This window comes from Helianthus annuus, chromosome 15, assembly GCF_002127325.2.
Source record: "Helianthus annuus cultivar XRQ/B chromosome 15, HanXRQr2.0-SUNRISE, whole genome shotgun sequence".
NCBI classification, from domain to species: Eukaryota; Viridiplantae; Streptophyta; class Magnoliopsida; order Asterales; family Asteraceae; genus Helianthus; species Helianthus annuus.
The window spans coordinates 131,128,873-131,200,961 of record NC_035447.2 but is presented as its reverse complement, the minus strand read 5'-3'; the positions used below and the strand labels follow the sequence as shown (position 1 = coordinate 131,200,961).

The 72,089-nt window shown below is 37.2% G+C and overlaps 2 protein-coding genes, 4 long non-coding RNA genes and 1 pseudogene across 8 annotated transcripts; 1 reads left to right on the top strand and 6 right to left on the bottom strand.

The window, feature by feature from the left end:
* Positions 1–1,196: 1,196 nt before the first annotated feature.
* Positions 1,197–2,949, bottom strand: LOC110910311. The gene is made up of 3 exons (XR_002575992.2): positions 2,819–2,949; positions 1,550–1,687; positions 1,197–1,444 (listed from the first exon to the last, which is right to left on the bottom strand). It is a non-coding gene; the product is annotated as an uncharacterized LOC110910311 (long non-coding RNA).
* A 15,189-nt stretch (positions 2,950–18,138) lies between these two features.
* LOC110910309 lies at positions 18,139–19,871 on the bottom strand. The gene is made up of 3 exons (XR_002575991.2): positions 19,741–19,871; positions 18,493–18,630; positions 18,139–18,387 (listed from the first exon to the last, which is right to left on the bottom strand). It is a non-coding gene; the product is annotated as an uncharacterized LOC110910309 (long non-coding RNA).
* Positions 19,872–23,175: 3,304 nt separating this feature from the next.
* LOC110912422 lies at positions 23,176–24,889 on the bottom strand (annotated as a pseudogene).
* A 1,537-nt stretch (positions 24,890–26,426) lies between these two features.
* On the bottom strand, positions 26,427–29,747 carry LOC110910308. 2 transcript variants are annotated; one of them, XR_002575989.2, is made up of 6 exons: positions 29,397–29,747; positions 28,653–28,830; positions 28,392–28,533; positions 27,630–28,092; positions 26,717–26,759; positions 26,427–26,635 (listed from the first exon to the last, which is right to left on the bottom strand). It is a non-coding gene; the product is annotated as an uncharacterized LOC110910308 (long non-coding RNA). The 2 variants fall into 2 exon arrangements; XR_004881760.1 differs by having other exon boundaries at positions 26,427–26,759; positions 27,630–27,718; positions 28,032–28,092.
* Positions 29,748–33,963: 4,216 nt separating this feature from the next.
* LOC110912421 (probable disease resistance protein At5g66900) lies at positions 33,964–47,665 on the bottom strand. Of its 2 annotated transcripts, none has more exons than XM_035984236.1 (6): positions 47,498–47,665; positions 36,355–36,961; positions 35,849–36,255; positions 35,386–35,747; positions 35,088–35,299; positions 33,964–34,992 (listed from the first exon to the last, which is right to left on the bottom strand). In XM_035984236.1, the coding sequence occupies exons 2-6, from the start codon at positions 36,944–36,946 to the stop codon at positions 34,160–34,162; spliced, it is 2,406 nt and encodes an 801-aa protein (XP_035840129.1). In that variant the 5' UTR covers positions 36,947–36,961; positions 47,498–47,665; the 3' UTR covers positions 33,964–34,159. The 2 variants fall into 2 exon arrangements, with proteins under 2 accessions (XP_035840129.1, XP_035840128.1); XM_035984235.1 differs by lacking the exon at positions 47,498–47,665 and adding an exon at positions 37,050–37,422.
* Positions 40,380–41,662, top strand: LOC110910307. Its single transcript, XR_002575988.1, has 3 exons — positions 40,380–40,502; positions 41,052–41,105; positions 41,498–41,662. It is a non-coding gene; the product is annotated as an uncharacterized LOC110910307 (long non-coding RNA).
* Positions 47,666–58,905: 11,240 nt separating the features above from the next.
* LOC110914181 lies at positions 58,906–60,009 on the bottom strand. Its single transcript, XM_022158992.1, has one exon. The coding sequence runs from the start codon at positions 60,007–60,009 to the stop codon at positions 58,906–58,908; it is 1,104 nt and encodes a 367-aa protein (XP_022014684.1).
* Between the last annotated feature and the right edge of the window lie 12,080 nt (positions 60,010–72,089).

Sequence of the window (72,089 nt, the reverse complement as noted above, 5' to 3'; positions counted from 1 at the left end):
ATGAACTAGGTTTAGTGTTTTAATAATTTAATAATGATACATGTTTGTTATGCGTTTAATAGTTATGTTCTTTGAAACGATATCAAATTGGTTAGGTTCTTAGAATGTATTTGTAATAATTTAGATTGTAATAATAGCAATGACTTAACGTGCATCAGTTAGTCAACGTAATTTAGTTTGGTATTAGCTAAGGGTGTATGTGAGTCGGTTTTAGCCTAAATCCATAACTATAATTACGATGTCGATTAATGGATAACCATGATCATAGCGATCGGTTATGGTGAACCAATCGGTTATGGTGGTTTTGGTTAATTGGTTTTGAAGGTTGTAACTGGTCGGTTATAGGTTATTAATCATTAATTTAGGCCGAGCTAAAAAGAGCTCAATTTTTTTAACACGGAATAAATTGTTATTACATATTTCTGTATGTTAGCATATTACATAGTATTAAAAATATATATAATCTATAATATTACCGATTGTTACCGAATATTCAAACCAAGTGATATGATATATTTCATAAATTCATATAAACAATCAACCCAAACGATATGAAATAATCCATAACTACTAAAAACGTTCAACCAAAAACATCAAATATCAAAAAAATGGTGAAAAGTCCCCGACAAATATTTTACGACACGTCGGTTCAGTTCGGTTATGGTTGGTACGGAAACATTGATAAACATAACTGACACGCTACTTTCGGTTTTCAGAAAAAACATTAACCGACCCACTGGTTTTTAATTTGATTCGGTTTTTTCGTTTCGGTTTTGTCCGTTAATTCGGTTATAGGTCGGTTAATTCGGTTATTTGCACACCCTAGTATTAGCAATCATTTGACCCTCATTTATCACCCAATTGTTCATTTTGCTACCTCAACTTAGTTGGACCCCTCACCCATGTGTATATTGTGAGCGGTAAATTACTCGTGTTAGATTTTGTTAAATGACATTGTACCTTTTTTTATCATACGTCTTTTTCTCGAAGGATCTAATGCATTGTTCACATGGTTTGGTTGAGTCGATCTCATATGTACATATGTTTGAAAAAATAGAATTCTTGTCGGTATCATGACAGTGATATATATGGACATTAAAATCTATAACTATTTCTTTGTTTATATTAAAATACAAATATTTGCTACCCATGTTACAATATAACCCAAAATATAACATAACTAATTATTGAACTAATTTTTTTTTTTTTTTGTCAAAAAATGGGTTCAATAGGCTATTTAGCATCCATTATTTTCTTGATTCGACGAGCTTTCTATTTTGAGCCTCGGGTGAGCTTCGGGTCCATTTGATAATAAACATCCCTTCATCACTCACATGATGATCATTTTTCATACTACTCAACTTTTTAGTAAATGGAATGAAAGTGGCCATGATTTCTTTGGCTCTCTATATTATTTACCAAGCACTGGCTTCGGGGCTTCAGTCTGCATTATCAGAATTTGGGATCGTTACCATTCGATTAAAATTGATTTATAATTTGAGAACTTAAACGTATGTTTAGTGAATATTTTATATCAAAGAATACATACCGCCTCTACTAAGTTATAGTGTAGAATTTGAGGGCAAAGATGATGTATGACATGGGTTCCTATATCATAATGGATGTTGTTAATCCATCCATAGTCACGATCAAGTGTCATTAGCCCTCCTCTTAGGTAACTCCATTCCTGTTGTAACCATTGAATACCATATCAAATTTATCGATTTGTTCAGTTTTAAAACATAAAATTTGTACCAAGAATTGTACACAAACTGCCCGGTTTTAATAACATTATGCCGGGCATAAAAAGTACTAAAGTTATATTTCTTTTGTGTTGCTTATTTTCATCAAAATCAGTAGAATGATGATTCTGGGCTGATTTCAACCCGTTCGACCCATTTAACATGTTAATAAACCCATTTATAAGTAAAAGAGCCAAAATCAGTATCTCTCGATATTCCAATCTCCATCACTTGAATGAATGTGTGATATGATAAAATTCTACCTAAATATTTGGTGCTAATAAAGTATGTTCTACCGATGTGCTGCTGCTTCAAAAAGATGGGCCTTCAATGGCAACACTAGTTTCAGTTCTAATGCTGCATTCCTTTGCAATGGCTGGAGCCATGTTGATATTATTACCCATAACCATACCAACAATAATACCAGTTTCAACAAGTATGCTACATTAGATATGAGCCAGTTCATGTAGGTAGGGATTTGTAACACCCCACCTGTAACTCGGGTGATTATGTACAATTGGTACACTTATAGCAGAAGCAAACTAAACTTTCTTTAAAACACATAATAATCTGAGTAAAACACATTATTTATTTACAATATTCAGCATCTTGGAACTTATAAGTCTTCAGGTCTCACTTGTCTTTCCTTTATCCTAAATTGATTATCTGATTACCTGTGAGTTGTATACTCAAAATGATGTCAACTCTATGTTGGTGAGCTTATGTTATACAGTTTACAAATCACTATTGACATGCATTCAAGATAGGTTGTGATATTTTGGGCCAAGGGCCACCGTGCAATTTACAAATCACTTAACAGTTGCTAGTACGATTGGGTAATATCTCAGGGTCCTAACATTAACTAGTCATTATCATGGTAACTTGATATTGGTTAACCATGCCTTAATTTTACATGGTTGATCAGTCCATGCCTAACTAAGGCAAGAGTACCCCATACCCACCCTAATAATAACCCTAATATCTAAAAATAATAATACTAGCACTACTAGTAATACTACTAATATTACTAGTGATAAATAATAATTAACCAGACATAAACTTAAATGGGAACATACCTGAAAACTATCTACGATATGTCTCTATACTCTTGCTCCAAAAAACCACTACTAACAACACAAAATAAGGTATTGTAGGCTTGTAATTCACTTAAACTAGAGTGTTCCCAAGAAAGGTGATATTCTAAATTCTAACTATGTGCTTCTATTTATAAAGAGGTGAGAGCTACTTGATTTCATTCTTGATCCAATGTGAGATCAAAGTGTGCAGGTTTTATGCTGCTTGCTTGCTCACGCAATCCTTCAAATCATGAGTTTTGATTTTATTATAGTATATATCTTATAATTAATTCAGTTGTTTAACTCGTTTTTCTATTATAACTTTTGAAATGTATTGGTTTTGACCTATGTTTCATTAAAAAATGGAGTAAGGTCAAATATGATATATTATTATTGTTATATTGTTACTGGTGTTGGTGGTGGTGTTGTTTTGTTGTTGTTGTTGTTGTTGTTACTAAGCGGTCGCCTATAATACTAAATACTCATTTAGATACTACTTACTTCAAATAACCATTTTATTTTATCCGTTACTTACTTGTTCAACAATATATGAATAAAGACGTTCTTGGCTTGAAATGAGTCTTTTCTAGTTGGGTTGGGTTGAGCAGCAAAGGATTTTTGTCCACTAAGTTTTTTTTTATTATTAATTACTGTATTGATTATGCAAAAACAATTATGATTACAAATATAATCTCGACATTTGAATAAAACGATTTGAGAGGTATTCTTTACAATTAGATTACATGTCTTTCAACCCTCGACATTTGAATAAAACGATTTGACAGTATGACATATGGGTGACATCAGTCCCTCTTTTTTCAATTTTGTCCATCTCATGCAGCAAAATCTTACTACACTCATGTAACAAATCATTAAATGAAGCTTCATGCAGACAATTACTGAGGATCAAAGAAAAGATGTTTGTTGTCGTTGTATTTTTTTGCGTTTTACATTGAGTTGTAAATTTTTTTAGCAACCACTGTGTGTTTTTTTGGTGTTTTTTTTGATGTGATAAACGGAAGGTGGTGAGACGTTTCTATTTATAGAAATTTTTGGCGCGTAGTTTAGGCGGGATGTTATTTTTATAACAAAAAATATAATTAACATTTATCCGGATGTAAGCTTTGGCGTTATATATAATGGCGTTTCATATTTTTTGGCGTTTTTGTAGCCAGTGAGCTTAAATAAAAACACAGAAAAAAGTACGCAATGATAAAATTGGCGTTTTATTTGTCAATGGCGTGTTATGTGAGAAATGGTTTTTTACCCTTAATGAAGCGGTCCACGTAATAAAATTGGTGTTATTTACTAAAATGTCACCGCGCCAACCTAGTCCATAGATTGTTTTGATCGGACGATCAGTAAGTGTTCTCACCGTTCTCACACTTTATACCGTTTTCTCTAAATCCTGACCCTATATATATATATATATATATATATATATATATATATATATATATATATATATATATAGGGGATGGTTCAAATGAAAACCACTTTTATTGTGAAAACTCGAAAACTAACTAAAAAAGCCTAACAAAACCTAAAAAACATACAAATTTTTTTTTTTTTTACAATTTTTTTAAGAAAAATCGCTACTTTTTATATATGGAAAAAAAATTTCAAAAAAAAAAAATTTGGTTGTAGTGCACATGTGCACTAATACGGAAAGTCTAAACCACTTAACCCAACCCCCACCGACACCCCCCAAAAACCTAAACCCCCCACCCCCCAAAAACCTAAATTCACCCTCCCACCAAAAGCCTAACCCCCCCCCCACCCCAAAAACCTAAACCCCCCACCCCCACCCTCCCGAAAACCTAAAACTAAACCCTAAACATAAACCCGAAAAAAACCTAACCCCCCCCCCACCCCCACCCCCCAAAAACCTAAACCCCCCTCCCCCCCCACACCCAAAAACCTAATCCTAATCCTAAACCTCCAAAAAAACTAACCCTAAAAGCTAAACTAGACTCAAAAAGCTAATTTTAAGCATGTAAGGTACATTGTAGTACATGTTATATTGCACATGTGCACTACTATAATAATAGTATTGAAAACAAGACGACACCATAAATCTTTTTTTATGTCATAAAAAATATGCTCGAATATACTTGAATGAAAGATAAGAAAATTTGTGATCTTATGGTGCCATTTTTGTTTTAAAATGATAACGTATGGAGAAATGAGAAATGTTTGAAAAGTTATATATTTTTTGTTCCAATTTTACCCCTCCTTCATTAAAAGTCTTCCCCCCCTCCTTTTTAGTGAGTTTTAGTTAGTTTTCTAGTTTTCACAATAACTAGTGGTTTTCATTTGAACCTTCCCCAGATTAACAATATACACATGTGTATAAATCCCAAATTTTAAAAAAAAAATAAATAAAAATTTAATCCTTAAAGAAAAAGCTGCGATTTTTCCAAAAAAAAAAAAAAATTGCATTTTTTTCACCTTTTTTTTTTGCATTTTTTCACCTTTTTTTTTTGCATTTTTTCACCTTTTTTTTTTGCATTTTTTGCTTAGGGAAAATGTGTGGTCCAGATTGCTTCTCAAATTTCTCAAATAGGGTGGACTTCTCTTAGGATCCCTGTTGGAAATATTAAAGATAATATTAAAGAGGAACATACCAGTTGGTATGTTTCCTCCATCCCACATTGGTGGAGTGAGTGAAGTTTGAGTGGTTTATAAGGGATTACCCCTTATGGGCCTCCATAGTGATAAATGGGTTGAGAAGTGGGTGAAGCCCACACGCGCGTCGAGCCGAGCCGAGCCGCGAGCTCGCGAATGGTCGCGTTTGAGGCGCGAATGGGCGCGTTTGAGGCGCACTTTGCACTTCGCAACGCATCGTCGCTAGGAGCTGAGGAGCTTTTATTTTTAGCTAAGGTTCGGTTTCAGGTGGGTCAGATCTGTAAACCGAATGAGATGAGATAAGAAGGAGATAGAGATGGATTCGAAAACAGTGGGGGTTATCCTATAGAAAATCGAATTCGTATAATGATAATTATCCAGTTTTCGAATTCGTATAGGATATGTATACAGTATTTCGAATTCGTATAGGATTGATATATCACTCCCTATTTTTCTCATTCTCAGGTATAACCCACACCTATAAATAAAGGCTTCCTGCTACCCATTTATTTACACCAAAATTCGCAGCTATCTCTCTCTCTATTGTGTGATTCTATTTTCGTTCCAGCTTCTGCGTTTTCTGGTTTCCATTGCTGTTGGAATACCAGATCAGTTCTGCATTAAATCCTGGGAATTTACGTTGCAGCTCACAGCAATACGAGCGCGTAAAATCCTTTAAGGACAGGAGTTTTTCCGTGCAGTTCAAGGCTTTTGTTCAAGGATCTTCGTTCTCACTCGCCAGGTTGGTTTTAATTTACTTGTTCTTTAAATTCGTCCGACAACGGGACAGTCTCCTTCTACCTTTCTTTAATCAGTTTGCTCAAGTTGGAACAAACTGGTTTGGCTGATAACTCGGTAATTAATAAATTAATTGTTTGATTAAATTGTTTTTCAACAATCCCTACCCTATCTATATATATCTCAGGTCCATCCTCCATTTCTCTGGTTCCATCCCCTTTGTCCCAATTCTCACACCTATCCTACGTGGCGGAACATCCTTTGAGGATTACCCTCCTCCCACACCAAATCGCCTTACTATTTTTGGTTACTGTTTTGACACGCACTCCGAGTTTCTAATAATAACAATAGTCTTACCAATGTTAAATTACTAAAAAAAATATTTAACATACTAAGAAGTTAATCATAAGAAAAAGGTTATAAAGAAACTGAAAAAAAAAATAGATATTAAATGTTGTGGAGACTATACCCGCTGGGCGGACAAGGTTAAGTTCATGCTAGTTGTGCTGAAACTTTACTATATCCTTGATCCTGACTTGCCTGCAATCCCTGATGACCCTCCTGGTGAAGCAGGAGAGCTCCCAAATGAAGATTTGGCAAGGAAAAGACTTATCCGTAAGGAAGCTGAAGATCTTTGTCTGGGCCACATCAAAAATTCTCTTTCGGATCGTCTCTATGACTTGTATGCGCCAATAAAAAGTGCTAGAGAATTGTGGAAAGCTTTGGAAGATAAGTACAAGGCTCATGAAGAAGGTACTAACAAATACCTTATTGCCAAGTACCTAGACTTCCAAATGGTCGATGACAAGTCAATCTTGGAGCAGGTGCATGAACTCCAAGTTCTTGTTAACAAATTGACTGCACTTTCTATTCCGCTGCCAGAAATATTTCAAGTAGGGGTCATTATTGCAAAATTGCCTCCTGGTTGGAAAGATTTCTCAAAGAGAATGATGCACAAGTCTGAGGACTACTCTTTGGATGAACTGTTGAAGCACCTTCGAATTGAGGAGGAAACGCGCAACAGGGACAAAAGAGGTAAAGTCGGATCGAGTGTGAATCATGTTGCTGGAGGATCTGGTCAAAAGGGAAAAGGGGCATCATCAAAGAATAAGAAGTTTACAGCACCAAAGAAGAAAGAATTCAAGAAGTCACAACACACTAACAACCATCAACCAAAGAGGTCTGGTAAATGTCATGTTTGTGGAGAAACAGGGCATTATGCACGAGAGTGCTCTCAAAGGAAATCTGGATCTACGGTTGGTTCTACAAGTGCTATTGATGTTGAGAAAGTCACCAATCTAGTGGCCAATGTGGGTCTTGGTGAACTTAACATGCTTTCTCAATATACACGCATTGTGGCATGTAGAGGATGGTTTTTGGATTCTGGAGCCACTGTTCATGTTTGTGGGAATCGTGGCTCGTTTCTTACTTATGCTCCTGTTCCTCAAGGAACAGTGGTGGTATGTGCTGATGGACATCGTGTAGAGGTTCGAGGTAAAGGCACGGTGCGGCTAAACTTCAGAGATGGTCAAGTGGTTACTCTTCAGGACGTGTTGCATGTTCCTGGTATCACCAAGGGTCTTGTTTCTGCTGATAAGTTTGATCGGAATGGTTACAAGCTGGTTATCAAGAATCTCCATGTGAAGTTTTCTCTAAATGACATCTATGTGGGTCAAGCAAAGAACACGGGTGGAATGTATCGTCTTGACTTAGCTGAAGATGGGATTGGTGAAGAAGAAGATTCAGATGAAGGGGGCGTTTCAGTGATTGATGGGTTTGGGAATGAAAGTGATAGTGATAGTGGTGGTAGTGTTAGTTCTAGTGTTGGTGAATGTAATGCAATTGGTTTTGATTTGAATGAAATTATGTCTTCTGATTGTATCGCTTGTTCAATTTCTTTATGGCATAAACGTTTAGCTCATACAAATATTAAAAACATTGAAAAAATGCAAACTAAAGGTTTATTAAAATTAAATGATAAAGACTTTGAAAAATGCAAAACTTGTGTTAAATCAAAATTCACAAAGAAACCTTTTCCAAGTGTTCATAAACGCAATACTTCACTACTAGAACTAATTCATTCAGATATTTGTGAACTGAATGGAGTTCTTACTCGTGGGGGTAAGAGATACTTTATCACTTTCTGTGACGACTCGAGCCGATACTTATATGTTTATTTGTTGCATTCAAAAGACGAAGCTTTTGAGGCATTCAAAATATATAAGGCTGAGGTTGAAAAACAAAAGGAGAAACGCATTAAAATTCTTCGCTCGGACAGAGGCGGAGAATACTTTAACCGAAAGTTTGATGCATTCTGCGAAGAAGAAGGCATCATACATGAGAGAACTGCACCATATACTCCCCAACAAAATGGTTTGGCTGAGAGAAAGAACCGAACCTTGGTAGAGATGGCTAACTGTATGTTAAACCAATCAGGTCTACCTCGTAATATGTGGGGGGAAGCTGTGTTAACCGCATGTTATGTTCATAATAGGATCACTAGTCGTGTGATACCTACGAGTCCATATGAGTTATGGAAAGGAAGAAAACCAAACCTAGAGCATTTGAGGGTTTGGGGTTGTCTTGCTTACTATCGCGTACCTGATCCAAAGACACTCAAATTGGGAGAACGAGCTTTCAAGAGTGTATTCATTGGATATGCTTCGCATAGTAAATCTTACCGATTGTTGGATGACGAATCAGGTATAGTTGTAGAATCCAGAGATGTGGAATTCTTTGAGAACAAGTTTTCTAGAGATGATGAAAACTCAAATGGCACCACAACTTCTAGTACTTCTGAGAAAAGGGTTCAACCCTCACCAATAGTTGAAGAACCAAGGAAAAGTACTAGAGTTAGAAAAGAGAAAAGTTATGGAGATGATTTCTTTTCTTACCTGGTTGAAGGAACTCAAAAGAAAGTGACGAGAGAGGTCATTTTTGCTGTAAATTTGGATGATGATCCTAAAACTTTCAACGAGGCAATGTCATCAAGAGATGCTCCTTTGTGGAAGGAGGCAGTCAATGATGAAATGGATTCCATTATGAGAAATGGAACTTGGGAGTTAGCTGATCTACCCAAGGGAAAGAAACCTATTGGATCCAAATGGATTTTCAAAAGGAAGTATCATCCAGATGGATCCATCTCTGCCTATAAAGCGAGATTAGTCGCTAAAGGGTATAGGCAGAGAGAAGGGGTCGACTATTTTGATACCTATGCACCTGTGGCTAGAATAGGTTCTATTAGAACTCTAATAGCGGTGTCTGCTTTGAAAGGGCTGTACATCCATCAAATGGATGTAAAGACAGCATTTCTAAATGGGTATCTAAATGAGGAGATTTATTTGGAGCAACCAGAAGGGTTTGTGATGCCTGGACAAGAGAACAAAGTGTGTAGACTTATTAAATCTCTGTATGGTTTGAAGCAAGCTCCTAAACAGTGGCATGAGAGATTTGACACCACTGTGACTGCTTTCGGGTTTCGACACAACAGTGCTGACAGATGTATTTATACTAAATGCGAACCTGGTTATACAGTCGTGATTTGTCTTTATGTTGATGATATGTTGATCATTAGCACTCACCTTGAAGGTATTTCTGAAACAAAGAAATATTTGTCCTTGAACTTTAAGATGAAAGATCTAGGAGAAGTTGATACCATTCTTGGGATCAAGGTGAAGAGAACTGGAAGTCAGATTTCTCTTAGTCAATCTCATTACATAGAGAAAATTCTGACTAAGTTTCAACACTTAAATATTAAAGAGTTTAATACTCCATTTGATCCAAGTGTGAAACTTAATGTGAACTCTGGAAGAGCAGTGGCTCAACTAGAGTATGCGAGTGCTATTGGAAGTATGATGTATGCAACGCATTGCACTCGTCCTGATATTGCTTTTGCTGTAAGCAAACTGAGTCAGTATACTGTTAATCCAGGGACAGAACACTGGAAGGCAGTGGGTAGAGTACTTGGATACCTGAAAAGGACCAGTAACTTAGAACTGACATACACGTCTTCTTCCAGAATACTTGAAGGTTATTCTGATGCAAGCTGGATTGATCGCACAAATGATTCAAAATCTACAAGTGGGTGGATTTTCACTCTAGCAGGAGGAGCAGTTTCTTGGGCGAGCAAGAAACAGACGTGTATTGCCCACTCGACTATGGAAGTTGAGCTCATAGCGCTAGCTGCGGCTGGTAAGGAAGCAGAGTGGATTAGAGATCTACTTACTGACATCCGTCTGTGGGATGTTCCAATGCCGTCTATTCCCATGTATTGTGATAGTGAGGCCACACTATCTAAAGTATACAACGCAGTGTATAATGGGGGATCAAGACACATAGGTCTTCGGCACAATTATGTGAGACAACTGCTTGAAAGTGGTACCATCAAGGTTGTCTATGTCAAGACAAGTAAGAACTTGGCAGATCCATTTACTAAACCTCTGACGAGAGATTTGGTTGTGAATACCGCGAGAGACATGGGTCTAAAACCACAATAGAATCGTTAGTGATGGAAACCCAACTTGAACTTAGTGCTCCTATTTCTCAAGTTTAATGGGTAACAACGAAGTCACTTAACGATAGAAGGTACTATCAAATTTGATAGATCCATGTGAGGTATGATAGTACGTCGTTGCCGAGAACAAGGGTGAGCTTATGCTCTTAACAAAGTTTTGGAGGCATCCAAGCAACGTGGATGATGTAAAACTTTGCCTATATGATCTAGGGGTGGTGCCGCCTCGAGTGAAGATTAGTGGTTTATCTTCTAAAGGGTCATGAAAAGGATTTATAGCGCACAGCCATATTCGCGCTCAGTGAGAACGCAAAGTCAGCTGGTGATGTGTGGGGGTAAACCGAAGGGGGCTATCAGGTTAATGGTTTAATTCCATAGGACACCATCTAATCTGTCTCTTCTTGTTTATCAACATAAACTGGGTTTAATCTCCGTGACACCTAGTGACATCATTAGTCTAAGTGAAAGGAAACATTCCAACTTGGTGGGGGATTGTTGGAAATATTAAAGATAATATTAAAGAGGAACATACAAGTTGGTATGTTTCCTCCATCCCACATTGGTGGAGTGAGTGAAGTTTGAGTGGTTTATAAGGGATTACCCCTTATGGGCCTCCATAGTGATAAATGGGTTGAGAAGTGGGTGAAGCCCACACGCGCGCCGAGCCGAGCCGAGCCGCGAGCTCGCGAATGGTCGCGTTTGAGGCGCGAATGGGCGCGTTTGAGGCGCACTTTGCACTTCGCAACGCATCGTCGCTAGGAGCTGAGGAGCTTTTATTTTTAGCTAAGGTTCGGTTTCAGGTGGGTCAGATCTGTAAACCGAATGAGATGAGATAAGAAGGAGATAGAGATGGATTCGAAAACAGTGGGGGTTATCCTATAGAAAATCGAATTCGTATAATGATAATTATCCAGTTTTCGAATTCGTATAGGATATGTATACAGTATTTCGAATTCGTATAGGATTGATATATCACTCCCTATTTTTCTCATTCCCAGGTATAACCCACACCTATAAATAAAGGCTTCCTGCTACCCATTTATTTACACCAAAATTCGCAGCTATCTCTCTCTCTATTGTGTGATTCTGTTTTCGTTCCAGCTTCTGCGTTTTCTGGTTTCCATTGCTGTTGGAATACCAGATCAGTTCTGCATTAAATCCTGGGAATTTACGCTGCAGCTCACAGCAATACGAGCGCGTAAAATCCTTTAAGGACAGGAGTTTTTCCGTGCAGTTCAAGGCTTTTGTTCAAGGATCTTCGTTCTCACTCGCCAGGTTGGTTTTAATTTACTTGTTCTTTAAATTCGTCCGACAACGGGACAGTCTCCTTCTACCTTTCTTTAATCAGTTTGCTCAAGTTGGAACAAACTGGTTTGGCTGATAACTCGGTAATTAATAAATTAATTGTTTGATTAAATTATTTTTCAACAATCCCTACCCTATCTATATATATCTCAGGTCCATCCTCCATTTCTCTGGTTCCATCCCCTTTGTCCCAATTCTCACACCTATCCTACGTGGCGGAACATCCTTTGAAGATTACCCTCCTCCCACACCAAATCGCCTTACTATTTTTGGTTACTGTTTTGACACGCACTCCGAGTTTCTAATAATAACAATAGTCTTACCAATGTTAAATTACTAAAAAAAAATATTTAACATACTAAGAAGTTAATCATAAGAAAAAGGTTATAAAGAAACTGAAAAAAAAAATAGATATTAAATGTTGTGGAGACTTTTTTCTAGGGATTTTCCAATCAAAGAGAAATTATTTGTCACCTTGAATGTATTTAATCATGTGAAAACGTTATATAAAATATAGACACGTCTCTTTTGAGGGATTTTAGTCAAAACTACTATTACCGGCAGATTACCCACGATATCCCTTGATGTTCGATGTTATAGACCGATTCAAAATGATCAGTCTACCAATAGACCCGTAAAATGGGTTAAGCTCCAAAGAAGAAAAACATGAAGAAGACTAGACTTTTTGCAACAATTCTCTCATTTCCATTCATTAACTCTCTACACTATTTAAATACAACAATGGTAAATTTGACATGAACATGGACCACTAACTAACCACTCGCAAGTTACTGTAAAGGAAACGTGCAACATATAATGTAATAAAGGAAATGTAAACGAAATGAAAATAGAAGACATAGATGCATTGCTTGAGAATGTGGTTAACAATGGTGAGTGGAATGTGATTGTATTACATTCTGATGAATTCAATATGAAATTAATTTTGCAATCATTCCAAAATCCAGTTAAATCCAGTTGTGTTAGATTGATATTTTTGTTTATACTTGTTTGATTGAATTTCTAATTTTTAAAACTGTTTTATCAGAAAAACACACACTAGACACTCTCAGATCCAACAAATACTCGGCCGACTCAGCCTTGGAATCGGCTTGGAATTAGGAATCGGAGGTCCTCTGTAACGACTTTCACCAACTTTGTAATCTGGAATCGGACTCGATCAAACTCGGGCATGACTCGGCAGAATTGGAAGAAATCGTCAACTGGTCAAAGTTTAAAACCAGGCATTACTCGGCGGAGTCAGGAGGATTCGGCCAAACTCGGTTAAATTCAGGCATGCCTTGGTCAAACTTGGGTGATATCTTAAATTCAGGATTCAATTTCCGTAAATGAGGGTGAATTTTCATGGAAAAATTTATTTTATTTGTAGATTTCATATGAATTCTAAACATATGAATCCCAATAATTAATTTTCTTTAATAATTACCATGCCCGAGTATTCCCCGCCTAGGCCAAGTACTCGCAACTCCTCAGTTGACCAAGTAGGGAGCACTTAGCGACTTTTTCAACATTATTAGCAAGGCAAATTCTTTTTTATCATATCCTTCCTTGTGGTTTAAAAAATTAACTATTTTTATCTAGAGTTAATGACACGGATTGTCCTTGTATTTTGCACAGATGTCACAAATGGACCAAATGTTTATGGGTGATCCTGTGGTTGAATTTTCATAACATTCATGGTCCATACCAACTAAAGTCATTAAGTTTTCTAGCTAAGTCATGTAAAATGAACAAACTAGTTCGAGATTAAAATAAAAAATAAAGTAATGCTCTAGTTAAAAAAACTAGATTATATATAAACCAATAAGAAACCTGGGCGATGCGGTGGCGACAATTTACAACGCGATATACATTGCATAGTACGTTTGTTAGTTTTCTTTTCGTAACATCGGTGTAGTCTATCTATGACATAAACCTTGCTGAATGGTAAAATTACCTTTGTGTCCTTAGGTAAATATAAATGATATACCCGTATTCGATAGTGCTTCTGATGAGAGGCCTGAGTACTTGTCTTATGTATAAGCAAGATCAATGGAGGGGAATAGTGTAGATAGAAGGTTCATCTGTATGTTTTTAAAATTTTGCTATTCAAAATGATGTAGTGACGTAGCTTGTTGTCCGTTTACCTTCTATTTAGATGTAACTAGCAAATTCCCGTGCTACGCAGCGGGGGATTCGATTGGTGTCTGTTCGTTTCATTACGATATCGGTACAATAAACAACAAAAGAGAAAATCCAAATTATTTCTCTAATATATATTATAGATGAAAAGTTTTAGGGTTATTGGATTTTATCACCCCTAACTATTGGCTATTTACCGCTGCCACCCCCAACTATCACTTTGACGCCCGTCACCCCCAACTTAACACTTAGTGTGTTTTGTCACCACGTCGTTAACTGATCACTAACTTTTGATCTTGGTACTATACTTTTGGGGGAGTCATAGGGATCTTAGGAAGGTTTTAAGAATCTTAGGACACCCCAAAAGTATAGTAACAAGATCAAAAATTAGTGATTAGTTAACGACATGGTGACAGAACACACTAAGTTAAGTTAGGGGTGACGGACGTCAAAATGATAGTTGAGTGTGGCAGCGGCGAATAGCCAATAGTTGGGGTGATAAAATCAAATAACCGAAAGTTCTAAAAGACTCTGACAATAATCTAAACATTTAACAATTGAAGCGAAGAAAAAAATTAACGCGATCGCGTATTTAGTCTTTATATAAAGGGTTATTGGATTTTATCACCCTTAACTATTAGGTATAGGCTTTTGTCACTCCCAACTATCACTTCGGCTCCCACCACTCCCAACTTAACACTTTGTGTGTTCTGTCACTCAGGTTGAGTGGTTTTTTGCTCCCCTTTTGTCTTTTAGAAGCAGATGCATCTGTAGTCATTAATAATTCACAAAATGCTAGCCTAATATCACCAATAACACTAGTTAAACACTAAGAAATGTTCACCTGCGGGTTGACACAACACACAAAGTGTTAAGTTGGTAGTGGTGGGAGTCAAAGTGATAGTTGAGGGTGGCAACGGCCAATACCCAATAGTTGAGAGGGATAAAATCCAATAATCCTTATATAAAAGAACAAACGAAAGTTATAAGGAAAAAATAAAACTACAGGGTTAAACAATATATTATTTATAGTATAATGTGTCTACTATAAACTTAATAAAAAGTCAAAGTTACCATTTGGCAACTCTTAGAAGGTATAGGGTTAAAAACGAATATTATTTATAGTATAAGGTATCTGATTAAAACAAAAAATTAAAAAAAAAAAAAATCATAAACACTATTCATAAAAGTTGATGATTATATATAGTAAAATAAAATAAAATTACACAAGCCACGCTGTAGGGTTTCGGTCAATATCTTTTTTGGTTCAGTATAGCAACCCAAAGAAATATGTTCAAAAGAATATTGGTACATATTTACATCGACCGAAAACCATAAAAATAAATTTAAATTGGATAGCCGAACAGGCTGTTTTTAACTTAATTATGAATGGAAATGTAAACGTCATCTTAAATATAGTTTTAATAAATTAAAACATTAAACTTAAAGAAAAGTAAAAAGAAAGTATTAAAGTAAAAAAAAACTAAAAAAAGCCAATAGGATGAAACCACTATTCACACAACTTGTTAATTCTAATTAACGTCAAGACGTAAAACAACTGAAAACGTATATAAAAATAAGCACGTAAACTCATTATATTTGACCCAATATATTTCCGAAGAAAAATTACATCGAAAAGTAAACCAACTAAAAACGTATAATAAACATAAGAACATATATATTATATTTGACCTAACTCATTTTTAGGAAAAAAATTACATCGAAACGTAATTCAACTTCAATTTATACTAACATTTACATAAAAATAAACTAGTAAAACTCGTTTACAAAGTCTTTAGAAAGTTAAGGATTGTAATTGTCAATGCTGAAAGCCAAACGATAAAAGTATAACTAAAAACAAAAACTCAAAAATAGACAAAAAGAAAAAAACAAAAACTTAAGAAAGACAAAAAAAAATCAAAAGCTAAAATCACTATTCACAAAGTTTGATAATTTTATTATAGTTAATTTTCATTTGTAATACACAAAATTTGATAATTGCATTATAGTTAATTTTCATCTGTAATACAAAAACACACACGGGCGGTGTGGACGCCATTGAAGTGCAAAATTTTGGTGTGGAGGGCAGACATTAATCGACACCCAACACGGGCGGAGCTTCTTAAACGTGGGGTTGCTTTTAATGATGGATCGTGTGCCATATGTAATGAGGATTTGGAAACTACGACACATTTGTTCACAGGTTATGTGTTCTCGGATGAAATTTGGGCGCGAGTGGGATCGTGGTGTCGTTTAAGTCCCATCTATGCTTTTGAAGTGAAAGATCTTTTGAAGATGACGGGTACTCAAACGAAGACGAAGAAGGAGAAATACATTCTTAGAGGCATTATCTACACCACAATGTGATCGATATGGAATGAACGTAATGCTAGAAATTTCAAGGGCAACTCTCGTAAACCGGTCGAGGTGGTGGAAATTGTCAAATCTACGGCGTTTTTGTGGATTCGTCATAGGTCTAGTTCGAAAGGTATTGATTAGAATGTTTGGTGTAAATATCCTATGGACGTGATGCAATGTCGTTTTTGCCGGGGGGTCCTTGCTTTGAGGAGCCCTTGTGGCTTTGTGTGTGATTGAAGTTTTCCTTTCAAAAAAAAAAAAAAAAAAAAAAAAAAAAAACAAAAAACAATAAAACAACTTTTATTTAATCTATCCGGAAGATAATAAACAGATGTCATAGTTAGCTTCACATAAATTAAAGAATGATAACATGTTGAAGAATAATAAAAAACCGTTTTAGCATTGATTACTATATATGATTATGTTTGAATTTAGGATCAATTTTCTTATAATAATGCATGGCATGAACTAGGTTTAGTGTTTTAATAATTTAATAATGATACATGTTTGTTATGCGTTTAATAGTTATGTTCTTTGAAACGATATCAAATTGGTTAGGTTCTTAGAATGTATTTGTAATAATTTAGATTGTAATAATAGCAATGACTTAACGTGCATCAGTTAGTCAACCTAATTTAGTTTGGTATTAGCTAAGGGTGTATGTGAGTCGGTTTTAGCCTAAATCCATAACTATAATTACGATGTCGATTAATGGATAACCATGATCATAGCGATCGGTTATGGTAGTTTTGGTTAATTGGTTTTGAAAGTTGTAACTGGTCGGTTATAGGTTATTAACCATTAATTTAGGCCGAGCTAAAAAGAGCTCAATTTTTTTAACACGGAATAAATTGTTATTACATATTTCTGTATGTTAGCATATTACATAGTATTAAAAATATATATAATCTATAATATTACCGATTGTTACCGAATATTCAAACCAAGTGATATGATATATTTCATAAATTCATATAAACAATCAACCCAAACGATATGAAATAATCCATAACTACTTAAAACGTTCAACCAAAAACATCAAATATCAAAAAAATGGTGAAAAGTCCCCGACAAATATTTTACGACACGTCGGTTCAGTTCGGTTATGGTTGGTACGGAAACATTGATAAACATAACTGACACGCTACTTTCGGTTTTCAGAAAAAACATTAACCGACCCACTGGTTTTTAATTTGATTCGTTTTTTTTGTTTCGGTTTTGTCCGTTAATTCGGTTATAGGTCGGTTAATTCGGTTATTTGCACACCCCTAGTATTAGCAATCATTTGACCCTCATTTATCACCCAATTGTTCATTTTGCTACCTCAACTTAGTTGGACCCCTCACCCATGTGTATATTGTGAGCGGTAAATTACTCGTGTTAGATTTTGTTAAATGACATTGTACCTTTTTTTATCATACGTCTTTTTCTCGAAGGATCTAATGCATTGTTCACATGGTTTGGTTGAGTCGATCTCATATGTACATATGTTTGAAAAAATAGAATTCTTGTCGGTATCATGACAGTGATATATATGGACATTAAAATCTATAACTATTTCTTTGTTTATATTAAAATACAAATATTTGCTACCCATGTTACAATATAACCCAAAATATAACATAACTAATTATTGAACTAATTTTTTTTTTTTTTTTGTCAAAAAATGGGTTCAATAGGCTATTTAGCATCCATTATTTTCTTGATTCGACGAGCTTTCTATTTTGAGCCTCGGGTGAGCTTCGGGTCCATTTGATAATAAACATCCCTTCATCACTCACATGATGATCATTTTTCATACTACTCAACTTTTTAGTAAATGGAATGAAAGTGGCCATGATTTCTTTGGCTCTCTATATTATTTACCAAGCACTGGCTTCGGGGCTTCAGTCTGCATTATCAGAATTTGGGATCGTTACCATTCGATTAAAATTGATTTATAATTTGAGAACTTAAACCTATGTTTAGTGAATATTTTATATCAAAGAATACATACCGCCTCTACTAAGTTATAGTGTAGAATTTGAGGGCAAAGATGATGTATGACATGGGTTCCTATATCATAATGGATGTTGTTAATCCATCCATAGTCACGATCAAGTGTCATTAGCCCTCCTCTTAGGTAACTCCATTCCTGTTGTAACCATTGAATACCATATCAAATTTATCGATTTGTTCAGTTTTAAAACATAAAATTTGTACCAAGAATTGTACACAAACTGCCCGGTTTTAATAACATTATGCCGGGCATAAAAAGTACTAAAGTTATATTTCTTTTGTGTTGCTTATTTTCATCAAAATCAGTAGAATGATGATTCTGGGCTGATTTCAACCCGTTCGACCCATTTAACATGTTAATAAACCCATTTATAAGTAAAAGAGCCAAAATCAGTATCTCTCGATATGAATGTGTGATATGATAAAATTCTACCTAAATATTTGGTGCTAATAAAGTATGTTCTACCGATGTGCTGCTGCTTCAAAAAGATGGGCCTTCAATGGCAACACTAGTTTCAGTTCTAATGCTGCATTCCTTTGCAATGGCTGGAGCCATGTTGATATTATTACCCATAACCATACCAACAATAATACCATTTTCAACAAGTATGCTACATTAGATATGAGCCAGTTCATGTAGGTAGGGATTTGTAACACCCCACCTGTAACTCGGGTGATTATGTACAATTGGTACACTTATAGCAGAAGCAAACTAAACTTTCTTTAAAACACATAATAATCTGAGTAAAACACATTATTTATTTACAATATTCAGCATCTTGGAACTTATAAGTCTTCAGGTCTCACTTGTCTTTCCTTTATCCTAAATTGATTACCTGATTACCTGTGAGTTGTATACTCAAAATGATGTCAACTCTATGTTGGTGAGCTTATGTTATACAGTTTACAAATCACTATTGACATGCATTCAAGATAGGTTGTGATATTTTGGGCCAAGGGCCACCGTGCAATTTACAAATCACTTAACAGTTGCTAGTACGATTGGGTAATATCTCAGGGTCCTAACATTAACTAGTCATTATCATGGTAACTTGATATTGGTTAACCATGCCTTAATTTTACATGGTTGATCAGTCCATGCCTAACTAAGGCAAGAGTACCCCATACCCACCCTAATAATAACCCTAATATCTAAAAATAATAATACTAGCACTACTAGTAATACTACTAATATTACTAGTGATAAATAATAATTAACCAGACATAAACTTAAATGGGAACATACCTGAAAACTATCTACGATATGTCTCTATACTCTTGCTCCAAAAAACCACTACTAACAACACAAAATAAGGTATTGTAGGCTTGTAATTCACTTAAACTAGAGTGTTCCCAAGAAAGGTGATATTCTAAATTCTAACTATGTGCTTCTATTTATAAAGAGGTGAGAGCTACTTGATTTCATTCTTGATCCAATGTGAGATCAAAGTGTGCAGGTTTTATGCTGCTTGCTTGCTCACGCAATCCTTCAAATCATGAGTTTTGATTTTATTATAGTATATATCTTATAATTAATTCAGTTGTTTAACTCGTTTTTCTATTATAACTTTTGAAATGTATTGGTTTTGACCTATGTTTCATTAAAAAATGGAGTAAGGTCAAATATGATATATTATTATTGTTATATTGTTACTGGTGTTGGTGGTGGTGTTGTTTTGTTGTTGTTGTTGTTGTTGTTACTAAGCGGTCGCCTATAATACTAAATACTCATTTAGATACTACTTACTTCAAATAACCATTTTATTTTATCCGTTACTTACTTGTTCAACAATATATGAATAAAGACGTTCTTGGCTTGAAATGAGTCTTTTCTAGTTGGGTTGGGTTGAGCAGCAAAGGATTTTTGTCCACTAAGTTTTTTTTTTATTATTAATTACTGTATTGATTATGCAAAAACAATTATGATTACAAATATAATCTCGACATTTGAATAAAACGATTTGAGAGGTATTCTTTACAATTAGATTACATGTCTTTCAACCCGCTTGACAATTCCGGATCCTAAGAAGATAAAGGACCAATTTTGAAATTGACTATTTGATCAAAAACAGATGCATATGCAGATTACAAGATTAAGACCTTATGGGACCAATTGAGTTAGATGCGCAGTCAAGACCAAGTCAACCGTTCGATTTTTAGTGCATCAAAAACCTCTTCAGGGAAGCTTACGCAGAAGTTTCTTATGAGTTTCTTCAATATCTGATTCGGTTGTTGCATTAGCCTCATCAACAAACTCACCATTCTTCTGTTGGATCCTTCTACAGTAAGCAATATGAACATCTTCAGCCAGATTGGCTAAATTAAGCATGTGAGAAAATGCTTTTGCAATGACAATGGTATCCCCAGGAACTAAACTGGTCAAGACACACCCTAGTTCCTCCGGCTTCTTTGGGTCACGTTTGTATTTAGTAGAAAGCTATAGCATTTGTGAACCTACACAATTAAACAATATAATAAACTTATCAATGAGTAAGTTAACCAATCTACGTACCCATTAATCACGAATGTTAACAGACCAAAAAATGAACAATATCTTTGACGCATTTCGTCAACACTCTACTCCTTAAAACCCCAAAAAATCAAACAAAAAAGTAACAACATAAAATAAAAGATAATGATAGAAACAAAGAAGAGTAGAAAAACAAGCATAAAATGGGTCAAATTAATATTTTACCAACAGGGCCAAATTTAGTGTCTCGGCTAAAGTCCATCAGGTCCTCATGTTATTGGCCAGTTCAGATATGAGATATCTAAGCATAAGATCTAGGTTGCGAATGTTCATCAACAAGAAATAAAAAATTTAGCAATAATGAAGAAAATATAGTTTGTAAGCACCTTAGAGAAATTATAACCATTCAAAAATTGTTACTCTAAGCTCCTTGTAAGCTGACACTCAACCGTCATAGCCCTGCTACACCCACACAATCATTCACAAAACATGTTATGGGTTAACCGGATCCACTTAGACCCATACAATTTGGCCCGTTATTCAACCCAGCCATTTTGCAAACTCTGATAGAACCCCTCCGACAGCCCGACGAGTCATCCACTTAAAAGGACCCTCCCTGCGACCAATGCTTAATACTCACATATTACTATTTGTCTGCAAATATTGCTAAGAGACTCCATCAGAACAACTTTCTGTCATTGTAGATTGGCATTTTTTGTGCTACTTGTAACAACTAATTCACCTTTAAACAACAATGCAAACAAAAAAAAATAATAAACAAAACACATAATAACCAGAGCTCAAACCCGTTCACTGTTAATGAAAAGTCAAAATCGGGTCGAGTTTCAAATGCTTTGGGTTTTGTCGGTTTGTTTGGCCGTTTTGACCGGTTTTTAGTAGTGTTGACCAGTTTTGTATCCAATTCAATTCGTGTTTAACAGGTTTCAAAAGGAGGGATTATAAAGTGGTTTGGACCCTACAAATTGTAGTGGTTTCTATGTATACCAGTTTCGGTTGCGTTTTGGGGCTCCGTTCCTATTTAAAATTTAAAAACTAGTTTTATTTCGCATCAGCGATGATCCCATAATATAGTATGTGTTTTAGTTTTAGTTTTAGAGTAATTTCCCTGATGCATAGTTATCGATAGCGAATAGCGACGAGATACCTATATGCTACGTAGCGATAGCGACGAAATAGCGCCCGCTATTTTGTGTTTAGCGATAAGGTAGTTAAAAATTTAAGAAATAAAAAATAGCTAATTGTAATTTTTTATATATATATATATAATGTTAATTTTATACTTTTTATGTATAGATTTTGAAGTTTAAGGATCAAATGTAAATTAGTGATGATAGAGGGGGTTAAATGTTAAAATACACAAAGTTTTTTTACACTTTTATGTAATTTTTTACAAGTTTTAGGGACTATATGTTAACTAGTGAAAAGATAGAGGGGTTAAAGGTTAAAATCCATAAGATTATTTAACCCTAAAAAGCGCCGCTCTTATTCTTCTTCTCTTCTTCTTCCTGACTTGAAACTGCAGCCGCTCTTATTCTTCTTCTCTTCTTCTTCCTGACTTCCGGTAGGTTTCCGGCAGAAATTACAGCACCGGAGCCGGAATTCGTGGTCGGAATCCTGCTACAATGACGCTATTTTCCCGCTTTTCAGGCGCTACAGCAACTTAGCGCTCATCTACCTATTCGCATCTCTATTCGCTATTGCGTCCGCAATGGTCGCAATTGATAACTATGCCCTGATGGTCCTTAACTTTTTAAAATTACATATATGATTCTTATGGTTTGATCGTTTGTTATTCGAATAGTCCCTATGCTAAATGAATGTTAGTTTTTTTAATCAAATTGATATGAAAAGACTAAATCACCCTTACTAAATTAAAACATCTAAAAACTTTTAATTAATCATTTAACTTAAGTATTCAAGTGAGCCCTACCATTATCGTCACCACTTCTCCACCATGACCACCACCATAACTAGTTTAATACCCGTCCGGTGGACGGGTTACGCTAACAGCGTAACAAACAAAGATATCTATATTGAGGGTGTTTGTGATTACTTCTCCTTTTCTTCAAGGATGTTGGAATATTTTCAGATGATAACGGGATTAGACGTTTGTCACTCAGTGATGTTCCTTTTTATGTAACCTTTTACCGTTGATTCGGTTATTTGTTTTACTAAATAAAGTGTAACAAAGAAACTTGATGTTCTGTTCTATTCATGCTTAAATAAAGTTGTTGACAGTTTCATAATACTTTCAATGTTTACAAATAATTAAAAAAAAGTTTTGAAATGGGTACAATGCCAGGTATGTTAACCAAGACCTGTACCTGCTTCTTTCCGTGGTGCATCAACTTTTATACGAGGAGGTCTAACGATTCGGTCAATGAGTCCATAATCCAAAGCTTCCTGAGCATTGAACCGTTTAATCCGGCTTAAATCCTTGTGAACCTGCACATTACGGTTAATGGGATAAGGTCAAGCCAAAGATATTGTGAAACATGAACTAATAATTTGATTATAGCGACTTGAAGTCGTAATAATAAGTTTTTAGTGTTTGGATAAAGCGAATTTTGTTGTGATTATGAACAGTAAAACATATACGCACTTAAAATGTTTTAGTGAAAGAAATTTATAGCATACCTGCTCCACGGGTTGACCTGTCTTTTCAGCCAACTCCTTGAAAAGATAATCTCTGATCCTTAAAAGCTCGTTCGCTTCATTTTGAATATCATCAGCCTGTACCACATCATTTGGTAGAAAAAAATACAAAAGTTGAGCATACGTTAATTGTTATGTATTGACGGCAAAACTTTCTTGACAGGATGATATGTTCCAACCTGACCACGAGCAGCTCCAGCTGGCGACTATAAAGCAACTCTCGAAAGAGGCATTGCAAATCGTTGACCCTTTAATATTCCAAGATAGTTAAGAACATAGATAAAAACTCAATCCAAACAGCGCATTGGTAATTGTACAGTACAACCATCTATATACAATGTTGTTGTCGAAAATGAAAACGAAATTACCTTTTCTCCAGCTGCAAGAAGAAAGCCAGCAAGATTATAAGCATAACCCACAGAGTGGGTGCCAATCGGACTTTGCAAGCTTTGCATCGTGTCATAAATAGCCATGCTTGGAGTAAGCTTCAAAAGGAACATAACATTTTAAAAAGAATTTTCTACATCCTCCAACGTGACTATTATGGTGAGAAAGAAGTTAAGAACTCACATCACCACCTGGGCCGTTAATGTACATATACATTCTTTTGGAATTAAACATAACCAAGAACAACGACATGACCATCACAAGCCGACATAGTTCCCTAAACTCACACAGTCAATTGAGGGTTTTTTTAAAAGAAGAGAGATATTGACACTTCCCTACATTCACCAATGTTGGCCATTTCTAGGGCGATCAATGGCTCTACGACTGTATGATTATCATTTGAAGCACAAGAGCACCTGGAAGATAACAAAGGCAGGGGCCTCTAAAAATGCGAACACAAGAAATGAATATGTTGGTTTAATTTTAAAGCAAGTATATAATTACTTTTAGAGGAAGATGTGTACGATAAAAGAGGAAAAGAAACAACCGAAGTTGAAAAAAGTGCAACAGTCTTGGTAAATTTTGTGATTTGCTCAATTTTGTGGCGATGTCAGTCACATGTGAACATGTTCTGATAATGGTTATGATTAGTTCTATACTTTTGGTTCAAACCATAGTAGATGGTCAAAGTTATTGAAAACAAATTAAAATAACTGAATCAACCACAACAAACCTTCATTCCTGAGACCGGACCGACTCTAACATAGCATGCCGGTCTTCAGCCTTAATATCCTGATAAAACTGGTTTTGGGTCGGTCTCGAGTATTTATCCATGCTGACCTGTTGAAAAATGAGCCTAAGGATGCACATAATTGGCCCAGTTTCAAAACTAATTCACCTAAAAGGTAAGGAGAATATTATTATTATTATTATTACAAAACAATTCCAATTCAAGTTTAAAATTGAAACAATCGATACCTACTTTGCTTCAATCATTACTGCGTATACATTAAATCGATCACCAATAGTTTGTCCTTCACTTTCTTCTAATTGGTCACACAGGTTGCTTCTAATTGATCACATAAGTTGCTTTCATTGCCTTCGCCAAATAATAATATGACACTTCTAAACTGTTCGAAACAAACAATTTTGAGTGTCCTATGTGAGACTTCTAAACCGTTCGACTCACACAATCAAAACTTTAAGAAATAAGTTATGTTGAGTGTAGCCAAAATATGAGCGAGTCAAGTAAATGGTCAAACATGGTATATTTAGTGGGTCGGATCACATTGACCCATCAACAACTTTTTGTCCTTTTTCTCAGATTTCATAAATTGTTATAGTATGGATATTATACAAACACCATTATCAAAATAATGATCCATATATTTAAATAAAGCTATGTTTAGCAATTACCTTTTTAATGTTAAGTATCAATTGTTATCATACCCATTGAAAAAGCAGTATTGTAGTCATGTTTAGCATATTAACATATGACTTGAAATAACTTAAAAAAGAAAAAAAAGTGTGTGGGTCAACCCAACCTGACGTCCGGTACTAAAAATTTGCTTTTGAAACGTACTCAATCCTCCCATTCCACCCATTTTGCCACCTCTACTTACCATGAAGGATGGAGCATCAAGATTCAAGACGTAAAATGGAAATAGAGAATTGCAAATAAAATTGGATGCAAGTAGCAACATATCCCTTTTGTCCACTCCCATGTTAAATGTCCATATCTGTCGTTTGAAAATAAAGTCAACTCCCATGTTAAATGACCACATTCGTCATAGTCACGGTTGCTTCCGCAAAACTGAGATTTTGCCTCCTATGGAATGCAATTGCATTTTAACATGATAAAGGCATTAGCTAAAACAATATTATGTTTTAAACATGAAAAAGTCATTAGCCCACTGAATCATTTCCAAGAACAGTAAAATCTAGAAAATATTTTTTTTTAAATTAAATCTAGGATTCAAATAAAAATATTAACATTGAGTGGGTCACTCGGGTTAGTTAACGGGTGAAACTTTTTTTTTAACGGCCAACAGAATCAATACCGAGCATTCTCGGGGCACCCACTGGACCAAACGCAGTACTCCGAAAGTAACCCAAGTCCACCACCAGTTCTGGGGAAAACCCGGTAACCCACCCGCCCGTAGGCATGACGGTGAAATTACCGGTAAAAACCCGTTTGGTTCAAGGATCGAACCCAGGGTTCCCTGGGTCTCCTATCATTGCCCACCAATACCTCACTCTGCACCAAGTGGGAGTTGAACTTGCATCTCTCAAGAGAAATGCAAGCCTTCCACCACTTGATCTAGAGATCATTGGCAGTTAACGGGTGAAACTATTATCTTTTTTTGTACATGTTAGGTTGCCTTGAGGAACCATTTTTCGTAAATGATTATTTTTAAAACAATTCACACGTCCTGTATATCTTTAGAAAAATATAATATTTCAACAAAGGAAAAGTAGACCATGCAAACTAATTTGACCAGGTAAAACACAAGTTACCCACTAAGTGACGAACTGACGATTATTAGAAGATCCGCTTAAAAGAAATGATTTTTAGAAGATTAGCATGCACCACCTCGAGCATGTTCACCTGCAAGAAACTTCAAATTATTAGATCAAGTTGTCTTTATGGTTTCTTGTAAACATCCACACACGTATGAAGAACCCCCACTATTTGGAACTTCCATGGCCCTCGGGTCCACAAGCTTTACGAACTGTGAAATAGAAAAACAAAAAAAAAGGAAAGAGAAGAAAGTTAAAGAAATGTAACCCAAAGCAAATCAATGAATGTGTTGAAGAATTTAATTTGAGCAACTTAGTGTTGAAGTGAAGGGAGACCGTTTGACAATAGTCGCAAAGAAACCTAGCTACAAGATTTATCAGTTAGAAGATAATGCCATATGTATAACAGGCTCTTAATGATTTCTTCTTACTTTCTAAGTACTATATGCTCGTATGTTGCATAACTTGACAATTAGCAGTCTCATCATTGGTTGGTTTGATGTCTTCTAACACATCATTGTGCTCAACCATCCTAAAATTAGTTTATCGTCAAAGTTAGAATCAGATTGTTCCGCGTTGTGGGTAAAGAGGTAATAACAGAAGTCAAAAGAGAAAAAAAAAGATTGAAACCCCCCAAAATGGCTTTGATTTGGTATGATAAATAAGCGATGATAGTCATGCTAACCCAATTCAACCTGTTTTGACCTGCACCAAAATTGATACGCTTTGACCTAGTTCTGTTTTGACTCTCACTTATGAGGCTCATAATCATACTACATAAGAGATGGCTCTTATGCTTTTGATGCTAAACAAAACTTTGTTGGATTATATGTAGGTGGCATTCCCTTTATAATGTTACACCAGCAAATGTAAGAATATGTAGGTTCTGTATATATTTTGAAAATATATAATATTTTAACAATAATTTATTTTTCAGATAGTGACATTTTATTATTTTATCCTAATTACTTACATAGACTATCCTAAATTTTGAGATAATAGATAACCAACCCATACCCAAAAATATATCAGTATTAACCCCTTACATGGCAGAAAGCGTCAAGAAAGCAGAGATAACTTACAGGTTGACGAGCTAATGGCCTGGAATTGGTACATAAATAGGCTAACTGAGACGATGTAATGTTAAAATTAACAGCATCTTCCCTGCCCCCTAGAGCAGCATAAAGCATACCATCATAATCAACACAATCCTTTGGAAAAAGACCTTATAATTTATCAAATCAAGTGAGTTTGGGATTAGTTATCCGTCAAAAGGGTGTTAAAATTACCAATAATTACGGATCGATTTAACACGTCTAGAGTTTAATTGCTAAAAGAATCTAAGAACACAACAAATTTAACATCAGATGGTTAAACAGAACCTAGGAAACCACAAGTTTTTCTACCAACTATATCTTCGATTATCTTCCATATGAATAGTTAAAAGAGGGAAGAAAGAAAACACATATAAAAGAATGTCAAACCGGCATTCCACAAGTATAAGCTGCACAATTCATGTGTTGGTCTTTATGCCTTCAATCATACCTGCAAACTCAAATCCCAAAAGATATAAACAAATTCAATATTAGCTTACGTCGTTCTTACTAATCACCTAACAATACACAACAAAAATTATCCAGAGGGAATCTTGAAGAGAACTCAAATATTGATAGCAACTAAATCAAAATCAAAACCTTAGGAACAATTATAAGAAATATTCATCTCAAAATTGAAACCGTAAGCACGGTTTTTGTTTCTAAAACTTGTAATACAAAATAGGAAGAATCGCAACATTTTGTATTCAAAGAAAAAATACCCAATTTAAACTAATTAAAGAAATCAACCTGATTAGCCATTAGCGAAGATTACTTCCACTGTTTAGGAAACGGTTTGTACTCGCCAGTAGGTACACTGGAATCTCTTCTCCGGCAAGTTTCAAACTCTGGCTCTGAATTGTTCTCAGATATGAACTGAACCATCATCAAACTATATACCGGCGAGTTCCGTAATAAAAAACAATCAATCAATCAGTGAGAACACAAATGAATATGAAGAAGAAATGATTTTGAACGGAAAACATGAAGATTTGAAATCAGACAAACTACCTTGAAACCCTAGACGACCGGCTGGATGACATGCATTGAGAGAGCTTTCGAATTCAAAGGCAAAAGAGACTTTATAAGCATCAATTTAGGTGCGTAGGGGGGGATCGTGGGTGGTTTTGAAGCGGAGATCTAGCCAAAATCACCTCTAACTGCCGAAATCACCTATAACTTCCCAGAACTGCCAGTATTACAGTTTTTTTATTTGAGTTTAAAGGGTCAAAATCAAAAGTTGATGAGTTTAGAGGGCTAAGATTATCCTAAAAGTTGGTTACACTTAATGGGTTCCATATATATATATAATTGAAGGGCAGAATTACCGGAAGACATTCATATTTAGATGGGTTTTAAAGATTTTTTTAGTTTATTCCCAAATTGAAAGACTTCTTCCTGTTCAGTTTAGTTTGTTTATAAAAAATGGGATCGACACAGAGAACTGGGTGATAAAGATTTTTTTTGATAAAATCCATTTTTAAGAGAATAATCTCAAAACCTTCATGAAATTAGCAATTTTTAATGGGTTTTGCATTGCACGTAGTTTGATTATGTTTCTTAAATGGGTTATGTAAAAAACCCAAAATTACAACACCTTTTTTATCCCATTTTTATGAATAAGCCGGGAATGATTTTTCGGTTATTATTTTGGATTCTTAACCATATATGAAGATGATGGATGTGAATTGGTTGACTATTGCTGATGTCATGTTCTTGCGGATCAAATGAAATGCGCAACGCAAAGAACTGTACCTTAGACGGCAAGAGATGTTGATCGTAGGTCTATTGTTCGTAATCTAACTAGGAGGGTAACGGCGGAACTAACGGAAGAAACGTTAGGCTGCTGCCATGACGAGGGCTTTTAAACCCTAATTTCTCATAAGGATCCTAACAATACGACTGAACATTATGGATGAACAGATTAAGTTGAATTTGGTGTCTCACCTCAAGTCGAAAGCATTCAAACTTATGCCTGAATGTTACCGTCCCTTAAATCCGATTTCAAAAAGAGGTGAACTCGTTTAGAAAGCATTCAAACGTTATGGCTGACCGTTAGATGATGCTCAGTGAACTCGTTTCGGCAAGAAATGATGTTCTGGGAGGAGTTGGGGTTGGGAAATTTGGGGTGGAGGTGGAGTTCGATGGAGAAGAAGAAGAAGGTGGTGGGTCCCATATTCAATTTTTTTTTAACGGTGTATGGTTAGGATATCACTAATCGGGTTAGTAGTTAGTATCGCTAAGTTAGTATTAAAACCCTTTTGCCTGGACTTGAACTTAGGACCTCCAAAAGAAGCAAAGCTTCCCACCTCCCCCTTAACCACTAGGCTAATAAATTAGGGCTCCAAACGAACCGAATGAACACGAACGAGACCTTGTTCGTGTTCGTTTGTTAAAGAATATATGTGTTCACGAACGGTTCATGAACACTTACCAAACGAGATTTTATGTTCGTGTTTGTTTGTTAAGAAAATAAACTTGTTCGTGTTCGTTTGTGTTTGTTTGTTAATGTTAGACAACGAACGAAAACGAACGTTGATGAATACAAATGGAAATAAATAAACACAAACACGCGTTTATGAATAGATCATATAAGACACTAACACTTATTAAATATTTTATTTGCCGGGATCTTGTAATATTTAAATAATATATAAAAACAAAATACTAATGAACTATCGAATATAAACGAACACGTTACCGAACGTTCACGAACATAAATGAACGAACGCGACCTTTATTCATGTTTGTTCATTTAACTAGACGAACGAAATTTCTTGTTCGTGTTCGTTTGTTTAACAAACGAACGAAAACAAACGAACTTCCCGTTAAATGGTTCACGAACTGTTCGTTGAACATTTGGTTCGTTTACACTTCTACAAGAGATCATTGGTGTCCCATGTTCAACTTTAATGTCTTTTTTTTTTTTGGAAATATAAGTGGGTGCCACTTGATTTCTTTTTAGTATTTTATGTATATATTTTATTAATAGTAAGAGCATGTTAGTTATTTGATACTAAGTTAACTAGAAATATTAACATTCATTCATGTTGGAGAGTATCGGAGTAACCAATTTGTAAACCATATAAAACAAACATGTTATTTTAAAAAGGTAGAGACTAAAGGTGAAAAAATGACAAGTTCATATAGACCATTCAAGTAATTAACTTTTACTTTTATCAATGTGTACTCTCATATCAAGAGACAAATAAAAGTCTTTCAAATTTTATCATATTCGTATATTTTGAATATGAAACTTGAAATTTGTTTTTAAGTTTTTTACTATGTTTTTAAACTATAGGAGAAAAGTGAATACCCCTGAAATGTATTTGAAATTTCTTATTAAGTAGTTATTTAATTAGGCATGGGTCGGTTGGGAATTTCAGTCTCATAATTAATTATAAAATTATGTCATATACGACATATCGGTAAAGTACTTGTTACTCATTACTCATTACTCATTGGGTTTACGAGTAAACCCATCTGCCTATTACACAAAACTCGATCTTAAACTGATCACTCTGTGATATGTGCTCATTATCCATCAAGTTTTGGGTTAACACCCACTTTTCGGACATCGCGAAGGAATTGTTCTTGCTTTCTTGTTGTCTATGGTGATGTGTTGCTTCTCTCCATGGACGACAGTCGTCCCCCACGGGGTTAGGAATTGTAAGAATCCAAAAGCCATAGGTAGCATTGCGTCTAGAATTCCCAAAGTAAATCGGCCCATGATCATGTTGTGATGCGAGTATGAGGGTATGACAAGAAAGGTTACCAGAACAGTCCTTGCACAATTGCCTTCTCCAACAGTAACTTGAAGTGAAATTTGGCCAATTAGGTCAACACACTCTCTAGAGATACCTCTGGTGCCACCACAAGCCCAACAGTTCTTGATCTTCTTGGTTCATTCGGCGAAACATTGTTTATAATTGTAAGACATATCTTATTAGCTGCTTGTATCAACCAATATCCGCCGTGTTTGATATCCGCCGACCATAGCTATGATTACTAGCACCTTAATTTGTACACCATTCCGCCATGGCGGGATGGTCAACGTTTGTTGCATCCAGGGTTCAATTCGCATGTTGTTAATTTTTACCTATGTCTTCCTGATATAACTTATCATATTCAATTCCAAGGCTCGCTTCGGGTTGATCTTGGGTTTAACATCTCTTCTTGCGCCTGAGGTCCCACCTGCACATCCTTGACTAAGTGTATGAGTTTTCCTATTTTAACATATTGGGCAATTCATCGGCGGAGTTTCCAACACTGATATGTTTCATGACCATGTCCCTTTTGATATTCACACCGTTTGGAAGTATCTCATGAGGCAATTTCTTTCATGGGGCATGAGGTTGTGAACGCTACACTTTCGGTTGCTAGGATGGTCGATGGGGACTTAAGGAAGGGAGGATAAGATTGATTATTCCCTGCCGGTATTTGCGCCGTGTTAGATGCTTGATATTGCTTGAAAGGGTATTGTAATCTAGCTTTATCAAACCCGACGGAGGTGTTGGTGCATAGGAATGCAATGTGCGGTTGGCGGGGCTATGACACTTGTGCTTCTTGTGTAACTGCAACTTCTCCGATGTTTCCATGGATTTGGCCATTTCTTTAACCTTTCCATTCACATGGTTCATATCGACAAATTTTTCTTGTTCTACAAACACTTTGGATATGGCCATGACCTCATCCATGGCTTTTGGTATATCATCCACGCCATATAATTTTCTCAACAGGTCATCATCGCCCACCCCCCCCCCCAAAGAAACCAACCTCCATAAGCACTTCTGTAACGCCACCAATCTGTAGGCTTTCTCTAATAAAGCGGGCAATGAAGCGTTCCACCGACTCGTTGTCACAACGCCTATTGTGCATAACTTCATTTTTATCTTTGGTATGTCACCGATCTGTTGGCTAAATAGCAGCATAATTTCTTAACCAACTCAAAATTCGAAGCCTCCTACCGATGAACTATCAAACCACAAGTTCAGCAGTCCTATTAACGTCTGAACAAACATGTGGCACCTATACATGTACAATCCATCTTTCCACTCCGCTGACACTCACAAAAAAGTTAATGCGATCATCTGAATCTCCTAAACCATAAGCTTAGTCGGGAACTTTGTTTTAGCAATTTGCTTTGTGAATTTAGATTTTGCAACCCGCGTCGTCGGGAGATTGGGTTTACTAAGGTCGTTAGCTTGTTGATTTGTGTGATTTTGATGATCCTCACAAGGTCCAAGCGTATCATCTAACGGAGCGCCCACCATGCGATAGCACTGAGCTAGCTGGCAACCCGGAAGATGGAGTGGCAATGGTTCTATCATCATACATGAGGTGACTACGCACATCTTCCTTCCTTTCTTGTTGCATGAATTAGTTGTAGAATTGTGCTTGACGTTGTTGCTCCTGCCATAAGTTGGGGCATTGGTGGTTGTTGAAACGTCCCATAAGGTTGTGCTTGGTACATGTGCTGTAAGGGGTGTATGGCGGCTTAGAAACAAAAGGAGTGGGAGATATGCCCGTTGCACAAAAATGGTTACGTTGTTGTGGTTCTTTTACTATACCACTAGTGATGGTGAAAGTAAGAATTGTTTGTGCTGCGGAAAGAGATGTTTGAGCAACGCTTGTTGGTAAACTTCTCGTGACATGTGGTTGTTTTTCCATCTCTTTTCTTCATCAAACTCCTCTCTTTGGTAACATGGGGATAAATCAACGTTGTCATGACAGAGGATGTTGGAGTAAAAAATAGGCGTTGTTGGATTAAAGGATGAGGTTGATTGTCATATTGTGGGAATAACTACGAAAGTGCTAGTAACATGTGTTTGCGGTGATGTTGGTAGAATGTCAGCTTCCATAATTTGATCAGAAGATGGAGAAATTCCAAGCTTATTCAAACATTGATGGCGCCAAATGAAGAAGGAAATTTCAGCACAATCTCAATGAGTGAATGTACCTTGAGTCTGACTATTTATAGAAGGGAATTACGGTTGATGTTAGTATCATCTAGTGTGATCCCCATTGGTGAGCATAACCAGTTTGATAGTGATATCTTGAGTTTTATTGGTCACGTGTATAACATTCATTTTGTCATGATTGTACCTCATCTGCCACGTAGGTGTAACAAAATTGTACATAAGTCAATTTGGGTTTATTCTAGGTGAAATGGATACTCCATTAGTCTTTTCAAGTCATATCTCTTAACAACCATAAATGGAATCAACTTACTTTACTCAACTAATTGATACCAAATGCTGGAAATCATAGGTAAACAAAACACAAATGGCACTCACACAGTGGGACATTTTTTTCAAGATCATATTTGTAAGGGAAATACTGATTCACGCTTGTTCATCTACTAATTAAAACTTAAATGCATAGTAAACATAAAGAAGTAAAGTACAACATACCGCTCCTAATTGGAAACTAACCTCCAAATTAAACCATTTATTAAAATTAAGTACAACATACCATTCTTGGGACACCTTTAGGCCTGCCTTCTTCCGTTAGAAGAACTAGCCAACTATTTTCATGAAGTTTGCTAATCGGTCCTCTTCGACAACATTTATCTTCAAATCACATAGATCCCCTTCGTAATAACTCCATAGATAGGATGTCTCTTCATCACATATCACATCTTCTAACATAGTCAAATTGGTCACAGAATCCGGTAACTCTTCTAATCCATGACAACCACTCATCTTGAGCACTCTCAGCCCGCTTAGCTCGCCAATCTGATCAGGCAGTGAGTTTATACTCAAACAATCAGATATATCAAGAAAGACCAAACTATGAAGCTTCCCAATAGACTTGGGCAATTTGGATAATCTGGTACAAGAATGAAGTCTTAGCGTTTCCAAATTCGACAGACCCCCCAACTCTTCAGGAAGCGCATCGAGCTCATGGCAGTTGGTGATGCTAAGTTTCTCAAGACGATCAAGACTACATAGTCCTGCTGGTACTTCTTTCAAATCATAACAGCTTTCAATCTCAAGCTCAATAAGATTAGGTAGCATAGTAGGGTCAACAGTACAACTGTCTAATGCATTACCAATCTCACACATTATCAAAGAAAGCTTCTCCAAGTTCAATTCAAAGATGGACTGAACTGAGGGAGAAAGTGCGACATGTTCCAGTCTCATTCTTCTTAAGTTGGACAGAGAACTAATCAATGGAAGCTCTTGTAACTCAGTAGGATAAATCCCATAGCTTGTGATGCATAGAAACTTCAATTCATTTAACTTTTTGATGAAGTGGGGCAGTGTGTATTCTTTACTTCTTATGTTCAATACCAATGCTTGAACTTTTGGTGCTTTTAGATCATACCAAACAGAAGAAATTGTTTCATCTGCAGACAGAAAGTGCAAGTAGAGTTTCGAAACGAGTTACTAAAACAGTCCTAGCAAATGGTTTTATTTCATGATCTGAATAAATTAATGAAACCTGTTGAAATGGACAAGAAGCGGGCATCAATGGGTTGTTGTGTTTCTTCACTCCACCACTCAGGTAGGTCATTCCCATGAATTTCTATGAATAATCTTTCTCTTTGTACTATTGGATCTTGGCTGCTCAGATGAATGGCTAATTCTCGTAGCAGATCATGTTGCGTGACATAATGCTCGTTACAGTAACCTTCTAGTTCACTAGCATCCTTCCTGAAAAAATCAAATGAATAATCAGTTAAGAATCGAGATACAGCCAATAAAATAGTTATTATTTATATCATAATAACCACTTTTACCTTGAGGGAATAAGATTCAAAAGATTTCTTGAAGAAAGCTCAAGAAGGTATTCACTGGTATACATTCCTTCTTTGTCAAGATTGTATAACTCGACCCACATATCCATCAGAGCCGAAGCGGAAATCTTTTCATCTTCAGGAAATGCACCCAAATCGAGAAAACAGTCATGGGATATTGGCGAGTCTTCAAGTGCATCAACACTGGTCCGAAGACTAAGCAATATCTGGCTGTTTGAATAAAAAATAGATTGACCTTGGGACCATTTCTGTAAAGTTGTTCTCCACTTGAGCACACCTTGACCGCGTAACGATGCACCAATCACTGTGAGGGCCAATGGAAATCCCTTGCAGCACTTAACCATCTATACAAAAAAAACACACACAACTGAAGTTCATTACTGATATAAAATCATGTGAAATACATATGCAGTGAAGAAAATGATTTCGAAAGTTGAAATGTTACCTTGCTCACAAGATCATCTGGCACATCAATCTGATTCCCGTCACAGGGAAATGCTGAATGACAAAGAAGGGTTCTTGCATCTTCATCATTTAACAAGCTCAATTCGTAAGTAAAACCAATTCCTGAAAACTGGAACCTTGAAGTGACCAAGATGGTGTATCCTGGTATAGGAAATTTCAGTTCCTGAATAAGCGATTCAGATTTGGCCCACACGTCATCTAGGACCAGCAATATCTTTTGTGATCCCATTTGTCTCATCATTTTCTCTAGCGCGTTCTTTGCCTCTTCATCAGTCCGGAACTCACAGTTGTTTACATTAAGATGATGTGTAAATAACTTCTGGACAATGGTTTTGAGCGATGTAGTTCTAGAAACAGTAACATAGAAGATGTTGTCCCCAAAAATACCTGAAGCACATGAAAGTTTAGATGAAATGTATTTAACCATCTGTATAATATTGCAACTAAAGCAAGTTAAGATGCCACATTATCAAAAAGTTAAGATACCTTTGATATCATTATCATGACAAAGCATTTTCGCCAATGTAGTCTTCCCGCAGCCTCCGGGAGCTGAAACAGTGAGCACCTGGATGTCATCTTTGAGCAGCATGCGTTTCACTTCTTTAAAATGAGAATCCAAACCAACAATGACATCCGGGAGCCCCGGAACTTTGCAAGATCTTGAAAATCCACCTGCCTGTTTAGTTCCCAAATCAAGACCCCTGAATTTAACACTCAGGTTATCCTGTAATTCAGCCTGAAAGAACCTCAATAGCTCATGATCCAAGCGAATAAGCTTATTCGCGTGAACAAACTTCTTGTACACATTCCAACACTTGATCTTTGAGCACTTGAGGACTGTTTCTTTACCATTCTCCAGGTAAAATATGAACATTTTGGTCTCTTTTTCAGGGCGGTCCAGCACTCTGGCCAATCTCCCATTTGCATACAAAAGTGACTCAATGGTCCTCAAGGTTTTATCGATGCGCTTGAGTAGAGTTCTAAATTTCGCAGTTTTTTTTAATTGTGAAGCTACTGCTTTCTGTAACTCCACCAATGCTGCTTGTAAATGTACCTCATATGTGTTTTTTGTAACCATCTCTAACTTCCACACCTACATTAGAAAAAAAAAAAAAAAAACTCTAAGCTTGAAAGTCAAACTACAGTCAAAGATTTCAAAAGAATCTAGAAAAGGAAGATGCCTCGAGACTTTGAAGTGAAGTGACCAAATGTAGTAGTGAAAAACGCTTATTTAAAGTTCGGAGAACGCGTTTTGGAAACCCAACGGAAATTGATGATGAAAATTCACTGATGATGCAGATGGCTGCAGCAGGTAGGAAGTAGGTGTTTACTTTATATATTTTGTATAATATTTTGTAAAAGGTAGGTGTAAATAGTGGGACCTGTTTTTTGGTTTATTTATGTTGGTTTGAATAGGCTTTTTACTGTTAAATGAGTTGGGTTTCTTTTTGTGATGATGGAACTCATAGAAAATGTGGAAGACAACCCTTGAATGGAACAGACAGAAAATTTGTAACAGGTCGCTGGTTCTTTGGGAGGAAGAAGAAATGAATCAGTTGGTGAAGGGATACTTGTTTTTTTTAGTGAATTACACAAATGGTCACTCAAAAGTGATGAGTTTGACTAATAGTTTTTGAGATAACACATTTGGTTCTCAAAGGATATTTTTGTCATTTCATAATAGAAAACTTAAAAAATTAGACCATGTGTAGTGGAAGACACAAATAATGTCCTCGTCTTTGGACGTTTTGCGTCATATACAGTCCAGTTAGCAATGGACCATTACGGGACATTTTTCTAAAATGAGTGTAGTGAGGATGTGGGCATTGTAGGGCATTATATTAAAAAGGGTGTAATAGAATTAAATAAAAAACATCAAAAAATGTTATTGGCCAAACAAAAAGAAGAATAACGTTCATTGGCTAAAGAATTAGAACAAAGGCGTGGAAAAAAAATGCCAAAAACAATTTTTTTGAAAAAAACACCCACGGGTGGTTTTTGGGCATGGAAGGGTGTGGAATTCATTAAAAAAGCCCCAAAAATTATACCACTACGGGTGGTCTAAAGCAATCGAAGTGCAACATCAAGAGCCAAAATTGGTGTTTTCTCCGATACAAAAGTGGGTTCTCTCTGGTAGTGCCTCTGCACAGTTAAAGGGAATTAAGGCGATGACACAAAAGCAAAGGTTATGTATGGGGTTGTAATTAGTGGTTGGTAGTTGAGCATCATCACCGGAAAACTCAGTGCGATGGCAAACGTGAACCGCCGGAGACTTAACATCGTTCTGCAACCGGCAGCTGGAAGAGATATGCAACTCTGCTGCCCGGCGTTGTTCTTCTAGAATCGAGATGCAACCCCCGCTGCCCGTTTCCCGACGCCTTTCTGGCCATTAGCGGTTGTGGCCACCGGAGCCGGTAGTGGCGACCAACAATCTAACTTCAAGGGGATGAGAATGATTGATTTTATATTTTTAATTTAGTAATTTACATAAATGGTCCCTAAGTAGAGTTTATTACATTAAAGGCATTATAGTAATTTTATCAAAAATAGCAGAAAAAATAGCAGTTGTTAAACCATGCGTAGTGGAAGAAACCTCACTCTTGGGCGTTTTGCGTCATGTGACGGTCCAGTCAGTAAGGGGGCTTTATGGGGCGTTTTTCTAAAATGGATGTAGTGGGGATGTATGCATTATGTTAAAAGGAAGAATGCATGTGATTGGGCAAGAAAACAAGAATGCATGTGATTGGCTGAAGAATTGGAAGTTGGGCGTTGAATTAAGAACATTGCAGCCCAAAATCACCAAAACAACGCCCATGGGGGCGGAAGCAAGGGCGTTTGGGGGCGTTTATTTGTAAAAAAAGGCCCAAAAATGGCATCACTACGGGTGTTCTTAGCCTTATTGCCCGAAGGTGTTATAAAGCAAAACCATAGGACTTGAACTAAAAAAACAACTTAGTAGCTAAAAGTGTTACTTTTGGTATACTATAAGAACTATCTGTGTGATTAAATCGAAAATTTTATGCTAAAAGTCATGTAAAATTACCTTTTACCTTAATACTGTAAAAACTTTAAATAAAAAAAATTAGGGGACCCTCACTTGAAAATCGAAAGAAAAAATCAAATAAAAGCAACCCAACTCAACCCTTCTCCAATCAACAGACACTGCCATTCATCTTCATCAAACCTCCCCCGCCCTATTCCCTTCATTTGTTGGTGGTTATGATGACCCGAGACACCACCGGAAGTTTTGATTTTGGCAAGAGACACCACCACTCATATCCCCACCGTTAGACCGCATGGAGTGGTGGCGTTGGTTGGGGCGGGGGAAGCCAGCCAGCGCTAGCTAGCCCAATCGATGGCAGTGTTGGCTTGGTGTTGCCTAGCTAGCGTCGCTATGAAGCCCGGTGTGGGGCGGGGTCGGGAAGATGACTTGGTTGGCTACCATTGGCTGTGACATATGATCGTTGGAATAAGCCAGTTGAATATTATGGCGAGGAGACCGCATCAACCCCTTGCGTTTTTGGTATTCCAATGATTTCAGCACACTTCGATCGACTCAGTCAAACAAAGGGGATTTCTTTGAGAAATTTGGCTTTGGGGATTTTAGAACAGTGAGTGAAGCGATTTGGGCTTTTTTGGCTCTGGTTGTTGTGGTTTTTTTTTCTGGCGAAATTATTATCGGAACTATAATCTTTTGAATTGCAATTGGACGACAAGATTGGGTTTCATTCCTGATTGAATTAAAAAGATGCATAGCAATTTTTTTACTTTGGACTTTAGAAGATTTGATTATCTCTTTGTATCTTGAAAATATTCAATTATATATAGATTTTGATATGCAGGAAGGGTTCATTTATTCACTATAGTTTGCTACCATTAAGCCGAAGAGATATCTGGGCTCCCCAGCCTGCTAAAGTACAAAACTTGGGTAAACAATATTCTTTAATTCAATCTTAACATAGTGACTGTTTAGTTGGTTTTCCATTATTAGGGGAAATGGATCAAAACTGATAATTGGAATAGATTCCTTATCCTCTAAATGATAAAAATTTTGATGTGGTAGAGGCCGGAGCAACTTTTGCCACAGAGATCCAACAAAACAAAACCCGGGACCCTGTCCTAAATAGAAAATGGGAAAACTACCAAGAACAAAGGAGGACCGATAGGAGAGATTCCAAGAGGCAACGAGGACTCCCACCTAGCTGCCTAACTTGTGGTAAAAGACATTCTGGCCCATGTAACCAGTTAATAAGTAGAAACTGTAGGAAACCGGGACACACTGTCTATTGTAACACCCCAAAATATGCAATTTATTTATTTTACCTTAAATTTCTAATTATGTAATATTAACTAAGTTAAAAGAATGTGATATTAGTTTAGAAAGAATGAAAGTTAATGTGATAATAAACAATAACTAGAATTAGAGGGGCTGAACTTGCAAAAATGATGAAAGTTATTAATAAACAAGTAAAACACAAAACACACAATCTAGGTGTGTTCTGTGGATCGACCAGGAGCAAAGAACCAAGAAGAAACCTTTGTTGTTCAAAATTCTGAAAATTAGAAGGGTTTAAGAAGCCAAATCAGATGCATGAACTCAAAATCTTAATCATCTAAGCTTGTTCATCAAAGTGGTAAGTTGAATTTCTTAAAATGATGAATTGTAGAAAATAGGTTTCAACCCAATCTTATAGTAATGTGAATAATTGTGTAATTGTGAGTTGGGATTACAAAATAGAACAAGAAATTTGTTTGAGTTTAGTTAATCGAACGATTGAAGCATAAACCCACTTGAATTAGGATGATTGTGAAGAACATGAATGAATTATGTGCATGTTATTGTAAATGGCTAAGTGTGAGAATTGTTATTAGTGAATAAATTATAGTTGAAACTGATTTGGATTGATTGTTGTATGAAATTTTGGTTGATCTTGATAATTTAAGAATGAATTGGTAGAACCATGCTTTGAATACATGTACTTTATGCTTTGTTGATGTTATGCACGCCAAATGTATGATGAAATGCCTTAATAAAGAATTCAGCCATGTTAGTCCTAAACTTTATGTAATAATCATGATTTGAATGTGCTCATGAAGTAGATGTAAATCATATGATGTCTTATCAAAGGGTGTATATAAACGAGTATAAGACATAAATACTAAGTACGAATGGTTATGTACAGGCGTAAAGGAAGAAAGTTCAAGTCAAGCGAAGCAACAAGGGAATCAAGATCAAGGTACGCTTCTTGTACGATTCATGGTTTTATTATAGTTTTGCTTATTACTATCTAGTGTGGCAATTATAATGGACAAGGGAAGAACCAAGTTTAAACTCATTGCGAATGGGTCGGATATAGGAACATATTCAAGTAAAAGAATAATATGCAAAAGATGGAATTTATGTTAGACCCATCATGAATGGGTCGAAAGGGTTAGTATGAAAGAATAAGAATGATGGTATGATGTTCATTTAGGAACATATTCAAGTAAAAAAATGATGGTACTAGTTAACAAGCACACTTGTAAAGTTACGCTAATGGCGTGATTGTCACAATTTTGTGAGCTAAAATCTGATGTAGTAGTAAGGAATTTAGTTTTTAGTGAAACTTACTTTGATGTTGTGATGTAGGTAAAACTCAAGTCTAAATGGTCAAGCTTCGCTCGGATCGAACACACTTCGAATGCCCTCCACGTGCTTCCGCAACTTTTGAAACAATGTTAACGGGTCAAAAATACTTTTGTTAAATAGCTTATGTTTGGTAGTTAAACTTTAAACTTGATATGCTATGTCTTTTGTAAATCCTAGATGGTGGTAATTGTTTTAAAACGATATGGTTTTTGTAAGGATGATTATGTTGTTTGTTCTAATGGCATGTAAAAAGTTTAAATTGGGTCATGCTTTTGTCGTTAAAATATTGAATTTTGACCTTACGAAAAGTGGGTGTTACATCTATGATTGTAAGGAGCCTCGGAGATGTTTTAAATGTGGAGAAATGGGTCATTTTAGTAATAAATGTACTAAGAAGGAGGAACCCAATAAGGCAAGAGGGGGAGCTTTTGTGTTAAACACTGAGTAAGCCCGCATGAATCCTAATGCTATAACATGTACATTCCTTCTAAACAACTTTTATGCTAAGATACTCTTCGATGCTAGTGCTTATAGAAGTTTTATATGTGAATCTTTTCAAGTTATGATTAGACAAACCCCTAGTAAGTTGGACAAGCCATCTGTAGTAGCATTAGCAGATGGAAATGAAGAAGAAATTGTAGAGGTTATTAAGGATTGTATTATTAAAATTGATGATACCTTGATACTTATAGATTTACTACTAATAAAACTTGGGGAGTTTAATATAGTAATACAAATGGATTGATTGTCTGATCACCAAGCCCAAATACTATGTGATAAAAAGCAAAATCGAATTAAGAACTCAAAGGCGAAAACCTTTACAATTCACGGGGAAAAGCCTAGTAAACCCGTAAGTTTCATCACCATGTTAAAAGCAAATAAGTGCATTCGAAAAGGTCATTTAGCCTATTTAGTATGTGCACGAGAAACGAAAGAGGTAAGAAAAATAAAAGATCTGCCTGTGGTGGCTAAAATTTCCTGAGGTATTCTCTAGTGATCTTCCTAGATTACCGCCTGATAGACAAATTGAGTTTAGGATTGACCTTATCCCATGAGCTAACTGATGTGCGTAAAATGCAACATATAAATTACATAAAACAAGACGTAAAATCAACCCTTTTTCGGTACTAATGTTGGAAAAAACATATTTCTTTGTTTATTTTTAATTTTCAGGATCAAAAGAGCTTAAAAGCACAAAAGGAACAAAAACAACATAAACCAACACAAATACAAAGAAGAAGGATTGACACGACTTTCCGAACCCCCATCCACATCCAAATTAACAAAAATAACAAAAACAGAAGCTTAGGCACAGGGTCGTGCCCACCAGGCATGGGGTCGTGCCCAGTCAAGATTCCCTGCAGAAAAAGACAACAACAAAAAACAAACTAACACGGGGCTATGCTAACTCAACATGGATCGTGGTTAACTCTAAGATTCACAGAATCTGAGATAGTACAGCAAGTACACTCACCACTGGGCCGTGCTCTGCCACCACGGGGCGTGTTAGTACAAGACCTGACATCTGCAGTTAATAAAGGGAGAGAAATTGAAGACCACGGGGTCGTGCCAGGTGGGCACGAGGCCGTGTGAACACTCTGTTTCCAACTATAAATAAGGGTGCTTGGTTTCATTCCAACTTATCCCTTGGCAAACCACTTCTCTCACACTTTCCATCAGTCCACCACGACTACAACACCAAGACCCACCACCATCATCCATCTTTCATCTTGTAGAGTGTGTAGTAGTCTCGGGATCCAAGATCGATCGTAAGAGTTCTTATCAAACAAAGGCCATACTTGGCTAAATCTCTTACATCACTTGGTGAAGACAAATCTTTGATGTATTACTTTTGATTTCAAATCTTTGGCAACTTTTTATTTGGCTATCTATTAATGACTTTAATAACTAGTTTTTTTATATTGAAGGTGAACTTACTTAATCGTTTCTTCATGTTTTGTTGATTCAGTCATTCGTGTCTTTACGGTCTATAATAAGCACGTTAACTGCCTGGAAGGGGGTTAGAAGGGTGTTTGGGTAAAGTTCTTGCCTCGTTCAGTGTATAGATCCTGCGAGAACCTGATTCAAGCTTAGTAGGACTTCCCTTGAGGAAGATAGCATCAAATCGGGGGAAGTAAGAACCGCTTGTAATCCCTTATTTATAAACTACTATTAAAACATTAACCCAACCTTGCAGGACTGTATCCCTGCTGACTCAGACAAATACGTTGAGGGTAACGTCATCTTCACAAGAGGGGCCTACCACTATAACTAAGACAATCTCTTAAAAGCCCAAAGTGCGTAAATCATCAAAGGATACATAAAAGAGAAGTTGGAACCAAGTGATTCCTTCTTGTCTATTTGTTTTCCTTACATTTTTATTTTCTAGTTTATCTTTTAAAACTTTCAAAACTTTTATCAAAATTCGGTTAGATTAGACGTTAGCGACAAGCCGGTATTAAAAGCTCTTGTGTCCTTGGACGACCTCGGTATCTTACCATCATTATACTACGTCTACGATAGGTGCACTTGCCCTAACATGTGTAGAGTGATAGTATTGTATCTTGTTTTATAAATTTAAAGCTTGATCACGAGTAAAAAGTGCTTAAAATATATCTAAAATTTATACCCATGCGCACGCATGTAGTGGGTCATCGTAGTAGTCGTAGTCGTCGTAGTGGTAGTGGTCGTCGTGGTCATGGTGGAGATCGAGGTCATCATCATCGTAGTCGTCTTCGCAGCAGCAGCAGTGGTAGTTATGGCCGTCGTCGTCGCAACAGCAGCAGTGGTAGCTGCAGCGGCGATGGTAGTCGTGGTCGTCGACGTTGCAACAACAGTAGTAGTATTTTTAGGTACTAAGGTTATTGTCACGGGCGGGTATTGGGTAGCCTATCCTTGGTTAGGCATAGATTGATCAATCATGCTTAAACAAGGCATTATTAACCAACATCCAACCATGATAATAACTAGTTAGATGTACCGTTACCTAACTTAGGATTATGTAATTTGTGCCAAGACCTTGAGATAGTACCTGGTCATACTAGCAACTGTTATCAACTATTATGCAACTAGCAAGAAGTGAGTTTTATGAATGTTTTTAATACGTGAACATGTTTGTCCCAAACTGTAATATTAATGCATGAATGTTGTACGCATGTACATAACCTGTGCACTCATACACACGATATTTGTGGTCCCTTATACGTGCCAATGTGCGGGATTTGTCTAGTTCTACACTGGTCGGTGTAGGGAGGTTAACTGTATGATGATGTGTCACGTGTTGATGTTAGGTTATGATGATATGGGTGTGTACAAGTCATGATGATATAATGTAGTTTCAATTTGTGTATATTCATGAACTTGGCAATTATAGCTGACGTCTTTTAAGCATGTGTCACAGGTAATAAGGCATGATCGTGAGCTATAGTCAAGGCTTGTAATAGTGGTGGAATAGTATAGCTTACACTTAATAGTGGATAGAATTGTATATCCCAGATTGTGTAATCTGGTGGAAGTTTTGTAATATAAGACTAGGCTTAGTTTGATAGGATGTTATATTTCGGTTTTCAGCCCTTGTAATGTAAGTTGTTATCAATAAAATAAGCACTCTTTGTATCAACTATGCTATACAACATCCTTATCGGGGTGTCACAATATCTAAGGGGGTGGTTCTTCTCTCGAAGGGGGCGTCGGAAGGTAGAATTCACTTTGGTGGTTTTGTGGCGATGGTGCGATGCGTAGGAGTGGCTCTGACACTCCCTAGTTGTGATGGTTACCTTGGGAACTCGTGGATTAGGGTTCCTAGTGTTGAAGGGGAAGGGATTGTAACAAGGTCATCTAAAGGTAACCTTTTTTGTTTCTTATTTCCGTTTGTTAGGGTCCATGGGGGAGTTATAAGCTCATGTGACTACTCGGTGTTCGTCTGCCGGATCTTGTGGACATGGTGGCGATGATGAAGTCCTTGACAAGTTTGTAGTGTCGGTTAGTTTAACTTTCACCACTGTGGGCCGTCGGTGATACTTCCTACATTAGGTATGGGTTTGCCTAGTAAGTAAATTTGGGTTTGTTCGGGTTGTATTTTCGTCCACTAGCTAGTTGGGTTGGTAACATTTAGATTTGGTTTGATGTTCATCGGGTGGGTAGTTCGGATTAGTTTGGTGTGTGTGTTGTGGGTATGGTTGGAACGACCAAGGTATCTCAAGATTTGGATAGTGCAATTTTTTTCTACAAGACACTTGTTATTCCACTCTAGGCAAGTCAAGGGTTTGTGGTTGCATGGGTTAAGGTCATCTGTTGGGTCGGAGGATGGGTTACACTATCATTCTTTATGTGGATTGGAATTGGGTTAGAATCATTACATGCAATCATGACAAGTATTCTCTGCCCCTTAGAAGAAGAAATGTCTTGAGAAAGATGGGATTTCAACACAGTGTATGGCACCCATGAGAGTCAACAATCAGTATTTGACCAATGTTCTTCTCAATGTCATTGTCACGCTTGGGAAATGTTTACATTCTTTGTTGCTAGATTTTCACCGAGAGTCATCACCAATAGTGCAGTCTAGGCCAGTTCGTTGTGTTCGGGCTTCTTATTTTTTGATGGGCCTAGGGCATATTTGGGTTGACTAAAATTCAGGAGGTTCATGAGTCGGGTTATCAACAAGACTTGTAGACGAGTCTTTTTCAAACATGGGTGATGATGCAGGAGCATCCATCGGTCAACAAATGAGCCGAAAATTCAGTGGACCTTTAGATCCAAGTATTCGTTTGGGCACGGCTTGGGCTACCGAAGGAAAGTTGGGCTGAAGAAAGCTAGTCGACTATGCAACAAGTAAGGATTTGGACACCCAAGATTCAAGGTCAAGATCAAGTTTAAATTTACTTTTATCTTTATGTAATATTTAGTTTCCTAGTTTATCAATTAAGCTTAGTATAGATGTTACTTTTATTCTTGTTTTGTTAGTTTTTTTTTTTTTTTTTTTTTTTTTTTTGGAGTATTTAGGGTATGTTGGTATGAAGCTTTTAAGAACTTCTAGCTTTAAGATTTTAAGGAAAAACTCTTACTTAATAAAAAACTTTGTTTGGTTGAAGGATATTGAAGTTTTTAAACTAGGAGCTACAAGCTTTTAGGGAAAAAATGACTATTTTAACCTCTAAAGATAATGAATTTTTTAATGCACAAACTTTTTAAATTTTTATTTATGTCCATCTTGGTCATTTTATACATTTTATTAAAAGCTCCAGCTACTCTGTCAAACACCAAATATATCTAAAAAGCTGCAGCTACTATCTACCAGCTACAGCTACCAACTACCAGCTATCAGCTTTCAGCCACTAGCTGCTTTTGCCAAACATACCCTTAATAAATAACTACAAAGCTTTATAACATGTCGATTGAATCCTTTGATTCCAACATTTCATCGTAATCATTCTCTTTAATAGCCATTTGATATATTTCCGCAATTGCATCAATCATGAGTGTGAAATTGTTATGAAATAGCATATAAGTATCAAGTATGCCACAAGTAAAAGTTAATGGTTGCTTTCATTATTTCCTCCTTAAAAGACGATATATTTTTCTATTTGCAACGTGAACTATGCTTTTGAAGTTTTGATAAAGGGCTTCAATTCATTAATGTAAAACAAAGTAACTATAAACTATATTTTTTTAGTAATTAATCAAATCGATAAATTTAAATATAAGTTAATTAAAGAAGAAAGAATATTATAGTCAAACGCTTGAAAATTGCTAAATACATACGCAAAATTATGTGCCTGAGGAAGGGGTTTGCCTAAATGCTTTATCTATAATCATATTATTTTATCTATATTCATTTAGAACCATTATGTCTCCGTTTTTCTATATATATTTTTATCTGTATTCATAACCATTAATCCATTATGTTTCGTTTTTCTATATCAAAATACCAATAGGTGATTGAAGTTATAATATCGGATAACCATAACAAGATATGATTTCTTATGAAGAGAAAGCTGTTACCTTTTTTTTATCTAGCTAGTTATGTGCGTGAGGAAAAAGATCCAAGCTCCAATCTGCAACCTTTACGTATAACTATTGATAAAAACCGACGTCAATCGATATTTACTAGAACAAGTATGTTCAACTTGATATAACTATATATTTTGAGAATGTCTAATGTTAATGCTGTGACAATGTGGAATAGTGCAACACAACTTCTCGATATATAGACAATTTTTCCCATATAAAAACATTCCACATTATTTCCAGGAAAAACACTGAATAGATGTGCTTAATATTACCCCATTAAACACACATATACATACATACATGGTAGCATACAATACAAGAAAAAGGGGGTCGTTTTAAGCACCCATTTGACTGGCTCCCAACTTTTAAAAGTTTTTTTATGCGCTTAATACTTAAATTTGTTAGTCGAAAAATCTCCAGGTGGCAGATCCATTTGTTTGGTCTTCACCTTAAGCTAAAACAACAACAACCATTCCCAGTATAATCTCACCTATAGTGAAGCTATTAACAGGGTTTGGGGAGGGTAGGATATAGGCAAGTCTTACCTCTATCCCAGGGGATAGAGAGGCCGCTTCCAGTGAGACCACAGCTCCAAAAACCATAACCAAGACATAAGCTTTTGGTAAAACATATACGAGCAAACAACTACTAAGAAAAGGTGGAAAGAAAAATAATAAAAATAAACATATAAATAAATAAGTATTTGTTAGTAAAACTACGACACCAGGAATAAGTGAAAACTTATAAAAAACTATATTACACCTCATAGAAACTAAAAAATTGAACTCATAAGACAAGAATCTAAACCAAAAACCAGGCTAAACTCCTAAAAGTCCTTAACATTAATCCTACGTCTCCACAAAGTTCTGTCCTCGACCATGTCCTCAAAGAGGTGCAAATCTAGCAAATCTCGCCTAACCCGCTCATCCCAAGTTATTTTCGGCCTGCCTCTGCTCCTCCTTCCATCTACAGTGAGTGTTTCAACTATTCTAATTCAAGGTGAACTTCCAAAGTGAGTATGCATATTGTTCTTGTACTTTAATTTATCTTGATGAAAATTAGGGCTTCTTAAAAAATGATAAAAAAAAAATGATTTTAGCTAACAAAATTAGTGAATTCGGAGTGTGATTACAACCTTAAACAATTATCATCATAGTTGGAAACGAAAAAATACATCAAAACTTAAATTTTGCTTTATGTCCTCCAATTAAGACTGCGAATGAACAAACGAACACGAATAAGGTATTGTTCATGTTAGTTCGTTAAGAAAATAAATTTGTTTATTAACTGTTCATAAACATCACTTACCGAATGAGATTTTATGTGTGTGTTTGTTCATTATGGATATTAATGTGTTCGTCTCCATTCATTAATTTTAGCTAACGAACACAAAATGAACACCAGCATCTTAGCTAGCCAATTATATTGGATATATTTTAGTTTAATTAATATTGATTGATTGGTTATTAGTAATGTTAGCTAGCCAATTATATTGGATATATTTTATCATTAAACTTATGTTAGCATGCACCTCCATTTTTACTGTTCATATCTTTTTTTTTGAAAAATATCATGTTTGTTTTAAATTTCACCCTTGTATTTTCTTATGTTCTGTGTGATCTTTTTATACATAAATAATCACTTTATGATCTTTTTGGGGAAAGTGACATGAGAGAAGAAAAGTAACGCGAAGTGGCAGAACAAAAATTTTGAATAAGAAATTTTGCACATTATAACACTTTTGAATAAGAAATGTAACTTGAAGTGGCAGAACAAGAACACTTTTCATGAATTTTTGAAATAGATGACGAGCACTTTTAGTTAGAATATATGTAAAAAACAATTATGAAAAATTGTTTCTTCAAGCTCTTTCTTAATCTTCTTCTTCCAATCAGTGCAAGTTTTTTTTATTCCATAGGATTGTTACGTATATATCTAGGGCTGTAAACGAACCGAACGTTCAGCGAACAATTCGTGAACCGTTCGGCGGGAAGTTCGTTTATGTTCATTTGTTAAATAAACGAACGAACATGAACAAGAAATTTCGTTCTTTAAATGAATGAACATGAACAGAGGTCTCGTTCGTTCGATTGTGTTCGTGAACGTTCGGTAAGGTGTTCGTGAACGTGTTCGTGAACATTCGTTGATTTGCGTTCGTTTATGTTCGTATGTTTGTGTTTTAATTGAAGATCTTTGTACTTACTTGATATATTATTAAACTTTTATTTATTTTATTACCCTAACAATTAAACTAGGAAACCCACTTTCACCTTGTTTATGCATCATTCCTCTTTCATCTCATTATTTACATCGGCGAATACGATCGACCTCCATTCCACAATAAGGGATTCAAGTTCGAGTGCTACTCCCTGGGCCATCAATGTTTATCCTTCGTCACGTTCGACAAATTTATTTGTGTTCGTTTGTGTTCGTGAACCGTTCGCGAACACGCTCATTTCCTTAATGAACGAACACGAACATAAAATCTCGTTCGGTAAGTGTTCATGAACCGTTCATGAACACATTTATTTTCTTAACAAACGAACACGAACAAGGCCTTGTTCGTGTTTGTTCGGTTCGTTTACAGCCCTATATATATCTAAATATTCAAACTATGACAATTAGATAAACCCCTAGAAAAATAGGGATATTTTCTAATACAAATTTTCAAAAAAAAAAAAAAAAAAAATACAAGGGTTGATTGTATTTATTTACAAACTTTAGGAGAAGGGGAGTGCAACTAGTAAAATTAAAAGAAAATGGAAGTGCGAATACCAACACCTTAGTTAATATTGATTGATTGGTTTAATTAGTCATATATATCTCTTCTATATTTACCGATGTATTATGCCCTATTTAAGGGGCTTTGTTATTGAATACAATCATTAAGAATTTACACCATAGACTTCTAATTAATATGTGCTAGAGATTAATCTTTCTCTTGTGTAATTCTCATTCTCAATTACATAAAATGATATATTACACCAATAGTGTACTGATAATGAGTACGTATATATACAAACACACATTTAACTTCTTCCCTCTTCATACCCACTAGCTAATTATCATTCGACTAACTTGTATCCATAACTCAACAACAGGGCCGTTTCTAAATTTTCGGAGGCCCTAATCGAACTACGAAGTGGAGGCCCATTTGTAAAATTATCATTTTCGTATATAAAATAATAAAATAAGCCCTAAGTGTCTAACAACAAATTGAAATCAGTAAATAAGCCCTAATTCCTTAAACAACAATTTAGAATCAACAAATGAGGATGACTAACCTGAGTGAGAGCCACATAACTAAATAACAAAAAGGAGTCAAAGTGCCAACTGCCAATGCGTTCCAGGTTCCAACTTCCAAGCCAATGTATAAGAGTGTTAAATCGATTTCAGATTGCCACAGAATTAAATCAATGTGCCACAGAATTAAATCGATTTCAGATTGCCGATTTCGTTCAATATATAAGGGTGTTAGACGTCGGTTTCAGACTTTAGTTTATATAAAAAAGAGTAAAAAAGGGACCATTGTTACTTGTATTGTTCTTCAATTGAGATTGCCGATTGGGATGACTGGTGCCATGATTATCGTCGTGGTGATTGCTTGATTCCATATAGGAAACCCAAACGACTTCTCTGATACTAGTCGTCATCGTCGTTCTTCATGCCCTAATATCGAGGATTCTTTCCATGCGCTTTGAGTTTCACGTTTACACAGGGCCGCTTATGAATTATCAAATATATCACGTACAGTTTCCTTTTGGGCTTATTCGCTTAATCTGTCTTGTTAATAATGGGCCTAGTATAATAAAACCCTATTTGAAAAATTGTGGCCCTTCAATTTTGGTGGCCCTAGGCCTGGGCCTAGGGTAGTTAGCCCATTGGGCTGGCCCTGCTCAACAAACACATGACAACTGTTGCTACAACAAATATGAGACCAAGAATAGTGGAGAGACTGGTTAGATAAAAGGCTTCACGAGTCTCGTTTTGCCTGATGCAGGTTACGAGTCCCCTACGTATGCAATATGTAGGGTTGGATCACTTCTTTATCAATTGCTTGGAATTCAAGGCCGAGAGTGACTCTACCCAGATTCTATGCATGCAATGTGATAGTTGTATTGAATGTGAAGAGTAGAATATGCAATGTGCATATCCTAGTGAGAGAGTCAGATTTCAGAATGTCTTGTTAGATGACCGGGTGTGGTCATTTATAGAGAAGGACAATTCTCAAATAGGAAACCTTTGACTAAGTGATCCAAGTATGCATAGAGGGAGTTGCCCGTTTTGGAGGGTTGAAGGCTTTAACCTGCGGATAAAAGAGTGCCTCGTCCCATATGTTCTCTTTTGCAGCTGAGCGAGCATGTCACACGTAAAGTGTGTTGGGAAGTGACCTTGTCCCATGCTTTTTGCTGTTCACCACAGCTGGGTCGTCGGTTGAACCCTTTTAACCTTTTAAGCTATATTGCACTTAAGTTAGTTTCTTAAGCTTAAGCTACCTACGTCATCAGCCCCCCAAATCAGAGGTGTTTGGGTGTAAGCTCAAATGCTTCTGACTTTTGTGCAATATTTTTTATTAGCTAAAAGGCTTCAAGGTTTCAAGGGTTACATTTTTTGCAAGGTTTTTGGGCGGTATTATTTTGAACTTGATTAGACAGCGTGATTTGACATCTTGACAGTTATTTAGGCGGCGGTTGTCTGCCCCACGTACTGTAACCGCTGTTTTTTGAATTTATTATCCCTTTAACTTCTCATTTAAGTTTAATCAACACTTTTCTTTAACATTTTTCACAACCAGAATCCCTACATTCTCTCTTTCTGGTTCACATGTTAGTTTTTCATTTTTTTTTTTGCTTTTTGCTTGATTTTCCTTGATCATCCCTTTGAACGATGGGTGCGAGGAAGGACATGGGTAAAACTTTTTCTAGGTTAACACAAGATGAAGTTGATTCCTTCTGTGAACAATGGGGTATTGACCCTTCCGTTAATCCGGTGGCCCCGGGTTGTGATAAACCCATTGATCGGTGTCCCACTGGTTCTATTGCCCTGTATTGTCATCAATTTGAGTTTTCGAATCTTCGATACCCTTTTTTGTGTTTGTTCTGAAACGTTCCAGATAGATGTGTCTTTGATTTCTTCACTTGTCACTACCCTTGGGTCCTGGAAAGATCGGTTCTTTTGGGTCTTTGAGTCAGTTATCCTTTTTAAGATGGTGTGTAGGCATCCAGACGCTGTTCTAATCGAACTTGAACCATCCGAGTCTGAACTGAACGAGGGGCTGTTGAAAGCCCTTAGGGCTTGTCCTTCTCGGCTTCGTCTGTTTCCTGAACATCTTTTGGTTTTTTACCGGTGTTAGCGTTTTGTGGGATGAGCCAAATCGAGACCCTTCGTTCATGAGGGGTGGTTAGGGAATGTTTTTTTGGCTTTTCCATTCCTTGTCTCTTTATGTTTATGTTGTCTGACCTTTTATTTGTTGTGTGCAGTTATGTCTGCTTTGGATTTCATTAAGTCAGATGACATTTCTGATGTTGTTCTTGGGCATACGGAAGCCATTGAGGCAGAAGCTGCCATTGCTAGGACTGCTGAGGGTAGGTTGGTTCCTGGGGGGAAGTATGTGAATGTTCCAAACATTAAAGGCTTCACTAAGGTTAGCTCTTCTAAGCCTTCGACCTGTCGTTCATCTCGCTGCTTGAAGGGTCCCGGTCAATCATCTGCTATTGAGCATGTTGATCTCAGCGATGAGATTGAATTTTCTGATGATTGGGGTATTAAAGTTAAAGGAAAAAAGGAGTTGGCAGTTGTGACTGGGAAGAAAGGGAAGTCAAGTGGTAAAAAGGCTGTTGTTTCTGTTGCTGGAGGTTCTTTGGAGAGAAGTGGTGAAGAACCGGGGGGGGGGGGATGTTGGGGATGTTGGGGATGTTTATGCTCCCAATTAGCAGGTTAAGGTTAGGGACAACTTCAAGTCCTCAACTCTTTGTGAGGGCGTGTTGAACCATTTTTCTCCTCTTGCGGTTCGTAGTTCCAACTCAGCGATGCAGGATGATGTGCTGATTTCGCGTATGTTGTTGGGTGTTTGTAATTTGACTGCTATGCTTCCTGAATGAGTCTCTCGTTTTCACAAAAGAATACATGAATATGAGAAATTTTCGAAGAAAAGAGAGAAGACAATGGCTTCAATGGCATACATGAAGAAGGAGAATGAGAGCTTTGCTGAGAAGGAAAAATCTTGGATGGTGAAAGTTCATGAACTGACTAAGAGGCATGAAAGTGATTTAAACGATGTGAAAAAGAGGATGGAAGCAGATAGGCTTCAGTTGAAGGCTGACAGGGAAGCTCTTAATGTTCAACAGAAGGCCTTTCTAGATGAGAAGGAAGGCTTGAAGGCTTCCTTGTCCCAAACTACCAGTGACAACCGATGGTTGATCGAACATGCGTTTCAGCAGGTGGTTACCAATCTTCTCCATTCAACTGTGTTCAATTCTGCTCTTGGTGATGTTTACACACAGCTCCTTAATCACGACAAGCACTTGGGTTTTGTTGCTGGTTACAAGGCTCATGAATCTGGTCACCCACAAGAACAATCTTCTTTCTACCAGCCTCAAGCCTCAACCATTTTTAAGGAAGTTGTTCTTAAGATGGAATGCCTAACCTATCCTTAAGGAAGCTGTTGCAGGACTTGAAACCCTCTGGCCTTAATGAGGTCGTTTGTGCTGAATTGCTAAGTTTGTTATCCAAGAAGCATTCCCACTTTGGAGATAGTGAGGATACCTTTTCAGATATTGCTGAGGGTTCGTTGGAAGCAAGCATTGAAGGCTCCGAGGTTGCCGGTGATGATGGAGGCAGGAAGAAGAAGGCCAAAACGGGCAAGAAGGCCAAAACGGGCAAGAAGGCTAAGACTATTGAGGCTGAGGTTTCCAAGTCTATTTCCAATGCTTGAACAATATATTCATAGCTATCTTAGCACTTAAGAAAATGTTTGTGGTTTATGTATTTTGAACATCTTTTATTCAAGGGAACCGTTTAGGTCCCTTGTTGCTTAAAGCCTTCGAGGCTTCCGAACAGTGTTTCATGTTTACGGCCTTGTGTGGCCCTTGGTACTTTTAACTTAGACTATGTTATGTTATGTTTTGCTTTAGTTGTATGTTGCATTGTTGTTTTGTATATTCCCTTGAGTGTTTATTCATTTAGTTGTCTTTGTTGATGGTGTGCTCACCTCATGTTATTTATACCTTAAAGGGTTCAGTGCTACTGTCACTTAGACTTATGATATATTTAACAAGAAGGTATAACACCTATCCTATTTATGACTTTACTTAGTCTTATTTTGGTTCGTAAGCCACCGTTAAGGCTTAAGGAACATTTGGTGTAGGTTGTTCAAACCTGTCTATGAGACTTGTTTTTTGGAAAATTTTCTAATTCTCATGGAGTTGTATTGATTTAAGAACTCACCCCTTATATAGGTTCATTCAACCCTTGAACCAATTGAGCGATGTGGCCTGGGAGCTCATCCCCTTACATGACCCTTGTCATGGAGTTTTTTGCTAGGTTCTCAACCTGATTATAGGATAGACAGACAAGTTTTAACAAGAACTTTATCGTTCATTCATCAAAGTGTGTGGGTTACAAAGGGAACAAAAAAAACACTTTGTTATCTTTTTCTAACACATTTCTCTAAACGTGGAACCTTTTAAGGTTTTTACCATTCCAATGCCGGGGAAGCTTTTTGCCTTGTGGGTCGGCCAGCTTGTAGGATCCTCCTTTGTGAGCTTCGAGGATGGTGTATGGCCCTTCCCACTTAGCGCCAAGTTTTCCTTGGCTTATTTTCTTGCTGGCCTCGTTGTTTCGAAGAACGAGATCACCAGGCTTGAATCATTCGTATTTTACCCGTTCATTGTAGTAAGATTCCATCTTTTGCTTATATTTCGCTTCTTGTATGGCTGTTTGGTCTCGGGCTTCTTCTAGGAGTTCCAAGTTCAACATCGTCTCTTGTTTGTTTGATTCTAGATCAATGTTGAACGTTCCTTTTGTTGTAACTCATATCTCTGTCGGGATTACAGCTTCAGATCCAAACACCAGACACTGTATGGAGTTTTCTTGTGGCTTGTTTTTTCGGTTGTTATGATTGCCCACAACACGTTAGGGAGTTCTTCGAGTGAGTTGTTGTCATGCTTTCTCAAATGAGTTTTAATGCCTTCTACAATGCTTCGGTTTGTTCTCTCAACCTGGTCGTTGGATTGTGAGTAGGCCACTGAGCTGAATACTTATGTTATTAGGAACTCATTGCACCAGGAGCTAAAAGGCTTTTCAGCAAATTGCTTTCCAATATCAGTGACCAACACTCCAGGCAGCCCAAACCGACAAATGATGCTTTCCCACACGAAGTCGATAACTTGTTTTCCTGTTATCTTTGCCAATGGCTTTACCTTTGGCCACCTGGTGTAGTAGTCTATGGCCACTAGGAGGAACTTGACTCCTCCTTTGGCTAGAGGAAATGGACCGATAATATCCATTCCCCACTTGTGGAATGGTCAGGCCGATGAGATGGGAACCAAGTCATGTTTTGAGCTTTTGGGCACTGGGCGTGTATTTGACAAGCTTCACACTTTTTCAGCTGCTCAGCCGTATCTCCATGCATGGTGGGCCAAAAATATCCGAGATTCATCAATTTGAAAACCATTGATCTTGGACCGTAATGAGCCCCATATATCCCCTCATGAACTTTCTTGATTAGGTACTGGCTTTGCTCTGTGCCAACACATCAGAGCAACGGTGCAAGGTATCCCTTTTTGTAAAGGATATCTCCTTGCAACATGTATTGTCCTGATTTGATCTGAACCCTTTTAGCTTCTACCTGATCACTTGGGAGCTCACCATTTGTAAGGAATTTGACCAAAGGGGTCATCCAACTTGGCCTTCTTCAGTAATGACATCTTGTACCTCGAGTTCTTGAATGGACGATTTCTTCAACACTTCAACCAACACTTTTTTTAGTGAGATGAGCTAAGGTAAGTGATGCAAGCTTGCTTAGCGCATCAGCTTTCTTGTTTTGTGATCTTGGGACTTGTTTTATGGTGCATGATTCAATTGTGCCCATGAGTTCCTTTGCTTTTTCACGATACTTCTTCATGTTTGGTTCTTTAGCTATGTAGCTGTCGTTTACTTGATTTGAAACAAGTAGAGAGTCTGTGAAGAATTGAAGCCTTTTGACATCCATCTTTTTGGCTAGCTTGAGTCCCGCAATCAGTGCCTCGTAGTCGGCTTCGTTGTTGGTAGTCTGAAATTCAAGCCGGAGAGCATATGTGAATTCCAATTCATTAGGATTGATCAGGACTAGCCCTGCTCCTGACCCTTCAATGCGGTAAAAAGCTTCCAGGTATTAGGGTCAGAAGGTTCAGTGGAGGCTGTGTTAACTTCTGTTATTGTTTCCTGTGGAATTTCCAAAATGAAATCAGCTAAAATTTGGGCCTTCACATCTTTTCTTGGGACGTAGGTGATGTTGTGCTCACCTAGTTCCACTGCCCACTTGCCTAAACGTCTGGAGGTTTTAGGCTTTTCAAGCACATTTTTAATTGTTTGGTCAGTGGCCACTTGTATAGGTTGTGCTTGAAAGTACCTTCGAAGCATTCTAGCTATTTTTACTAGTGCAAGAGCAAGTTTTTCCAACGGGGGATACTTGGTCTCTGCCGACTTTAAAGTTTTACTGAAGAACTAAACAAGTACCTGAGCCTTGTTTCTTTCGATGGTCAGGACTGCACTGATTGCTTCCTCAGCAACTGACAGGTAGACAGAGATTAGTTCCCCGTTTTCAGGAGCGGTGATGTCTGGCAATGAAGCTAGGTGCTGCTTCATTTGGTTAAAGGTTTCTTCAGCTTACTCGGTCCATCGGAAGTTCTTTTTTTTTGTGCACCCTTGAAGGTTTTGAAAAAAGGAAGGGACTTTTTGGCTAACTTGGAGGTGAAACGCTTCAGGGCTGCCAGCTTACCATTCAAGCTTTCAACCTCCTTCTTGCTCTGTGGTGATCTTGTATCCAAGATAGCTTTAACCTTGTTGGGGTTGGCCTTTATGCTTTGCTTGCCCACAAATGCCCTAAGAACTTGCATTCTTCAAAACCAAATGAGCATTTCACGGGATTGAGCTTCATGTTTATCTTCCTGAGATTCCGAAATGTTTCTTGTATGTCATCGAGCATTTGGCCCTCAGTCTTGCTCTTGATTACCAAGTCATCCAGATAAGCTTCCATGTTTTTGCCTATTTGTTCAGCAAACGCTTTGTCTACCAACCGTTGGTAGGTTGCCCATGCATTCTTTAGGCCAAAAGGCATTTTTTGTTAACAAAAAATACCCTTATCGGTGTGGAAGGTTGTCTTCTCTTCATCCTCTTTCTTCATTTGAATTTGGTGGTAGCCCTTATAAGTATTAAGAAAGCATTTGAAGGGGAAGCCTGTGAGCGAGTCTAAGATCAATTTCGGGCAAAGGATAACAATCTTTTGGACAAGATTTGTTCAAATCTTTGAAATCGATGCACATTCTCCATGATCCATCGGGCTTTTTGACCATAACGGTGTTGGCTATCCAAGAGTGATACTTAACCTCTCGGAGTATGCCAGCTTGTACCAAGCCTTCAACCTCTTTGTATGCTGCTAGGCTTCGATCTGGGGCTAAACTCCTTTTCTGCTGAACAATAGGTTTCACATTTGGTGGGATCTTGAGATCGTGTTCGGCGATATCTCGAGGGATACCGATCATGTCATCAGGACACCATGCGAAGATGTCCATGTTGTGTATTAGCAGCTTCTTGAGATACGAGAGAGTGTCTTCAGTAAGCTTGGTGTTTACCTTATCCTTTGTTGGGGATATTTAGGGTTGATGACCAAACCTTGCTCTTCTTCTTCGTTTTTCGTTGAACTTTCCCCTTCAACCAGGAAGGCTTCCTGGGTATGTTGAAGGGTTGCGATTCCTCTTTTGTGGGAAACTTGACAACACCTTGACCAACTGAAACAACTATACCAAACTCACTTTGCCCCGGCCTTCCTATGATAACATCATAGCTAGAAGGCATGTTGATCACGACAAAGGTGAGTGGTTTGGTCCTTTCCAGTTTTCCTTCTTTGAAGCAAACATCAAGTGTTAGTTGGCTCAAAGGTTTGATAGGGATGTCAGTAATACCTTTAATAGATGACTCAGCTGGTTGAAGCCTTGAACGCTCATCGTTGCTGAGTTAGTTGAAACACTTCTCGAACATTATCTCAGTTGCTGCCCCCGTATCAATGTAAGCTTTTCTTGTTTTGAGGGTTCCCACAGTGGCTTCCACTACAAAGGGTTCGAGAGAAGCCATTTTTTAGGTGGTGGGAAGCACAAGCATTAAAGCTCCCAAGCCTCCAAGCATTGCCGTTTGTTGGAGGTTTACTCATCAAAGTTCACCATGTTTACCTCTTTGTTTTTTCCATCAGCCATTTTGTTTTTCACCCCTTTAACCAAGTGGGCAAGTTCTCCAGACTTAACGGCTTCCTCAATTCTTTTCTTGAGTTGAAAACAGTCGTTGGTGTGATGGCCTTTTTGTTCATGGAACTCATAAAATTGAGTGGAGTGTTCATTCCTTTTGCTCTTGGGCAAAGGTCTGGGTGGTTGGAAGCAATCCTTTACCTCTTTAGTAGCAAGGATTTCCTGCGGAGTTTTAGTTAAGGCTGTGAAGTTCACAGCCTTCTCCCTACTTGAAGGGTTCCTGCCTTCAGACCTTCGTTGGTCTGAGTTCCTAGAACATTTGTCATAAGAACCATAGTTGCTTCTTTTTCTGTTGGGGCTGTTACTCCTCCAGCTAGGACCCCTTTTTCTTTGTTCCTTGATATCGACAGCTTCCTCCCCCCGGATGTGAGCTTCAGCCCTTTCAAGGGCTTTTTCAAGGGTTTTGGGCAGGCACTTGTTGAAGTATCTAGTGAGATACTTGGAGGTGATCGCATTCATAAACCCTGCAACCCTCATCTTTTCGTCAGCTCCCATGTATGTCAACCCTTTTTTCTTGTATCTTTCGATGAAATCTCTGAGAGTTTCATAATCCATTTGCTTGATTTGAAAGATCATGGTTGTATCTTTGACATACCTCATTTGTTGTGAAAAGTTAGCCAAGAAGCCTTTGCTCAAATCATTGAAGGTTCGAATGCTTCTGTCTGGTAGGTCATTGAACCAGATTTGGGCAGACCCTACAAGGGTTTGCATAAACATAAGGCAGCACTCGACGTTGGACCACTTCTCAATTCTTGCAGTCCCGGTGAAAATTTGGAGGTGATTTTCGGGATCTTCCGTTCCATCATACGTTCTTATGTGAGATGGCATTTTGATACGGGTTTGGAAATCATAGTCAACAATTTGCTGAGAAAAACCGGACAAATTGCTTGGCTTATATGGTTTGGCAAGATCTTCTTCTGCTCTTGTGCCCGGATTGTTGTTGGTGTTCCCTTGGGTGGCTAGCATTTGGTTAATGAAATGCTGCCAAGGGAAGTTTGCCACCATTTAGGCCATCATTTGTGGCATGAGGTTGAAGCCTTTAAGGCTTTCTTGTGCAGTCACATAGTTCATTCCCACAGGGGCACTCATGGCAGCACTCCGTGCCAAGAGAAGAACGGATAAGGCTTGCTCCCATGTAGTGGACACAGGATGTGGAACGCTTGCAACGGGTGACTGTAGTAACTGATCCAAGGTTAACTCGTGTCCCAACGGTGCACCGGTTGCCACCGGCTGGGATGAGAATAAAGGAAAGGATGTTGGATCTGGCCTTGCAGTTGTATACGGACTTGGATTTGGAGGAGGATGGCTAGGACCAGCTTCATTTCTTGACACGATAGGTTTTGAGCTTACAAAAGGGGGTATAGGTGGCCCAGGTGACAATGAGGGCTCTGGTTCATCCTAATCCAGCCTGATTCTTACTCCCTTATCCTTTGTCTGCTCACGTATTGGTTAAGGAGATACCTTAACTGTAGAAAGTTGCTTGCAACCCCATCAGGTGTTAGGTCGATGAATGTTGGGGTGCCTGTTGCACCAACATGAGGGGATGGGACCCCCGAACTGAAATGGAAGAAAGTAGGGATATGTGACTCTTGTGGGAGTGCTTCCCGGAGTTGAGAACTAGGTAGGCATAGCAGGTGGAGTTTGGCTAGCACTGGGTGTAGAAGTACGTGGTACTTGGTTCACCTCTCCCGGGGATTCACCCTCAGACATGATGATTTTATCAAAGTTGGAGCTACACTACTGGTCTTCAAAGATGAATTTAGTGGCGTAGCCCCACGGTGGGCGCCAACTTGTTGCTACAACAAATATTAGACCAAGAATAGTGGAGAGACTGGTTAGGCAAAAGGCTTCACGAGTCTTGTTTTGCCTAACGCAGGTTACGAGTCCCCCTACGTATGCAATACGTAGGGCTAGATCACTTCTTTCTCAATTGCTTAGAATTCAAGGCCGAGAGTGATTCTACCTAGATTCTATGCATGCAATGTGATAGTTGTATTGAATGTGAAGAATAGAATATGTAATGTGCATATCCTAGAGAGAGAGTCAGATTTCAGAATGTCTTGTTAGATGACTTGGTGTGGTCATTTAGAGAGAAGGACAATTCTCAAATAGGAAATCTTTGACTAAATGATCCAAGTATGCAGAGAGGGGGTTGCCCGTTTTGGAGGGTTGAAGGCTTTAACCTGCGGATAAAAGAGTGCCTCGTCCCATATGTTCTCTTTTGCGGCTGAGCGAGGATGTCACACGTAAAGTGTGTTTGGACGTGACCCTATCCCATGATTTTTGTTGTTCACAACAGCTGAGTCATCGATTGAACCCTTTTAACCTTTTAAGCTATATTGCACGTAAATTAGTTTTTTAAGCTTGAGCTACCTATGTCATCAACAACCAATCAGATTTAAAGATTAAGGACTACAATTAAGTCAACTACTTTAGTATATAACTCCACCTAATAAATAAACATATGTTTTTCTTTCTCTTGGTGTTTTGTTTATTTGAACAACCAAACTCTTATAGTCTTGTGTATATATTCTTCGTAAAAGCTGAAATATGACGTTCAAAACCAAAAGACACTTCTATATAAAAGTCTTTACATGGACCAAAGAATTTTTTGCACAGATAGAACTTCGTTTCTTTAATGATCTCGTGGAATGTGCGTAGACTTTTGCGGTTTGTTTCGGTATATAACCTGTAAAAGAATTCAAACGAAAAAAAAAAGCGTGTAATACAACGTAAAAAAAACCGGCTACAAAATCCATAACCAGTGTGGTGTCTTGACTATTGAGAACTCAATTATGTTTACCATTGTCCATTACAAAATTGCTTATATGATTAAAAAGTCTGACTAATAAGATCCCTCAAAGTCATACGTACAAATATGAATTTATATAAATTAAATACTTGTAAATCATCATATGCAGTTATATAATAGTATTAGCGATATTATACGAAGTAAACGTTAAAAAATGCCCGTTGGGAAATTAAAATATCTAGATCAACAACATCAAACTAATAATAAAAATATTCTCGTCTTTTAAAAAGATAACAATTTAGTGGATACAGTTTACGCGTATATGATAATATAATATCAGAGATAATGTTTAAAGAAACGGAAACCATAAAGATATAATTTTAAAGGAATGGGAGGGAAACCACATGATGCATGTTAGTGTTTACACTTCGCGTACGTCAACCATTAAATATATGAAATTCTTGAGAAAAACCCTAGCGTTTCGATCAGTCAACGTCAACCATTAAATATATGAAATTCTTGAGAAAAACCCTAGCGTTTATGCCGTATGTACAAAACTTCATAAATTTTGCTTTCAGCTACTGTTTGATTTGTTCTTGTCGTCTAGGATAAAATTTATTAGCCAAAAACATAGTTTCATATTGTATTGGGTGGTGATAAACGTCTACCTAATTTATTTATACCGTAAGAATCAAACAGTATCGGTCATAAGAATTCAGGTGTCTTATCCGAGCCTAGAAAAGTGTGCCCCTAATGCCTCAACGAAATAGATGATCTAAACTATTTTTTTGCCGCTCATTGTTATTATTTATTTTTTTAACCAAAATGGATAAATTAATAAAAGTTCCAACCATGTGGCATTGTGGCCTAACTAGGGCTGTTCACGAGCCGAGCCAAACCGAGCGGACCTTTGCGTCTGTTTGGCTCGTTTACAAACCGAACCGAGCGGAGTGGCTCATTTAAAACCGAGCCTCAAAATCAAGCGAGCATTTTTTGAGCAGTAAATATTCCGAGCGAGCGTCGAGCGAAGTTTGAGTGATTTGGACAACCGTGTCGCCCGATTGAAATTTGATAAGAGAGCTAATGACAATGTTTGGTCTCAAGTTTTTATATCTTTAAAAACATGCACGTTTCATGACATAATATTTTTCTTATGAATAATAATGTTGTGGTCGATGAGGCGATAATCATATTGCACGAACAATTACGTTGAGAGCAGGAGATGATCGACTTAGGGTAATGACATGAAACATCGAGGTGATGAGCAGCTTGTCGTTTATCGATTTAGGATTTAACTTTTAGGTTTTGATATTAATTTTTTTTATTGGCGTGGTTGGGGTAGTACGTATAAATATAGTTGTAAATTTTTATATAGTGGACCAAAATCTAATAGAGTGACATATATAAAATTATAAATGTAATTTAATTAATATTTATGTATGTGTAATGTGTGTGGATATATAGGTGTGTGTGTATATATGTATAACTTATATTTGTGTATATATGTGTATATACATGTTTATATATGTATGTGTATATGTGTATGTATATATATACTAATTATTAATTAAAAATAATAATTCGAGCCGAACCGAGCCGAGCGAACCTTTACTCATGCTTGGCTCGTTTACAAACCGAACCGAGCAGAGCAGCTCGTTTACAACCGAGTATCAAATCGAACGAGCATTTTCCGAGCAATTTCCGAACGAGCGTCGAGCGAGCGATGAGCGGCGAGCGATTTGAACAGCCCTAGGCCTAACTCTCCAATAAAAAGTGTTACTTATTAAAAGTTACTCCCTCCGTCCCATTAAAAGTGTCATATTTTAAATTTTCAAAGTCTTTATTTATAAACTTTGACCTTAAATAATTTTGTTTATGTTAGATAATACTTGATGAAAGTTATATGGGTTGAGTATGTTTTACAAGTGTTTTTATCGGGTTAATTTTCATCAAGTTTTATATAACACAAAAAATATATAATTAAAGTCAAAGTTTATAAATAAAGACTTTGAAAATTCAAAATAGGACACTTTTAATGGGACAGAAAGAGTATAAATTAATAACAGAACAGCAATAAATTAAAGGTTTTGCATTGTTAGATGTTATTAGCAAAGTTTAATCTAATGTAATCTATATTTTCTACAAAAGGAGAAATCCCAATGACATAAGAAAAGCTGATGTGTCAGCCAGAGAGGCTGTCCAACAATGCTTTTCTTATGTCATCAACGTTGAGGTGACAGGCATAGAGGAGCCATATTGACATCATAAAGTTTAATATTAAAACACTTTAAAATTTCAAACTCTGGCTCACATTTATCAAACCTCTGCCTTCTATTCATGCTTCAAACCTCTGCCTTCGATTCATGCTTCAAACATCTGGCCAGATTCAAATTTCAAAATTCTGGCTTCAGATTTAAAATTCAAACCATATATATATATATATATATATAGGGAGAGGATCATGAGAAAACTAGATATAAATGAGAAAACTAGAAAACTAACTAAAATCCACTAAAAGGGAGAGGGAGGGAGACTTTTAATGAAGGAGGGGGGACTTTTAATGAAGGAGGGGTAAAATTGGAACAAAAAATATATAAATTTTCAAACATTTCCCATTTCTCCATACGTTATCATTTTAAAACAAAAATGGCACCATAAGATCACAAATTTTCTTATCTTTCATTCAAGTATATTCGAGCATATTTTTTATGACATAAAAAAAGATTTATGGTGTCGTCTTGTTTTCTACACTATTATTATAGTAGTGCACATGTGCAATGTAACATGTACTACAATTGCATTACATGCTTAAAATTAGCTTTTTGAGTCTAGTTTAGCTTTTAGGGTTAGTTTTTTTTGGAGGTTTAGGATTAGGATTAGGTTTTTGGGTGTGGGGGGAGGGGGGGTTTAGGTTTTTTTTGGGGGTGGGGGGTGGGGGTGGGGGGTTTAGGTTTTTTTTCGGGTTTATGTTTAGGGTTTAGTTTTAGGTTTTTGGGGGGTGGGGGTGGGGGGTTTAGGTTTTTGGGGGGTGGGGGGGTTTAGGTTTTTGGGGGGTGGGGGAGGGGGGTTTAGGTTTTTTTTGGGGGGGGGGGGTGGGGGGTTTAGGTTTTTTTTCGGGTTTATGTTTAGGGTTTAGTTTTAGGTTTTTGGGGGGTGGGGGTGGGGGGGGGGTTTAGGTTTTTGGGGGGTGGGGGGTGGGGGGGTTAGGCTTTTGGTGGGAGGGTGAATTTAGGTTTTGGGGGGTGGGGGTGGGGGGGGGGGGTTTAGGTTTTTGGGGGGTGTCGGTGGGTGGTGGGTTAAGTGGTTTAGGCTTTCCGTATTAGTGCACATGTGCAGTACAACAAAATTTTTTTTTTTTTTTTTTTGAAAATTTTTTTCCATACATATAAAGTAGCGATTTTTTATTAAAAAATTGTAAAAAAAAAAAAAATTTGGTATTTTTTTTGGTTTTTTTTAGGTTTGTTTAGTTAGTTTTTTGGTTTTCTCATTTAAACTAGTTTTCTCATGATCCATCCCCTATATATATATATATATATATATATATATATATATATATATATATAAAGTTCTTTTTAATTTCAAATTCTCATAAGAAACATAAACTCTAACTCTCTCTCTCTCTCTACGGTTTCAATTTCCCCTGTCTCTCTGTTTTCTCATCGGAGCTTGAGAATTCCATCAGCAAACTGCGAAGAAGGAGATGACGAATCTCCTAGGTCAACACACAGCCTATGTCACCAATCTTGACCCTCAGGTACTGTTTATTCATCATGTTTACCATCGATTTGAATATTATGCAGACCAACCGAGGCAAATCTTGATTCAAAACCCTGCTCTCACCAAAATGTTATACCTCAACTAAAGGTTCATATAATGCTATACCTTAGCAAATGTTTGGTTGCCGGTAATTTCAAATTCAAAAGGCCTGGGAATATGTAATGCAATTAATGCATGTCACTCACTCACTTCTGTAAATCATCTGCCTATATAAAGGTTTTTTACTCATTTCACTCTTCATATTTCCACTCTCCTGTTCTCTGCTTTTGTATTTTGAAATTTTATTTCCGAATTAGAAGTCAGCGTCAGTTGAAATTAACAATTTTAGTTCAGTTAATGATTTGAATCTTGGGAAAGATTTGTAGCATATGAGAGCGAGGATGTTCCGAAAATGGAATGAAGGTTATAGAATGGATCTCAACTTCATTGATGAAAAGGTAGTGTCTGTTTGTGTTTAAAAATAGAGTTTTCTGCGGTAGTTTAAAAATAGATATTTTTTGATTTTTTTTCTTTTTATCACAAACTGTAGATTTGTATGCTTAATGTTCTTCAGGTAGATCTTGCTGGATTTGTTATTTGGTGTGGAAGTCTTGAGTTCGTTGGCCGAACTTCAAAATGTAATCAAGGTTATAAAATGGATCTCAACTTTATTGATGAAGAGGTAATGTCTGTTTGTGTTTAAAAATAGATGTATATGTGTGTATTCTTGATTCTATGCTTTGTAGGTTTGTAATATAAATGTAATCAAGGTTATAAAATGGATCTCAACTTTATTGATGAAGAGGTAATGTCTATTTGTGTTTAAAAATAGATGTATATGTGTGTATTCTTGATTCTATGCTTTGTTGGTTTGTAATATAAATGTTCCTGAGTTTTGTACCGTCGTTTATTGAGTATGTATATTCTTTGATTTTTTTTTCTTTTTATCACAAACTGTATGTTTGTATGCCATAAAATACAAAAGAAGTTTAAATGTTCTTCAGGTGGGCCCGGTGGGGGATTACCGTGACGATGTTGGCAACAATATAGTCAAACCACACAATTATATAATGCACAGCGGAAGCTTAAGATAAATATATAAACTTCAACCTCTGATTGTAATATCAAATGTATTACAGAAGTCGAATGTATCCACAGCGGATCAAAATAAATAAACATTGTTCATTTAGATACGGCATCGAGTTTGCGAGACTATTCATGATGCTTAGGCAGCTAATACCAGCCAATTTCGTCTAGCACCTGCACTTAATCTTTTTGGGGAAAATACGTCAGTTTACACTGGTAAATACATTCAACTGACACATTTGAAAATGTTTATTAAAATTGATTTGAATGCACAAGGCACAAACTCTTTTATAACTTGGGAAAATTATAATAAAATCTTGTGAACGTTTTACATGTTCTTTTATGCGTTCAGTAGCCCGGGTCGTGCCGGGTTAAAGATTTATAGACACACCACATTGCGTAAAACCGTAGTATAAAAACCAACGGCTACGTCTTTTAAATTTAATGTCGACACTTTATACCGGGTGTACGCCTACACCGGGATGTCGATGGTCGTGGCCATTTCGTAAAATGATGCCAAGGATATCCGGGACAACGGTCATTAAACCCCCCAAAGGCTTTTAAGCAACAAAACTGTTTAAATGCGCCGATCATATTATTTAATTAACCACCTAAGCGATGGATGAATATAATGCTCAATCAAGCGGTATTAATATACCGTAACCCAAGCCCATATAGGGGAAATAAGTTAAAGTATTTACCTTTGCAAGTATATTTCCTTAATTTGGATTAAATCACCGATAGCTTTTACTGGGGCTCCTAATCTGGAACGAAGGTTTTAATTAACCTCTTAGAATCCTAACGAGTCTTTATAATGGTCGTAGCCTAGACCGGTTGGTTCCGATATATATATATATATGGTTTAATCGCGCGAAAAGCGAAAACCGAGAATGGAGTGTGATTCTGACCCAACAAGTTCAGAGACTTGTTTTATATGGGTTTATGGTTCACACTCTGGAATTTGGGGTTCAAATAATATAATTTGACCCGTATCGGCTAATTTATGAAAACTAGTTTCATAAGCCGAACCGTGCGCTCAATAGGCGAAACGGTTAACCATGAGAGTCGTACGCTTATTTCCTAAGTCAATATGCCTTAAATGGGTTGTGGCATCAGTAGGATACCTTCCGTGACGCCCGTAACGAGTTTAAGTTATTATTATGCCCCGTAGGGGCTTTTTGGTCCTTTTAAAGACTTTAAAAAGGGCTTTTCGAGTTCTACAGGAAATCTGAGTTTCCCGAACAGCTTATAAAGCTTAAAATACTTTATTTATTATTTAAAATCAGTAGCAACTGAAATCGGGTCAAAAGACCTTGTAGAACTCATGTTTTGGCCGAAAAGGGCATATTCGGTATTTACCGAACCGTAGCCATAACCGCAGGTTATGAGCGAGGTAAAAATTATTAAAAATCTTTAAAATTCCCAAAATATTATTTTAATACAGTGGGTAAAAGTTTTGGTGACGAAATCTTGGTTTAGATAGGTGTTATGCTAATTGCGCCGTTAATTACTAAAGTTTACTTTAAATGCGCCATTTAGCATAACTCTCTTTCTAGACCTCGGATTGACGTGAAACTTTACGGACATGCTTATAATTTAATAAGCAAGGTTCTGGTCCGTTCACGTGTCCGGAATACTCGTTTTATTTTCAAAAGGCCGTTACGGTCAACTTTTAGGCGAAAGACGGAAATACGTAAAAGACTCGGATAACTCATGAACCGATCACAGAGGTTTATACCAACATGTGACCTGGTCCTAAGAGTGTCCTAAGGCATATCTATACCTCACTAAAACGGGTCAGAACTGAAGTCAAAGCAAAAGTCAAACTTTTGCGACATTCGGCTCCGAACCGGTTCAATATAGCAAATGATCGATTCAAACGAGCGTAAACAAGTTTATATACTTATTATCATGTTTTATAAGTGTCAAAACAGGTTTCATAACATATACATTACAGATTATGCATAAATCGCTAAAATAGCTTTCTGTTGACTTTTTTTTTAACCGCACGTTTGACTCGATATTTGACATAGTTAGAGTGGTGATCAGGGGGAACCCCTTTAGAGGTTTATTACCCACATAATTACCTACTCAAAACCACCTTTGATCCGTCATAAGACTGAACCATTTGCAAGTTATTGTAATGACAACCGTTAGTTACGACGGTGTGTTTATGAGCTATAACTATGGAAATGCATGACCAAAATGGTTATGAACGACTTACAGAAGTGTGTTCTTGCTTATAGAGCAGAGATGGATGCTAGAGAGCTCTTGGAATGATCAGATGAATGTGTTTTGTGTTGTGTGAATGTTATGCACATAATGTGGCTATTTATAGCCAAAGGAAGCTCTCTAGATCACTACACAACAACCTACACTGATCATGATGATGGGTAGATGTCTCCTGAGTGATATGGGTCGAGTAGGGGGCGCCCATGCCTCATTTATTGGAGATTGATCGTTCATAATGCTCAAAAGTCAAGAAAACACCAACTTTCTGCATCTGGGCACTTTACGCGACCCGCATGGGAGTTCCCATGCACTTTTACGCGGGTCGCCTGAGTTTAAGAAATCAGACGCGTAATTGAGGTGGCTCGCGGCCCGCCTCAACTTAAGCTTAAACTTCACGCGGGTCGCGAGAGGTTTGTTTTTCAGATTTTTAAAATCTTTTGTCATGATTACGAAATCCGGGTAATTAATAACGAAATCTTTCATAATGATTTACCTGACCTTTCGGGTTTGAAGGGGTAACTTTGCGGTTTGGCCCTCGGTTATTTACCGATAGGGGCCTCGTGTTATTTACCCGCATTATAAAGTCCCCGGTTAGTTTATTAATTATTCTGAAAGTCTTAACTTTCATTGCCGACGCTTTTAACCCTTCTCATACAAGTTTGAGTATAACTCTCTCGTTTTAAGACGGAACTTCGCGGAATTTATATAGTATATTCTAGTGAGCGTATAATACTGTTACGAAGCCTTGGGAACGTTAAAGGGTCACTCAGAGGTAATATTAACATGTTGACACAGTTAACCCCTGTAGCTCGTAATCTCTCACTTTTTTCCGCGTTTCGCTTCCGTACGATTTATGATTTATTCGTTTGAAGGTACAAGCGTTATTTAGGGTCACTATACAGTATATTTACCCTTGTTGACATTTATAACCCTCGAATTTATATACTTTCAAGGTTTGTCAAAATTAGTCCTTTATTTATTATAGATGCCACGTGTAATCAAATGACACGTGTTAACACATCATTGGACGCAAAAATTCGAGGTGTTACATCCTCACCCCCTTAAAATAAATCTCGACCCGAGATTTACTCAAATAAATAGGGGTACTTTTCTTTCATTGTAGCTTCGACTTCCCACGTATATTCAGGACCTCTACGAGCATCCCATTTGACCTTTACAATCGGTACGTGCTTTCTGCGAAGCTTCTTTACCTGTCGATCCTCAATCGACAAAGGTTTTTCTATGAACTTTAAGCTCTCATCTATATGCACATCTGTGTGTGGAATCACCAATGATTCATCGGCGAAGCACTTTTTGAGATTGCAGATGTGGAACACATTGTGAATTCCATTGAGCTCTTCAGGCAAGTTCAACTTATAGGCGACTGACCCGACCCGTTCAATGACCTCAAAAGGTCCTATGTATCTCGGACTCAGTTTGCCTTTCTTGCCGAAACGCATCACCCCCTTCCAGGGTGATACCTTAAGCAACACTTTTTCACCTACTTCGAAGTGAAGATCCTTACGTTTTGGATCAGCGTAGCTTTTCTGCCTATCGCGGGCAGCCTTGAGACGTTCCCGGATCTGGACAATCTTGTCCGTTGTCTGGAAAACAATCTCTGGTCCTGATAATTGGACCTCTCCTACTTCCGCCCAACAAACAGGCGATCTACATTTCCTACCGTATAATGCCTCGAAAGGCGCAGCCTTTATGCTGGTGTGGTAGCTATTATTGTAGGAGAATTCGATTAGGGGTAGATTCTTATCCCAGTTACCGCCTAAATCGATTGCACATGCACGAAGCATGTCTTCAAGCGTTTGGATAGTACGCTCACTCTGACCGTCCGTCTGTGGGTGGTAAGCCGTACTAAAGTTTAAACGCGTGCCCAAAGATTGCTGGAAACTCTTCCAGAAGTGAGACGTGTACCTGGTATCCCTGTCGGAGATAATAGTCACAGGTATGTCGTGTAAGGATACAATCTTATCAACATAAAGTTGGGCTAACATATCGGAGCTATACGTCTCCTTGATGGGTAGAAAATGAGCTGATTTAGTCAGCCTATCGACTATGACCCATATTGTATCGTTTCCTTTCCTGGTTTTGGGTAACTTGGTTATGAAGTCCATAGTTACGCATTCCCACTTCCACTCGGGAAGTTCAGGTTGTTGTAGCAAGCCAGACGGCTTTTGGTGCTCGGCTTTGACTTGAGCACAAGTCAAGCACTTTGCTACATGGGCGGCTACAGACTTTTTCAAGCCTATCCACCAATAATTTGCCTTTAAGTCTTGGTACATTTTGTCTGCACCAGGATGGACTGAGTATTTGGAACTATGGGCTTCCTGGAGGATAGCATCTCGTAGTCCTCCATAAATTGGAACCCATATACGTCCGTTTAATCTAAGGATTCCATCCTTGCTAAGAGTCAACTGCTCCTCAGTTACTCCCAGCTTTTCATTAGGATAATTAGCTTCCAACACAGCCTCTCGCTGTGCAGCTAAAATCCTTTCAATTAAATTGTTCTTGACCTCAATGCTTTTGGCATTGATTCGAATAGGTTTTACCCTTTCTTTTCTGCTCAAGGCATCGGCGACTACATTCGCCTTGCCGGGATGGTACCTGATTTCACAATCGTAGTCATTCAAGGTTTCCATCCAACGGCGCTGCCTCATGTTCAACTCCTTCTGGTTGAACAGGTGCTGAAGGCTTTTGTGATCAGAATAAATCATGAATTTAATACCGTAAAGGTAATGCCTCCACAACTTCAGTGCAAATACAACGGCACCCAACTCCAAATCATGGGTGGTGTAATTCTTTTCATGCACCTTTAATTGCCTTGAAGCATAGGCAATCACCTTGCCCTTCTGCATAAGCACACACCCCATGCCTGTGTGTGATGCATCGTAGTAAACTACGAATTCATCTGTACCTTCAGGTAGTGTCAACGCAGGTGCGTTGCTTAGCTTTTGCTTCAGTATTTCGAAGGACTCTTGCTGCTTTGGGCCCCAAATGTACTTTTCTTTCTTCTTGGTCAAGGAAGTCAAGGGCGCAGCAATCCTTGAAAAATTTTCAATAAACCTTCGGTAGTATCCTGCTAACCCCAGGAAACTACGAATTTCGGTAGGCGTCTTTGGCTCCTGCCAGTTCATGACCGCCTCTACCTTAGCGGGATCCACTTGGATACCACGCTCACTCACAACGTGACCCAAAAACTGAACCTCTCGTAGCCAAAACTCACACTTCGAGAACTTGGCATAGAGTT

What these genes read in the sequence shown, in the direction of transcription:
- LOC110912421 (XM_035984236.1), bottom strand. Translation starts at nt 36,946, where the DNA reads ATGGTTACAAAAAACACATATGAGGTACATTTACAAGCAGCATTGGTG. An exon ending in TCATGATAATGATATCAAAG is followed by an intron (nt 36,256 to 36,354) that starts GTATCTTAACTT and finishes CATGTGCTTCAG; the next exon opens with GTATTTTTGGGGACAACATC. An exon ending in TTGAATCTTATTCCCTCAAG is followed by an intron (nt 35,300 to 35,385) that starts GTAAAAGTGGTT and finishes TGATTTTTTCAG; the next exon opens with GAAGGATGCTAGTGAACTAG.
- LOC110914181 (XM_022158992.1), bottom strand. Translation starts at nt 60,009, where the DNA reads ATGGTGGCAAACTTCCCTTGGCAGCATTTCATTAACCAAATGCTAGCC.